This window comes from Helianthus annuus, chromosome 16 (genome assembly GCF_002127325.2).
Source record: "Helianthus annuus cultivar XRQ/B chromosome 16, HanXRQr2.0-SUNRISE, whole genome shotgun sequence".
In the NCBI taxonomy this organism is placed as follows: domain Eukaryota; kingdom Viridiplantae; phylum Streptophyta; class Magnoliopsida; order Asterales; family Asteraceae; genus Helianthus; species Helianthus annuus.
The window spans coordinates 117841539-117913627 of NC_035448.2; the positions used below are offsets into that span (position 1 = coordinate 117841539).

The 72089-nt window shown below is 40.1% G+C and overlaps 1 protein-coding gene and 2 long non-coding RNA genes across 4 annotated transcripts in view; all 3 read left to right on the forward strand.

The window, feature by feature from the left end:
• The window catches only part of LOC110917935, a 13109-nt gene extending 4719 nt beyond the window's left edge, over positions 1–8390 (forward strand). Inside the window, exons 1-3 of one of the 2 annotated variants that reach the window (XR_002580960.2) lie at positions 7110–7167; positions 7272–7360; positions 7840–8390. This is a non-coding gene — a long non-coding RNA (uncharacterized LOC110917935). Of the gene's footprint in view, positions 1–7109; positions 7168–7271; positions 7361–7839 lie in introns of those variants that run through there. The other variant, XR_004883691.1, reaches the window with a different exon arrangement.
• Positions 8391–25928: 17538 nt separating this feature from the next.
• On the forward strand, positions 25929–27470 carry LOC118488095. The gene is made up of 3 exons (XR_004883692.1): positions 25929–26021; positions 26127–26188; positions 26941–27470. It is a non-coding gene; the product is annotated as an uncharacterized LOC118488095 (long non-coding RNA).
• A 17103-nt stretch (positions 27471–44573) lies between these two features.
• On the forward strand, positions 44574–45170 carry LOC110919514. Its single transcript, XM_022163780.1, has 2 exons — positions 44574–44757; positions 44842–45170. The coding sequence occupies exons 1-2, from the start codon at positions 44574–44576 to the stop codon at positions 45168–45170; spliced, it is 513 nt and encodes a 170-aa protein (XP_022019472.1).
• Positions 45171–72089: the final 26919 nt, after the last annotated feature.

Consider the following 72089-nt stretch of genomic DNA (forward strand, 5'->3'; position numbering starts at 1 on the left):
CAGAGGCACCTTGAACAGGAGCAGCTGGAGCTGAAGATCCTTCGGCTGCATCATGATATTCATCATCTTCAGAAGAGTCATTATAATCAGCAGCATCTTCATAAACCTCATTTTGAACCATATTGTTGACTGACGAAGAAGCTTGAGAATCAACAACAATAGGTCTAACCAAAGGCGAGACAGCAGCGTTGTCACTTTCCAACAACATCCGAGCCGCTGCTGATTCTTCGTCAAAGGTTGGCAGATTGAAGGAGTCAAATAGCCCATCATAATCGAACATCCACGGATCACCCGGAGCCCTAACAGGACTCGTGTACCTTTGAACCCTAACTTCGCTCCATAGCTCAATCTTTTTGGTAGCTAGATTCCAAACACGAAAATTTGGAGTAGCATATCCAAGGAAGAAACCCTCGATAGCTTTTGCACCAAACTTTCCATCCGGCTCAATCATAGTACAAGGAGCACCAAACGGTTCAAGGTAAGAAAGATCCGGTTTCCTTCTCTGAAGGAGTTCGAAACAAGTCTTGCCATGTCTCTTTACTGTAAGAACTCTGTTCAACGTGTAGCAAGCAGCCGATACAGCCTGTCCCCAGAATTGAATAGGGAGTTCCGACTCTACTAACATTGTTCTTGCAGTTTCAATAATAGTTCGATTCTTCCTCTCAGCGACACCATTTTGTTGTGGAGTATAACGAGAACTGTACTCATGAAGAATGCCTTTAGAAGTACAAAACTCATCCATAACTTGATTCTTGAATTTTGTTCCATTGTCGCTTCGGATCCTTTTCACTTTCAACGTATAGAGATTCTCCAACATTGTAAGAAGATCCTTGAGGATGCCAGGAGTTTCACTTTTGTGTGCCATAAAAGATACCCAAGAAAATCTAGAGTAGTCATCAGTAACTACTAAACAATAAGCATCACCAAACGTTGTCTTGTGCTTCATAGGTCCAAAAAGGTCCATATGAAGACGTTCAAGAGGCATGCTGACAGTGTTGATTTTCTTCAAAGGGTGAGACTTCTTTGTTTGCTTCCCCTTTTGGCACGAGACACAGATATCTTGCAAATGAAAACTTCTTACAGGCACACCATTCACAAGATTATTTTTCACCAAATGGTTCATCTTTCTCAAATGAATGTGTCCCATTCTTCTGTGCCAAGATATAGACTCCTTTTCTGTGGCTTTTGAGACAAAGCAAGTGACTTGTGCAGATGTTGTAATCGCCTGGCTCATGTCGAGAATATAAAGATCATTAACTCTCGGAGCCGATAAGAGAATCCATTCTTGTGGAATTTTGAATCCAGGCTTCAGCACATAACAGCCAGCATCATCAAAAATCACTGAGAACTTTTTATCGCAGATTTGCGACACACTCAGAAGATTGTGATCAATTTGCTTCACATAATTGATCTTATCAAAGCACACGATACCATTGGAGATACTTCCTTCTCCAGTGATGTACCCTCCTTTATCACCCGCAAAAGCAACATACCCTCCTCTAATATTTCTCACGTCGTATAGGAGCCGTAAGTCGCCAGTCATGTGCCTGGATGCTCCACTATCAACAATCCAATGACTATTAATAGTTCCTCCTAGAACATCCTGCACATGTCAAATAAACACATCAGTTGAGAATGGGGACCCAAGCCTTAGTGGTCTTGGGTCGTCCCTTGGCATCACGATACGTAAGCTCTATCTCTTGATGGTTTTCAAGAACAACTGCTCCCCCTGAACTGTCACCCGACTTAGGCAACCAGGTTTGTCTGTGCCTACCAGTTTTTGAAGATTCTGGTTTTACAGGTTGTGACACTCTTGGTTCCTTCTGAACTGTTTTAACTTCAGATTTTAAAGCTTTTTCAACAGTTTTTATGTTCTTACGTCGTTGTTTAGTTTCTTGTTCTTTTACAGTTCGTTTATCTTGTTTAGGTGAAACTGACCGACGTTGAGGATGAACTGTTTCAGGTGGAGCCTTTTCAACCAATTTCTTCTTTGGAGCATTTGGGCAGTTTCTGATAATGTGCCCAATTTCTCCACATTTGAAACAAGTTCTCCTTTCAACAGACTTAGGAGAACTTGATCGACTACCAGATGTTGAGCCTGTAGAACCTGAGGTACTTGCTCTTTCATCACACCCGTTTGTGTGTTGGGTGTAATTGTTATCACTGTTACGTTTCAAAATTTTGACTTGTTGTACAAAATCAGTGTTTGATTTGTTTTCAAAAGTCTCAATTTTATCTGTACCTCTTGATGCTACAAATTTTACATCTTTTCCTTTCTTCGTGTAACGAGCTCCTTTTGATTCAACCTTAGCCTTTGGCTTTGGAGCTCGTTGTTGTTGTTTACCCTTAGAAGCAGTCGGTTGTTGAGTGGTTGGAGATTTTTGATTGCCAAACTGTTTCCTAATCTCAGTCTTAGGAATTGGATCACATTGTGTTACCACAATTCCCGGCAGTGTTTTTCCCAAAAATTTGTTTGTATTGTCTTCAAAGACTTTGTCAATCAAAGATTTATTTACATTTTTAATTGGAAAAACATGATCTGAGTAGATTTTATTATCTCCAACCAAAGTGTACAACACATTACTGCTTTTAACAGTAGACACACTTGTCTTATCAACCTTGACAGGATCAATCACTTGCTTCTCAACAGATGAAGCCTCAGGAGTATCAGGATCACAAAGGATGTGATTCTCTCGTGGAATATCTACTCCTTTCATCTTGCTAAGTGATTTATCCTGATCACTTACAGCCACTTCTGATTCATCATCCGATGTCTCATAGTCCTCGATAATTGGAGGACTTTGTTTCATGGATGGTGAAGTTTCTTGTTCCTTAGGGGCTGTGTTTGAAGAACTGTCCGGTTTGAACCCTAGACCAGTAGAAAATTCCTCAAAGTTCAAAGGCACACTGGTTTCATACCGAGGCATTTCTTCTTCATCAGGCATCTTGGTATAGTTGTCCATCAAAGGGGGTGGACATGCCTTATACCCTACACCTTTCACGTTACCTTTCAGTTGTTGAACGTCTATGATGTGATCAAGCACAAATCGGGAGTTAGAATAACTATCCAATTTCTGTTTGATCGCATCATGCTTGCATTGGGCAATGGCTAATTGCTTCTTAGTTTCTTCCACAAGGTTAATGTATTCATTTATACTTACTTGTTTGTGGTAAACTACTTTGTTAACCTCGGACACATTTTTCTTTAATGTTTCTATTACAGATTTAAATTCTTTTTCATTCCGGGTTAAAGCCATGTTTGCCTCTTGGCATTTTGACAGTTCAATAACCAAATTCTGATTATGACTATGAAGCTTTTCTGATTCAAGCTTCATATCTGCACATGATTTACAAATACTAGGAGCAGGAGGTTCAGAAGTTACCTGACTAGTAGAGGCTGAACCATTTGCCATAAAGGCAGTTTGAAAAGAAAAAGCTCCATCTTCAGAGAATAGCTTTTCCATTTCCATTGATGTAGCAGCAGCCTTCCTAATCAGAATTGATTTCTGACATTTAAGCTCATCAGCTTCATTCAGTAGCTCCTGTATATCATCATCTCCTTCTTCATTCACATCAGGCTCTGAGTGATTATCCCCAGAAACAGAGCCTTCTTCATCCGAACTGCCAGAATAACCAGAACTGTCATCGCTCCCAGAAGATTCTTCTTTATGAACCTGCTCGATGACCTTAGCATACAATGCAGTTCCACTTCCTTGATCACCTTCACCAAACTGAACTGACCAGTCACATCCTTCATCAGCTTGAACAGCCAAAGCTCGATTGTGATTGGTAGCTCCAGGCTGTCCCTGATTGTTATTCACTGCCACCATCCTCCGTTCACGGTTTTCTTGTTGGGCATTCACATTCGTCTGGTTTCTGAAAGGGTTGTGATTGCCGTGTTTTGTTGGTCGAGTGCACTCACGTTTAAAGTGCCCTTTCTCGCCACAGTTAAAGCACGTGACGGCATTAATATCAAACCCATACTTCGTGTTTTTCTTTCCTTCCAACGAAGTTCTTCCAGTTCGTGCCATGAAATCTTTTGCCCTTCTAACCGCACTAGCAAAAGCCCATTTAATATCCATCAACTCCATTTCTTCCTTGTCGATCTGATCATAATCTTCGTTGGTCATGTTGATGTTTCCAAGCTGACCAGCTACCAAACCACAGTAAGCACTGACCATGGTGTTGATAATTTCCATATGTTCCTTAGCAACTTCAATGCTAAGGTGTGAAAGATTTGAGTTGTCGACTCGGATCGTGTGATGACTTTGGGGTTGAGGTTGAGGATTGCTTGTATAGTGAGCTTGCTGTTGTTGTTGTTGAGGTTGTGGTTGTGGCTGTGTTGGAACAGGAATATAGGACCTCGGATCGAATTGAGGTTGTGGTGGAGCAGCTGTTGATTGAGGAAATGGAAAGGAACTCGTATTGGACAAAAAAGCAGTTTGAAGCTTCGGTTGCTGAACAGAACTAGAACTAGCTGAAGGACCAAAACCAGGCAAATACATTTCTGTATTCTGAGGAGCTGGAGCACGCCTTGCTTTCCTAATTTCTTCATCATTTTTATGTTCCAGCTTCTGAATGAACTCATAGATGTTAATCTCATCTAGAGCTTTAGTATGCTTCAACAACTCAATAAACGAACTCCATTTTGGGGGTAAGGCGTCAGCAAACCTATTCACCATGTCTTGTTGAGTAGCTGCCACCCCATAAGCACACATTTCACTAATCAAATGATAGAAACGTGTGGTCATATCATTCAGAGTCTCGTTTTCCAAAAACTGAAAAGATTCAAATTCTTTCTTCAACAAATCATGCCTAGACTTTCGAGCAGCTGCATTGCCTTCTCCTCTAGCAACTAAGGCATCCCACAATGCTTTCGTGGTCTTGCAATATGAAAACTGATGGTAGATGTCTTTGTTGAGTGCTTGAGTAAGTATGGCATAGGCCTTTTTCTCCAATTCATAAGCCTTCTTGTCATTTTCAAGCATGTTGGCGTAACCTTCTGAAGTGGATGCTCTACTTTCAAGACTTTCATTGAATGCATTGACAAAACACATCCAAAGATCGGTGCTTTGTCCTTGAACATATGTGTGAAAGCGGCCTTTCCATGACGGAAAATCGTTCATGTGGTTCAGCTTTGGTGGACGATTGTTACTGCCTGTTTCACTTTCACTAATCAGAAGATTCTGAAGACTTTGACTTTGATTGGATACCAAAGCCCATTGACATGAACTTATTGATTGTTGTTGTTTTGGAATGGCACTCGTCATATATTCAGCCATCGACATCTGTTTCAGATCTGGTTGTGGATCCGTACTCCAATCCCAAGGACTTGTGCAACTCATTTTGATCAAAGATTAACAAATAACCTACACACCACAAACTGTTAACAACAAACAGACAACAACTGAAAGATACAATCTGATCGAAAGATCAAGACTTGTTCGAAGGATCAACAGTGATCGAAAGATTACTGTTGAGTTTCGAGCAAAGTCTTCGAAAGATTCTCAATGAAAGATCCTTATCTTTCGACTGATTATCACGAAAGATTCACAGTTCGAAAGATCTATATCTTTCGAATACTGATCTCGAAAGATTCACAATGAAAGATCCTTATCTTTCGAGATGAATCCTTATCTTTCGGACAACCAACTTTCGAAAAGATTCCAACTACGAAGGATAACCCTTAGACTTCGAAAGACTACTCGAAGGATGCTAATCTTTCGAGCTGTCTCCAATCGAAAGATGATCTTTCGAAATCGAAAGATATCCTTCGAAAGCTTACTGACACACTGACACGAAAGGACAGGTTGGTATACCAACTTTCGGCAGAAAGGATGTTCTGCCACCAACTTTTTCACCAACTTTTTGACTTTCAAAAAGTTTACCCAAAATGGCAACCTTATCCTCAAGTTCAGTCACCGGAGACAAACCGGAAGTATGGCCGGAAAGTTCAAAGTTTCACAAAAACGATTTTTATGTTACCCAAACCGACCCCGAACACTCCCGATAGGTTTAGTATCCGTTTTTCAGTTTCAAAATGCAAGGAGACTACCAAAAACGAGTGCTAAACCAAGTGTCCAAACACACCAAAGAACTCGAACAAACCGGTTTTAAACAAGGTAAAGAGCGAGGCTCTGATACCACTTGTAGGTCCCTTTTCTCGGAGGATCGAGAACAAACCTAAACCTTGTTATACTAACCCACTAGCAAGTGCGGAATCCAAGCTAGTAGGCAAACCGGGATGAAGCAAGTAGAGAAACAAGCACACAAGATTTCACCGATTAACACCACTGTATTAATACGTATGAAGGTTTACGGTTACAAGCACAATGTTTACAAAACCAAAGATGTAAACTCTCAAGTGTGTGTGCGTGTTTGCAGCAGAATGCTCTCAAGCTCTCTATCTCTTGTCTGTGTGCTTCTCTACCTTTTACACTACACTGCATGGATATATATATACCCAGCTCATGATGCCTGGTCGAAGGATCCGAAAGATGGTCCGAAGGATCATCTTTCGGATAGAAAGCTTTCGAAGGATTAGCAAGGACCTCGAAAGATCACCTTTCGAGGTCTATTGTTCGAAGCCTATCTTTCGATCACCTCGAAGGATCAACAGAATCCTTCGAGTCTATCCTTCGACATCGACACACATATCAAACATATGTTATCTGTTGGCCAAGTCAAACTAGGAGGATAGTTGACTTGGTCAACTTACAGACTAACTTTGGACATCGTTTACATACAGACCGAATACAGACAAAGTACAGACACAAGTGCACCAACACGCACTACAACGCACTGGCGATGGGATCTCAGGCAAAGCTTTCTTTATTTCTTGTTTGATTGCTTCTATTTTCTTTATGTGAGGTGGCATCATCTTTCTATTAAAATCAGAATGCATATAATTAAGTTATCCGCACTTATATATATTAATGAACATCCACAAATTTAAGGGGTAAGTGATGAACAAGACTAAAACAAAATGTAAAATGGAGGGGGTAGAATAGTAAATGTCACACCTTACCCATACCCACGCACAACCATAAAAACCTAGTTTTCAACAATTCGACAGACGTATCTTTATCAGCCAGTGCCGCCGTACACAACCCTAATTTGTAACGATCATTAACAATGTTAGAGGAAAAGAGGCGACGTGATCTCAGGGTAAACCTTCAATCTTGTTTGCTATTATTATTGTGACGAGATTTCCAGTTTTGTATTTTCATAAGCTTTCGGTTTTCTTACTTGTATTCGGTTTAATCATACAGGGAACTGAAGAACGTAGATGTTACTCGATCATAACATGTTGAGAATTCATAGGTTATAACAAGTATCCCGTGCAATCTGACTGCACATGGTAATGTTAAACTCCACATTTCTGAAATTTCAGTTCAACTACCTTTTAGATCTGTTGCAAATAATTATAGATTTTGTTGAGATGTTGTTGATCTTCCTTCTGATTTTGCTGGTGCTTAATTTAATCCAAACAGAGCACATTAGAGAACGTTTTGTCTTCAGCAATATTATAGGTTTTACTTGTTTTTCTCTGCTGCTTTCAGAGTTTCGATTAATCACCTTTACCATCCATTTAAGATCTTCACCACCATTTCACATTAGAATATATGTTAGATTTGGTAGATGGTTGGTTTCTCTTGCTTGAATGCTGTGTTGGTTTTCTATGTTTGAATTCATAGATGGTTCAGTCGAAAGGGCTTGATTTTCGGGAGGGATTTTAATTGATTGTTAAATACATCAGTGATTGATTTTCTAAAGATATGAAGATAGTTAAATACAACAGTGATTGATTTTAAGTTAGTGATTTATGTGTTGGTGTAGGGTGTGATGCAGCTGATGGATTTTTAAGTGATTGGTGGGGGCAAGACCCAAATTCCCCGGAGAATCTATTGGATGAAGATTATGATCCGTCTCCATCTACATCCCAACTGACCCACAGGAAAGATCGCAGGAGATCAGTTTCAAGAACCAAAGATACGGTTGTGGTCCCCGAAAAGCGTTCTAAATTCAAGATTGGACAACATGTTATACTTACAGATGATAAGGGACAAGAGGTTGGAAAAGGAACCATACATCTAGTCAAAGGTGTATGGTCTGGAAAAAATTTGGTGGAATCAAGTTCGTACGTGGTAGATGTTGAAGAACTCATGAAATCGGCTGCTCAATCGGTTTGTTGTGAAATAAAAATGTTGTGGAATTCCAGCCAACTTGTCTTGATCCAGCAGCAGTTGCCTTGATGACAGATTAACCTTTTTATGCATGTATGTGTGCATATATTGTAGAGGTGGTAATCTTACATGTTTACCTATGAATGTGTGGATTCAGGTTTTTTTTCCTAATGGGTAAAACATATTGTAGAGGTGGTAATCTTACATGTTGATTGCTCATAGCGTTAATGGATTTTGAAAATAGCTAGTTAGATAATTTTATTTAGAAATTTTGTAATGTAAATTAATGGTTTTTATTTCATTTTGGTGTTCAATTTGATTAGTAACAACCTCCACCCAATTATGTTTTGTTCCGTCTTTGGCAAATTTTTCACAAAGGCTCCGGCATAGGCATTAGAGACAATCAATGTTGCCGATATTGAACATTCGCGGCATGTAATAGTGGTGACATCATTAGCGGCTACATATGTCGCCAACATTGCTCTAAATCCGAGTAGTGACATGCACAATCGTAAATACTTATTTCTCTTTTGGTTATTTAATCCGTTGTGTCTTTTCTAGACCTCTTGAATTCCCATGGTCGACAACCCTTATTGGTAAGCTTCATTGCAAGTGTTATATTATAGGAAACATACAACGCACTGGCGATGGGATCTCAGGCAAAGCTTTCTTTAATTCTTGTTTCTTTGTTCCTATTTTCTTTATCTTTTTTCAGAGTTATAGTTACTCGGTTTTGGCTTTAGCTTAAGCTTCCGAGATTTGGGTATGGAGTGTATTGTGCGCTCCTCAATATATTCTTTTTTTTTTTTTTTTGTGAGGTGGCATCATCTTTCTATTAAATTCAGAGAATGCATATAAGTTATCCGGACTTATCTATATCTATATTTCTATACTTACTATACTATACTATATTATAAAGCATTTCCCCAAGGACTTCTTAAAAATTAAGAGGTACAAGAAGAAATGCTTAGTATACAACACACAATGCATAGATTAATTAAGTGTGGGGGTAAAGTTGTCTTTTTTCCATAGGGACTTCTTAAAAATTATAAGGTACAAGTACAAATGTTTAGTATACAACATATTAATGCATATATTAATTTCATTTTGGGGGTGAATTTGTCTTTCTAACACCATCATGAATTTATTATAGAGGAAGCTAATCCATACCCAATTTATACAAAGGAAGTCAAGAGTTTTATGATCATTGAAGGAAATTAAAAAAAATAGTTTTTCTTTTATTATTAAAAGGGTATATGAACTAGAAAAAACATATAAATATGTAACTGCATACGAGAATGGAGGGTTTCAAATAAGCAATTAGTGTGTGTATAATGTAATCATTTAATTTAATTAAAACCCATAACTCACGTTATATTTTTGAAGGCAACCATGGGTTACACATCAATGCACATTTAATAATCATTTAACTAAAACCCATAACTCCCTTTATTTTTTTCTCTACGTTATATTTTTGAAGGCAACCATGGGTTGCACATCAATGCACATTTAATTTATATAATGATAATAATCAAAACACACATCAATTCTCGTGGGTTACATTTTCATCCTGGATGCTTTATAAACTGTCCTAGAAAGTGAACTCGCTTTAAGAAAGAGTGTGTGAGCCCCATGTTTTTATACATGGTGGGTGTGATGAATCATGATCCATCATTGAAGCAACAATCTGGAGAGCTTTTGAAGTTGTGTAGCTTACATTATTCAGATTCATTTTTTATTCCAACTGCAAGCTTACAAGAACTATCCAGTGATGAAGTGATGAATGGAGGTGATAGCTCTTTTATGATCTCATTCAAGAGTTGGGCACAAGCAAAGATGATTACTTTACAAAAGTTTTTTAATTCATTCAGTTACATATTTGTGTTTTTAATTTCGTATCATGTTTAAGTCTATAATTTTGCTTTGCTCATAATTAAGTTTTTGTCTAGATTGGTCAGAGTGATTGATTGTTGAGAAGACAGAAGTAGTGTCATTTGTTTGAAGAGACATGGTAAGACTTGTTTCGAACTTCTACAGAAAAAGAAACCGGATCTATCTTTTCTAGAACCTTTTGGCGGTCCATGCACTATGATTGAGCCGGATGGAAAGTTTGGCGCTAAAGCTATCGAGGGTTTCTTCCTTGGATATGCTACTCCTAATTTTCGCGGATGGAATCTGGCTACCAAAAAGATTGAGCTATGGAGTGAAGTAAGGGTTCAAAGGTATACTAGTTCTGTTAGAGCTCCGGGTGATCCTTGGATGTTCGACTACGATGGGCTATTCGACTCCTTTAATCTGCCAACCTTTGACGAAGATTCTGCAGCGGCTAGAATGTTATTTGATAGTGGCAACGCTGCTAGCTCGCCATTGGTTAGACCCATTATTGTTAACCCCCAAGGTTCTAATTCGGTTAACAACACGGTTCAAAATGAGGTATTTGAAGATACTACTGAGTACAATGAGTCATCGGAAGATGATGAATATCTTGATGCTACGAAGGCACTTCAGCTCCAGTTGCTCCTACTCAGGGCACCTCTGTTGAAACTCCTCATGTGCAGGATGTTGATACTGTTGAAGGGAATTCATCCACTTCTACACATATTCTAGGTGTGGAGTTGGTTGTTGATCTTAATATTAACAATTGGGTATTAATGCTCGTGTTCCTGAAAATCCTGAAATGAGGATTCATGATACCCATCCACAGCAGAATATCATAGGACATGTCCAACGCGGGGTGCAGACGTGTAATCAGCTGAGAAACAACCAGAATGCTTTGCTGGTTTGTATTCAGCCATTAGAGAATTAGAGAATCTGGTCTTCAAAATGATTGGTCCTTCGCGTGTTACATTTCACAAGAAGAACCGAAATCTTGGAAAGAAGCCTTAAAGGATAATTCTTGGGTTGAAGCAATGCAAGAGGAACTACAACAGTTCCAGAACTGGGTGTTTGGACACCTGTTGAAAAACCCGACAACTACAAGAAAATTGGCACCAGTTGGGTTTACAAGTGCATAAAGGATGATCGTGGAGTGGTCATTCGCAACAAGGCGAGATTGGTTATTCAGGGCTTTCGTCAAATCGAAGGCATTGATTATAGTGAGGTTTATGCACCAGTTGCTCGTCTGGAGGCTATTCGGATCTTTCTAGCTTATGCTTCTTTTAAAGGATTCAAAGTCTACTAGATGGACGTCAAAAGCGCATTCTTGCATGGTATTGTTGAAGAAGAGGTGTATGTCGAACAACCTCCAGGTTTCGAAGATCCTATCCATCCCGATCGGGTTTGGTTGCTCAACAAAGCTCTCTACGGGTTACATCAAGCACCGAGGGCTTGGTACGCAACTTTATCTACTTATCTGCTGGAGAACGGTTTTCGACGGGGTCTTATCGACTGTACTCTTTTCATCAAGGAACATGATGGTGATTTGTTGTTGGTACAGGTATACGTTGATGATATCATTTTTGGTTCTACTATCGATACTTTGTGCAGGCAATTTGAACGTGTTATGCAGGAGAAGTTTGAAATGAGCGCAATGGGAGAGATGAATTTCTTTTTGGGCCTACAAGTACAACAAACTGAGTCTGGGATATTCATCCATCAGACTAAATATGTTGGTGACATCTTGAGCCGATTCCAGATGTCTGAAGCAACGCCCATTGGTACCCCACTTCCGACTAATCACGGGATTACTCCGGACTTGAAGGGTGAAAGTGTGAACTCTTCTTATTATCGCGCTATGATCGGATCACTCATGTATCTCACAGCATCGAGGCCTGACATCATGTATCCAACGTGCCTGCTTGCAAGATATCAAGCTAACCCTAAAGCATCTCATCTTTGAGCTGTTAAGAAGATATTCCGCTATCTGAAGGGATGCTCGGACACCGGTCTCTGGTACCCTAAGGATGATAGTCTTGACTTGGTTGCTTTTTCGGCGGATGCAAAATAGATGGCAAATCCACAATGGCTAGATGTCAATTCTTGGGAAGTCGCTTAGTCACGTGGCAGTGCAAGGAGCAAACTTGTGTCGCTACATCAACTTGTGAAGCTGAATACATTGCTGCCTCAAGTTGTTGCTCTCAAGTTCTGTGGATTCAGCAATAAATGCGCGACTACGGTTTTGAATTCCTATCTACCTCTATTTTTGTTGATAATAATGCTGCTTTATCTATCATTAGAAATCCTGTCCAACACTCCAAAACCAAACACATCGAAATTAAGTATCACTTCATACGTGATTGTTTTGACAAAAGATTAATCGATGTTGTTAAAATCCATACTGATGAACAGCGTGCTGACCTGTTTACAAAAGCTTTTGACAAATCTCGTTTTGACTATCTTTTGTTGGTCATTGGTATTAAGGTGAAACAAGAGTAAACCTCTTTCGGCTGATCGTTTTTGTAACTATTTTCTTAAACGTCAAAAATCCAAAAAGATTTTCAGTTTACTTAACTTTTCGCATTTTAGGGGGAGAAATTTCAGAAAATACAAAAACATGTAAAAAAAATTGAAAAATCAAAAATCTTCATTTATTTTTTAGAGTAATCATTTTGACGCTAACTTTTGGCTTTAGTGTAAGCTTTCAAATTGGTAACATATATATTACACTCCCCTTAATACATTCTCTTTCTGTAGGTCCCTTTCCGGAGGATGACGAACCTAAACCTTGTTATACTAACCCACTAGCAAGTGCGGAATCCAAGCTAGGGAGCAAACCGGGATGAAACAAGCACAAACACAAACACACAAAGATTCACCGATTAACACCACTTGTATTAATGCGAATGAAAGGTTTCGGTTACAAGCACAATGTTTACAAATGTATTTTGCAAACTCTCTAGTGTGTGTGTGTGTTCTGGACAGAATGCTCTCAACTCACTATGTGCATCTATCTCACAAGTCTCTCAAGTCTTTCAAGTCTTACTTTGAACACACAATACATGGGTATATATATACCCAGCATTGGTTGTCTGTCCGAAGGATTCGATAGATGGTCGAAGGATCATCTATCGATGTCAAAGCCATCGAAGGATTCACAAGCACCTCGAAGGATGGTGTATCCTTCGAGGTCTATTAGTTTCCATCGAAGCATATCTTTCGTGGGCATCGAAGGATTTACACTATCCTTCGATGCCTTATCCTTCGACATAGACAACCATATTTCTAACAGATTGGCCAAGTCAAACCAGGAGGACGGTTGACTTGGTCAACTTACAGGACTGACAAGGACATCGTTTACATCATGACCGAATACAGACAAAGTACAGACACAAGTGCACCAACAAACTCCCCCTTGGCTGTAGCTTTGTCTCGATCTTTGATGGTTGCAGATTTGTCTCGATATTGATCATCGTTGATCTTCATGTCTTCAAGACTCTGATGTCCTTTCAAGTCTTCAATGTCGGAGGATCTTCAAAGTCTTCACGTCTTGAAAGCAGAAAGTGTATCAACAAACTACCCGTATCATGTAGGAAGTGTGTTGACAAACTCTCCCTTAACATAAGCTCCCCCTTGAGCTATGCTCGTGAATGACTTGATCTTTATGAAGTGAGATCCTTGTGGTGTTGATGATGGCCAGCGGCAACTCGATCATTTTCATCTTTTGAGCGCCTTCACGTTGTGTCTTCATTCCGAAGCTCGTCATCGACCATGTTCTCCTAGCCTTTAGAATCTGCACATGCCAGAAATCTAAACGCGTAATGAGAACAACTGCTTGGAATATAGTATAGACAAATGACACACGAATGACCATGTCACAATCAAACACCGTCCGACAGTTTGAAAGTTTAATAAATTTGTCAATTTTAGTTTAACTTTCAAAACTTGCCAATTTCGACTGTTTATGAAGATTTAGTCAGTTGGGTTTTCAGTCAGGTTTCAGGTAACGAAGACTCGAGCTCCAACATCGTACGATCGAAAATAAAAGAGAAATAAAATCTTTTTGGCTTTTATAAAGTTTATATTAAAACTCACCTAAAATCTTTTTGGTATTTTTGAATAGATTAAAAGGCAACAATTTTAATATCCTTTGAGTGTTATCAAACGACATCACCGCTAATGTCGTGCTGATATGCACCAAACGACGAAACTGTTTAAAAGAAAACAATAAAAGTTAAGCAGTAAATATATACAGACATTCTTTTTGCGAGTTTCGAGGGTAAGAGAATCATATCAGTGTACGGTCATGCCAAAACACTCTTGTTGTTCAGTTAGTTAACATTAAGATAAACATCCTATAACAACTATCGGTATTGTTGTCCACTTAAGCTCAACTTATCAGATGTAATCATGGCGAGGGGATACGTTAAGGTATGTTTTATACTTACCGACTGGTGTTCATCCACATCACGACACATTCCCGTATCAAGGTATGCACGAGAGTTCATCTTACCGGTGAGTATACCGATTATCATCTGTTTGACCGTATATGATGTGAGATTCTCACTTATTTTGATTTGAAAACAAGCCCTATGTGATATAATCACTTATTGATGAGGAACTTGATTTTCATATGCATGAGGGCACAGGTGCAAGTCCGTGAACAGGTCAGTACTTCCGTACAGCAGAGAGACGAACTTGACACCCGGATAAATGTGATATTTTATCACTTATTTGATATGGACATGTGATTGTTTATCACTTATTGAGGTCGAATGCAGTATGTTATATGTACACGTATGTATAGTATCATGGAAGATCTAGACTTGCGTCCCCGTTATTATTTGGTAAAAGATACAACCATGATACCCAGATGATAAGCAGCATAAAGACCGAATATCTCAGAACCTCGGCAATCTATCAAACGAAATTTCGGTACTAAGACCATATGCCAATGAATGGTTCCCACCTGGTCTTCAGTCGATTTAAGATTTATATCACCCTGCACACTTTAAAATGATTGTGAGCCTACCGATACATCTTATATAGAGCTGCTTATCGTTTTTCATTTAAGGTTTAAAGAGGTTTGGATAGACCACTGATGTACTATCATTTTCTCTTTTGCTCGCCAGGAAACTCATTTTTGTTTTTCTATTGTTTTTGTGTTTTTGAAATTTTTCGATGTTTTTGGATTTTCAGATTTTTTTGGATTTACTCCCCCTAAAATCAATAAACTAAGATAAATTTAAAAACACAAAGATTTGTACAAAAATGATTTTCCGATGTTGGTTTTACTCTTGCTTGACCTTAATGCCGTTTACCAATAATAAAAAGTCAAATCTTGATTTGTCAAATGCTTTGGTAAATAAGTCGGCACGTTGGTCATCGGTGTGGACCTTAACAACATCGATTAGCCTTTTCTCAAAGCAATCACGTATGAAGTGATATTTGATTTCGATGTGTTTGGTCTTTGAGTGCTGCACAGGATTTCTAGTGATATCTAAAGCAGCAGAATTATCAACGTAAATAGGAGTAGTTAGGAATTCAAAACCGTAGTCCCGCATTTGTTGTTGGATCCAAAGAACTTGGGAGCAACAACTTGAGGCAACAATGTATTCAGCTTCGCATGTTGATGTAGCGACACACGTCTGCTTCTTGCACTGCCATGTGACTAGGCGATTTCCTAAGAACTGACATCCAGCCGTTGTGGATTTACCGTCGATTTTGCATCCGCCAAAATCAGAATCACTGAAAACTACCAATTCAAAGTTATTATCCCTAGGGTACCACAGACCGGTGTCAGGGTACGCCTTCAAATAACGAAAAATCCTTTTGACAGCTGCAAGATGTGAGGCCTTCGGGTTAACTTGATATCTGGCAAGCAGGCACGTTGGGTACATTATGTCTGGCCTTGATGCTGTGAGGTACATAAGAGATCCGATCATTGCGCGATAGTTTGAGGAGCTAACAGCTTCTCCCTTCAAGTCAGGAGTAATTCCGTGATTTGTTGGCAATGGGGTACCAATGGGCGTTGCATCAGACATCTGGAACCGGCTCAAGATGTCACCAACATATTTAGTCTGATGGATGAATATCCCAGACTCTGTTTGTTGTACTTGTAGGCCCAAGAAGAAGGTCATTTCCCCCATAGCACTCATCTCGAATTTATCCTGCATTATCCGCTCGAAATTCCTACACAAGACATCATTAGTAGAACCAAAAATAATATCATCAACGTATACCTGTACCAGAAGAAGATCCCCATCTTGTTCTTTGATGAAAAGAGTACAGTCGATAAGACCTCTACGAAAACCGTTCTCCAGCAGATAGTGAGATAAGGTTGCATACCAAGCTCGCGGTGCTTGATGAAGACCATAGAGAGCTTTGTTGAGCAACCAAACCCGATCGGGATGGATAGGATCTTCAAAACCTGGAGGCTGTTCGACGTATACCTCTTCTTCAACCACACCATGTAAGAATGCACTTTTCACGTCCATCTGATAAACCTTGAATCCTTTGAAGGACGCATAGGCTAGAAAGATTCGAATTGCTTCGAGATGTGCAACAGGTGCATACACTTCGTTGTAGTCGATCCCTTCAATCTGACGAAAACCTTGAACGACTAAACGTGCTTTGTTTCGGATAACAACTCCGCGGTCATCCTTTTTGCATTTGAAAACCCAACGGGTACCAATCTTCTTGTATCCAGCAGGTTTCTCTACGAGTTTCCAGACACCCAGCTTCTGGAATTGTTGCAGTTCTTCCTGCATTGCTTCAACCCAAGCGTTATCTTTCAAGGCTTCTTTCCACGTTCTTGGCTCTTCCTGTGAGACATAACACGCGAAGGACCAATCGTTTTGTTGCCCGGATTCTCAAATAGTCGCATACAAGCCTGCATTGTTGTTGTTTCGCAACATGTTTCTTGTTTGAACACCACTTTGCACATTTCCAATGATGTTTTGTTGAGGATGGGTATTATGAATCCTTGTTTCTTGATTATCTGGAACTGGAATATTTATACCCAGGTTGTTAAGATTAAGATCAACAACCAAATCAAGGCCCGGAATTGACGAAGAGGATGATGCAGTAGCCTCAGCTGTTCTGTGGGCATCCACTGGAGGAGTACCCTCTGAAGTACCATGAACTGCTGTGGTTGGGGCTTCTTGATCTGCATCTAGAAATTCATCATCCTCTGAAGATTCGTTCAATTCGTTTGCATCATGAAAATCCTCATTGTTGAGAGTATTATTGTTCACGAAGAAGATGGTTCTTGATTAACAAGAATTGGACAAACCACCGGTGAAACTGTTGCATTGTCACTCTCGAAAAACATCCTAGCCGCAACATTTTCTTCAACGGCTTCAACATTGATCGAATTGAAGAAGTCATCGTACTCAAACATCCAAGGTTGACCCGGATTTTTGACTGGCAAGGTGTGCCTTTGTACTCTGACCTCAGACCATTCCTCGACCCTTTTAGTCTCTAGATTCCAGACTCGTAAGTTAGGGGTGGCATACCCAAGAAAGTATCCATCAATTGCTTTTGCCCCAAACTTTCCATTAGGATCGATGATTGTGCATGGAGCTCCAAACGGTTCTAGATAAGACAAATCTGGTTTCCGTTTTTGAAGAAGCTCAAAGCAGGTCTTGTTGTGCCTTTTGACTGTAAGGACTCGGTTCAATGTGTAACATGCAGAAGCCACAGCTTCAGTCTAGAATGGAATGGGTAGCTGCGACTCTACCAACATTGTCCTAGCAGTCTCGATCAATGTGCGGTTCTTACGTTCAGCGACGCCATTTTGTTGAGGAGTATAAGCTGCACTAAACTCATGAAGAATACCCTTTGAAGTGCAAAACTCCGTCATGGAATGATTTTTAAATTCAGTACCATTGTCACTACGTATCCGCCTAACCTTCAATTTATACAAATTCTCAATCTGAATGATCAAGTTTTTGATAATACTAAAGGTTTCACTCTTGTGTGCCATGAACGCCACCCAAGAAAATCTTGAATAGTCATCAGTTATCACGAGGCAGTATTGATCACCCCTAATACTCTTGTGCTTGACAGGACCGAACAAATCCATGTGCAAGCGCTCAAGAGGAACTGTCACTGTGTTGATCTTCTTTGTAGGGTGCTTCTTCTTCGTTTGTTTTCCCTTCTGGCACGAAACACAGACGTCTTGAAGATGGAAATTTTTGAGGGGAACACCATTCACCAATTCATTTGAAACCAAATGATTCATTTTGCGTAAGTGAATGTGACCCATTCGTCTGTGCCAAGAGATAGTGTCTTTTTCTGTGGCTTTGGAAACGAAACAAGTTGCTTGTGCAGACGTAGTAATAGCTTGGCTCATGTCCAGGACGTACAAATCATTTATCCTTGGAGCCGACAAGAGAATCCATTCTTTTGGAATTTTGAAGCCCGGCTTCAGCACATAACATCCATTAGCATCAAAGTGTACTGAAAATTGCTTGTCACAAATTTGAGAAACACTAAGAAGATTGTGATCAAGTTGTTGCACAAAGTTGATCTTGTCAAAGCTGACAATCCCGTTGGATATCATTCCTTCACCCGTTATATATCCACCTTTATCTCCAGCAAAAGCAACATAACCTCCTCTAATAGATTTAACGTCGTAGAGAAGCTTCATGTCGCCTGTCATGTGCCTGGATGCCCCACTATCAACAATCCAATGACTACTGACAGTTCCTCCTGGAACACCCTGCACATGAACTCAAATGAATTAGTTGGAGATGGGGACCCAAGCCATTGTGGTCTTGGGTCTTCCATTTTCATCAATGACAATAACTTCTTGTCTTTGATGGTTGGTGAATTGTGATGGTCCCCCTGATTCAGTAACCGATTTAGGTTTCCAGGTCTGTTTTGTTTTACCAGTGTCTTTCTTTAAAATTTTAACTTCTGGATTGTTTGAAGTTGTAGAATTGTCTAGTTTTACAGCAACAGATTGTTTTTGAACCACATCGGTTTTAATTGCTTTCTCAATCTTCTTGACCTGTTGGCGTTTCTGTTTCTTTTCCCTTTCTTTTGCAAGGCGGGAATCTTGTTTCACAGAAACAGATCGCTTACGGTCATTGTGGTCACGGGGAACATCAACTTTTTCTTTTTGCTTATGAAGATATGGACAATTTCTAATTATATGTCCAATTGTTCCACACTCAAAACATGATCTTCGTTCTACAAACCCCGAAGTATCATGTGATCGCTTAGCCGATGATGTTGAACTTTGTGAACCCGAGGTACTAGGCTGTGAACTGTTTTGTTCATTTCTTTTCAAAATAGTAGCTTTCTTGACAAAATCTAAGTTAGATTTATTTTCAAACGTTTCAATTTTGTCCGTTCCCGTCGATTTCACAAAGTTTACATTCTTGTTTTTCTTCTGATTCGGCTTCTTTTGAGTTTGAGCCGGTGATTTTGCTTTGGGCTTGGTGTGATTTTGCTGTTTTGGCACTGTTGGTAATTTCTTGTTGCCAGATTGTTTTCGAATTCCAGCCTTTGGAATAGGAGGACACTGTGTAACTGTAACACGTGGTCCTGTCTTCCCCAAAAACTTACTTGTCGAATTTTCAAAGACTTTACAGATTAAGGATTGATTAACATTCTTAATGGGAAAATCTTTGTCTGAGTAAATTTTATCATCACCAACAAGAGTGTACAGCAAGTTCACACTCTCCGACTCATTCTTAGACGAGGACTCGATTGCAACGGTCTTAGCGGGTTCTGCAGGGGGATCACATAGAATGTGATTCTCGAGAGGTATGTCCTCATTTTTGGCTACCGCATCAGACTTTGCTGGGACAGTATCATCAGATTCATCATCAGAGGAATCAGCATCCTCAATCACAACTGGAGGATCTTGATTCTGTTCAGCACTTACAAATGTATCTGCTGACACATCTGAATCTGGGGATACTTCCTTTTGGTATCCGAGTCCTGCAGCAAACTCTTTCACATCTAGAGGCACAGATGGTTCAAAGAACACCCTGTCCTCTTCATCAGGCATGGCATCATAATTGTGTCTAACCGGTGGTGGACATTTCTTGTAGCCAATGCATGTGACATCCTTCTTTTCCTTCTGAACATCAATGATGTGATCCAACACATAGCTAGAGCTCAAATAACTGTCTAGCTTAAGCTGGATCGCATCGCTTTCTGTTTTCACACGAGCCATCTCTTTTTGCATAATCTCCAGGCGAGATATATACAAATTAATATCATTTTGTTTTCTTGAAACCATTTTTGTCAGTTCAGTTTTATCTTTCTTTAAGGTCTCAATTACTGACTTAAATTCTTTTTCATGGTTTTCATAAAACATGTTGGCTTCTGTGCATTTTGAGAGATCTACAGTCAACTTCTGATTGTGGATGAATGTCACATCATATTTCTCTTGCAAAGCCTCATGCTTGCGTTGCAAGTCACACCACTCAGCACTCAAGGAACTATGTTTGTCTTGCAAGTCAAACAAACTAGCTTGTAAAGCATCATGTTTGGCTTGCAACTCAGACATGTTTCCTTCTAAGTCAGCACACCTAGCATGCAATCTATCACATTCATCACAGTTAATAGCAGTGGGTTCATCGACACATACCTGACTTGATGAACCGTCGACATTAGCCATAAAGGCTGAATGGAGAGAAGACGAAGTATAAGCAGCTTGATCCACCAGAATAGATCTTCTTTGAGCTTCTGCTGCAGCTTCCTCCAAAAGTTCATCAATATCTGCATCGATTGTTGCATTTGATGTCTCACCCACATGATCATCACCAGAATTGGATGATTCTTCATCAACACTCCTGCTGTACCCAGACGAGTCTTCATCTTCAGACGATTCACCACCACTGGCAGAAGATTCTCCACCACTGGTGTGAACTAACTCCTTCACAATCTGAGCAAAACATGCTGTTCCATCGGGAGCATCACCACCCAACTGGATTGACCAGTCACAACCTTCATCTACCTATCTACCTGAACCGCAAGTGCCCGGTTGGTTTGGTTGTTGACAGGCACCAATGTACGCTCATTGTTTCTGTTCTGCTGGTTGCCTTGGTTTCTGAAGGGGTTTTGATTCCCGTGCTGGGCTGGCTTTGTACATTCCCTCTTAAAGTGACCTCGTTCACCACAGTTAAAGCACTTCACTGCCTGTTTATCGAACCCATACTTGGTGTCTCTCTTACTTTCCAAGCTGGTTCTGCCAGTACTTTCCATCCAATCCTTTGCTCTTCTCACAGCACTCGCAAAGGCCCACTTGATATCCATCAAGTCCATCTCTTCTTTATCAATCTGACGGTAGTCTTCTTGTGTCAGATTAATATTGCCAATCTGACCTTCTATCAACCCACAGTACGCGCTCACTACAGTGTTAAGCAGCTCCATGTGTTCCTTAGCTACTTCTACACTGACTTTAGAAAAGCTTGAAGTGTCGAGCTGTACAGTACTTGGCTTTGATTGTTGACCAGCAGATGATGTTCCTCCATAACATGCACGTTGTGTTTGAGCAGGAGGAGGAGGAGGAGGAGGTGGCTGTATTGGATTTCCATACATGTCTGTGGTGGGAGGTGGCTTAACAGGAACTTGCACCGGATTGCCATACATATCTGTACTTGTGACAAAAGCCGTCTGTAGTGGAGCATGTGGACCGGTTCTTGCAGACGAAGTACTGGACGTTCCATAATACATTTCTGGATTTTGTGGCAATGGAACTCTCTTCGCCTTCAATGTTTCCTCCTGATCCTTGTTTTCCAAAAGCTGCACAAAGTCGTTGATATTTGTAGTTTTCAACTCTCCGTTATGCTTCAGGATTTCCAAGAAACTGCTCCATTGGGGAGGCAAAGCATCAGCAAACTTCTTCACCACTTCTGCTTGAGTTGTCGCTACTCCAAAATTGCCCAACTCTGTAAGCAAATGATAGAACCGACTTGTCATGTCTCCCAAGGACTCCTTATCCATGCATGTGAAACAATCGAATTCTTTCTTGAGCAGATCATGACGCAATTGACGTGTTGCTTCATTCCCTACTCCCCTGGTTTTCAAACCGTCCCACAGCTTCTTCGTAGTCTTGAAGCTGACAAACTGATGATAGATGTCTTTGCTTAACGCCTGAGTGAGAATGGCGTAGGCTTTCTTCTCCAGATCATATATTTTCTTTTGATCCTCTGGAAGGTCGGCAAAACTAGCAGTTGATGAAGCGGCGACTTCGATAGCTTGATCAAAATCTGTGGTGAAACGTATCCACAGCTCTGTATTTTGACCCAGAACATATGTACGGAATCTATCAGCCCAACCCGAATACTCGTTTAAATGCATCAGCTTTGGAGGTCGATTCAAACTTCCAGTTTCGCTTTCGCTCAGTAGAATACTTTGAATACTTGGAGTTTGATTCGAGACTAACGCCCACTGATTGGCTTGAGAAGATGTCGACACTGGAGACTCGGCCCATGAAGGGGATAGACTTGTACTTGTGTACTTTCCACTATCGGGAGCCGGTGTACCCCACCATGAGGGAGTGAAACCAGAACTGGTATATTTACCACTGTCTGGGGCCGGATTCCACCAATTTGGATTCATGATTGATAAGCAAAATAAATGCTAAGTTAATATTCCGAAAGATCACACACAGCCGAAGGATCCTGTTCGAAAGATCTAAAATCACATAAACTTGTTAACAATAAGCAGACCACAATCGAAAGATCAAATCTTGTTCAACAGTGCTCGAAAGATCACTGTTGAATCTCGAACAATGATTTCGAAAGATTCACAAACTCGAAGGATTCACTATTTGAAAGATCCCTATCTTTCGAGTATATATCCTTATCTTTCGTATAGCAGTCTTTCGAATAGATTCCCTGATCAAAAGATATGTTTCGGACTCCGAAGGATGGGTCGAAAGATGATGATCTATCGAGCCTTCCTTGATCGAAAGATGGTCTTTCGATGTCGAAAGATATCTTTCGAGCGACTCTGACACACTGACACTGATGTGACAGGTTGGTGAAAAGGTGATGGGTTGGTAAGTCAACTTTCGGCAGAAAGGATATGGTCAGATGTACTTTCCCACCAACTTTGAAAATTTTACCCAAAATGGACACCCCTTATCCAGAACCAGTCACCGGAATACTGACCGGAGATATGGCCGGAAATTACCAAGTCACTTAAAAACAAGTTTTCAAGTTACCCAACCCAACCTAGAACACTCCCGAAGGTTTAGAACTCGTTTTTCAGTTTTAAGATGTAAGAAAAACCACCAAAACGGGTGCTAAACCTAGTGTCCAAACACACCAAGAACTTGAACAAAACCCGGTTTTAAACAAGGTAAAGAGCCTTAGCTCTGATACCACTTGTAGGTCCCTTCTCAGAGGATGACGAACCTAAACCTTGTTATACTAACCCACTAGCGAGTGCAGAATCCAAGCTAGCAAGCAAACCGGGATGAGACAAGTATAAACACAAACACACAAGGTTCACCGATTAACACCACTTGTATTAATACGTATGAAAGGTTTCGGTTACAAGCTCAATGTTCACAAAAGTGCTTTGCAAACTCTCTAGTGTGTGTGTGTGTTTTCGGACAGAATGCTCTCAAGAACTCTTTCTATCTTTCTGTCTGTGTACATCTGCCTTCTAACATACACTGCATGGGTATATATATACCCAGCCCAACATGTCTGGTCGAAGGATCAGATAGATGATCGAAGGATCATCTATCGATGACAAAGTGTTCGAAGGATTCACATATACTTCGAAGGATGGCATATCCTTCGAAGTCCAACATCATCCTTCGTAACATATCTTTCGAGGTCATCGAAGGATAGAATCAATCCTTCGATGGACCAACCTTCGACACAGAACAATACAACTAATTTACTAACTGTTGGCCAAGTCAAACCAGGAGGACGGTTGACTTGGTCAACTTACAGGACTGACAAGGACACCGTTTACATCGAGACCGAATACAGACAAAGTACAGACACAAGTGCACCAACACTTTCTATCTGTGAAGTTTGGTGATCTTGCTACCAAAATTAGAATGTCATATAAGTTATCTATGCTTATATTTTTTCAACAATTAAGCAGACGTATCTTGTCCAAACAACCGTCCACAACCCTAATTGGTGATGGTCTTTAAAAATGTTAAAGGAAAAGAGGCGACGGATCTCAGGGTAAACCCTCAATCTCGTTTGCTGTTATTGTTGTTACGAGATTTCCATTTTGGTATTATCATAAGCTTTCCATTTTCTTACTTGTATTTGGTTCAATCATGCAGGGAACTGAAAAAGGTACATGTTAACTAATCATAACATGTTGATTTCTCAAAGCGTTAATGGTTTTTGAAAATAGCTAGTTAGATAATTTTTTGTAGAAATTTTGTAATGTAAATTAATGGTTATTGTTTCATTTTCGTGTTCAATTTGATTAGTAACAACCTCCACCCAATTATGTTTTGTTCCGTTTTTGGCAAATTTTTCACAAAGGCTCCGGCATAGGCATTAGCGGCGATCAATGTTGCCACTATTGAACATTCGCCGCATGTAATAGTGGTGACATCATTAACGGCCACATATGTCGCCAACATTGCTCTAAATCCGAGTAGTGACATGCACAATCGTAAATACTTATTTCTCTTTTGGTTATTTAATCAGTTGTGTCTTTTCTAGACCTCTTTAATTCCCATGGTCGACAACCCTTATCGGTAAGCTTCATTGCCAGTGTTATATTATAGGAAACATACAACGCACTGGCGATGGGATCTCAGGCAAAGCTTTCTTTAATTCTTGTTTCTTTGCTTCTATTTTCATTATCTTTTTTCAGTGTTATAGTAACTCGGTTTTGGCTTTAGCTTAAGCTTCCAAGATTTGGGTATGGAATGTATTGTGCTCTCCCAATATATTCTTTCTTATGTGAGGTGGCATCACCTTTCTATTAAAATCAGAATGCATATAAGTTATCCGGACTTATATATATTAATGAACATCCACAAATTTAAGGGGTAAGTGATGAACAAGACTAAAACAAAATGTAAAATGGAGGGGGTAGAGTAGTAAATTTCACACCTTACCCATACCCACGCACAACCATAAAAACCTAGTTGGGTTGAGATCCTGTACAAACAGTGCTAATTATAAGAACCGTAAGAACATATCTGAACCATTGATAATTAAAATCAAGGGTTGATATTGATTATAAATAAAACCCTTATAATTAAAAATTACTACTAACAAATTATGGGTAATTTTGTAAAATTGCTAGTCATTTGACCATTTTCCATTAAATACAAATTCCACCAAGGTTTTTTAAACTAAAATAACTTTTATATACTTCATTATTTAAAAAAAATATATATACCGTAAAATCAAGTATTTTTTTATCTTTAATATGAGTACCATATTGGTATACCTTTTTTGTATTTATAAAAGTGATTTTTAAAAAAGTTAACAAAAGGTGTTTTATAATTGTGCTGATAACGTGCTGATTATGTGTTAATTACAAAATAATACAAACAAACATCAAAAGTAGATATAATCAGCACATCAGGTGTGCTGATAATGGAGAACGATTGAGGATGTTGTGCTAATGTCGTTTATGTTGATAATGAGGAACGATTGAGGACGATGTGCTGATAATGAAGAACAATTAAGGATGTTATGCGAATTATATAGTGTTGTGCTGATTATATTTTTTGTAATTATTTTTAATTAGTTATAAATAAATATGGTCAAAAGGTCTAAATTACCCCTAAACTAATTTTTTATTAATGGACACTTGTCAATTATGTGTTAGTTCTTACGGTTCTTACAAACTTAAGTGTTTGTATTTGATCCCATTCCAAACCTAGTTTTCAACAATTCGACAGACGTATCTTTTTCAGCCAGTGCCGCCGTACACAACCCTAGCTGGTAATGATCATTAACAATGTTAGAGGAAAAGAGGCGACGTGATCTCAGGGTAAACCTTCAATCTTGTTTTCTATTATTATTGTGACGAGATTTCCAGTTCTGTTTTTTTCATAAGCTTTTGGTTTTCTTACTTGTATTCGGTTTAATCATGCAGGGAACTGAAGAACGTACATGTTACTCGATCATAACATGTTGAGAATTCATAGGTTATAACAGGTATCAGGTGCAATCTGACTGCACATGGTAACTTTAAACTCTACATTTCTGAAATTTCAGTTCAACTACCTTTTAGATCTGTTGCAAATGACTATAGATTTTGTTGAGATGTTGATCTTCCTTCTGCTTTTTTGTGGTGCTTAATTTAATCCAAACAGAGCACATTAGAGATCATTTTGTTTTCAGTAATATTATAGGTTTTACTTGTTTTTCTCTGCTGCTTTTAGAGTTTCGATTAATCACCTTTGCCGTCCATTTAAGATCTTCACCACCATTTCACAGTAGAATATATGTTAGCTTCTGTAGATGGTTGGTTTCTCTTGCGTGAATGCAGTGTTGGTTTTCTATGTTTGAATCCATATATAGTTAAGTCGAAAGGGCTTGATTTTCCGGCGGGATTTTAGTTGATTGTTGAATACAACAGTGATTGATTTTCTAAAGATATGAAGATAGTTTGATAATTTTTGTATTGATTTTCTAAAGAAATGAGGATAGTTAGATAATCTTTATAAGTAAATCAGCAGTGTCAAAATATTTCATATCATGTCATAAGCAAATCAGTTGTCCTTAAAATAGTACATAAACATGATTAACCACTCTCTAGTTCATAGGTTTAACTCTAATACTGGTCTCTTATTTCATGTTTCCAATGCATTACCTGTATTTTAATTGAATGTAGATCTAACCAGTATTATGTCCAGCTATGCGTGTACGAAAAATTTGGTGCTTTATATATCTTTCTGTGTGTACAGGGGATATTCAACCTTTGCAATCATAAACCTTTGTTCAAGGTATCATGAGGCTGTGAAATGCTTGAAAGTCTTCCTGGGAAAGATTCTTGGAAAGCAAGCATGGGATACTTGATCCGCAAGACACAGTCTCCAGATTGCCTGAAAATGTACTTCAACATATCATGTCTTTTCTTCCGCCGTTAGACAAAGATAATGTTCGTTTTCTATCGAGAGAATGGCGCCGACGAAATGCGCAAAACCAAACAGTGCTCTGGCTGACTAAGCAGCGGTTAAACGAGTTGGAATTTCCAAAGGTTTTGAATGATGAGTTCCACTCAGTAGATGATTAAATGCCTGGGGATGAGAAACCTGAAGCTTGTGAATTTTAAGCTATTAATTGTTCACTTGAACCGCTGTGGAAGCTTGAAGAATTTGTACCTCAACACACCAAATCTTAAAACTTTATACTTCCATGGACCGCGTGGCAAACCATGCACGATTGAGCTTATTAATTGCAAAAAGTTAATGAATTTGCATTTAGTTGGGGTTGCTATGAACACTACGATGTTCGTAAACTGCAACGAAAGTTTTCCGCTTCTTCAGATGTTGACACTTGCTGGCTGTGCTATGAGTGGATGTATTAACATCTCAAGTAATTCTCTCCACGAGTTATGGTTTATTGGATTCAATAAGCCCATGGGTCTCACCATTGATGCCCCAAACGTATCATCTTTTAAGTACAATGGCATAGCTCCTTATCAAAACGTCAACTTACCCCGTGTTGCTATAGCTTATGTTGAGCTATATCCTAATCTGAACCAAAAGCGTGAATGTGATTTTAGAATGTGGCCCAATCAGTTATAATTCAAGATTCTAAAAGAAAAGATTGGGCATTTGATTTTAGAATGTGGCCCAATAAGTAGTACAATTTCCCGATATGAACATAGGGTTTTTTTAAGTTAGCGATTTATGTGTTGGTGTAGGGTGTGATGCAGCTGATGGGTTTTTAAGTGATTGGTGGAGGGTATTCTGGGACCATTATACTTCAAAGACACATGCTGATTCTAATGCTGGTCAGGATATATCCCGGAATCCTCTGCGCAGGTGATCATTAATGGTAATCGAGTTGATCTCTGCGCTTGTGTGCTTGTAGATTAATGTATATTGTATGTAATTGTGCATATGTTATGTAGGCTCAAGCAGATTTTCAGGGCCTGTCTCAAGCCCAGGCCCAGACTGAGATTCTGGCTCATGTGTGGACTTTAGACAACAATGGGATGTTAGGTTTGGATCCTTATGATGGTACATTGGGACCAATATGGTACAAGAATACTATGCTAACAATGTGAACATGCTGAGTGAGCCTATGCTGACTTCTACATGGAATGATGATCAGTTTGCTGGAAAAGGAGGTCCCTGAAGGTCTAATCACAGGTGGCAGTAGAAAACAAAGTCAATGGTGGCTTTTACTGACACTAGTTTGCTGGAAAAAGGAGCTCCCTGAAGGTCTAATCACTCTTGAAGATAATCCTTTCTTCTATCTCAATATGGTGTAATTGGTTCTTGTCATTCAAAACTAGAAACAAGTGTAGACGGTGTTTGTTTTTACCGCGAATACAATTGGCAAACTTAAATTTTCACCTCCTTAAAGCACTACTAGAAAACAGCCAGATTTACGACAAGCATATTTGTAGCAAATCTGTGGAAAATTGGCCTTAGCTACATATTTGCGACAAAACAATTTCATGTGAAAAATACTTGTCGGAAAGTATGATTGCAACAAAACTACCACAAAATTTGCTACAACTTTCCGACAAATTACAACCATCGCAAGATTTTTCACAAAATTCTGACAATTTTTTTTAAAGCCTTTTCCACCATTTTCGACAAATTTGTCACAAATCCCACTTTTAACATACTTTATAATAATTTAAGAAAACAATTAATTAAAAAAACATTTTCAACAAACTTCCTACATATTCTAAAAACTGTTTAGACAAATTTCCTACCAATTTTAGATTTTTTTGCGACACGGTACCTACAAATTTCCTACAGAAATAAAGTTACCAGATTCCGACAAATTTGCGACATTTTTTTTAATATAATCAGATTTTTTTTTTTTTTTTTTTGCAAAAAATTGCAGAAAAATTTTAGAAAATAGAAAAAACCTGTACACAATATTTAAATATGAATACCAAAAATCCTAATGAAAAGTGCGTTTAATATTACAAAATTAATACAATCTTAACGTTTCAAAATGTAATACAAAACAAAAGTTAATATGAAAACGCGCTTTTGTAATAATAACCAAAAATTTCTAATGAAAAGCGTGTTTTCATATTACAAAACTAATATGATCTTAAAATTTCAAAATGTAACACAAACCGAAAGTTAATATGTGTTGGTGCACTTGTGTCTGTACTTTGTCTGTATTCGGTCTCGATGTAAAACGATGTCTAAGTTAGCCTTGTAAGTTTGACCAAGTCAACTATCCTCCTAGTTTGACTTGGCCAAACAGTTAGTTTATGAATGTAACATGTCTAGTTCGAAGGATGTCTCATCGAAGGATAGTTTAGATCCTTCGATGAGCTCGGAAGTTGAACCTTCGATGGATAGACCTCGATAGATCACCCTTCGAGGTCACTGTGAACCCTTCGATGGAAGTATGATCGAAAGATGATCGTTCGATCAGTATTCCTGATCCTTCGACAGGTTCAACATCGATAGATGTCAGACATCTATCGGATCCTTCGGACAGACTTGCTGTGTTCGGATATATATACCCATGCAGTGTGTTCTTTTCAGTACAGACAAAGACATATGCACACAGACAGAAAGATAGACTCGAGAGATAGAGAGAGTTTTCTGTCAAGAACACACACACACATTAGAGAGTTTGCAATACTGATTTGTAAACATTGTGCATGTAACCGGAACCTTCATTCGCATTAATACAAGTGGTGTTAATCGGAGAACCTTGTGTGTTTTGTGTTTATACTTGTCTCAACTCGGTTGCACTCTAGCTTGGATTCCGCACTCGCTAGTGTGTTATTATAACAAGGTTAAGGTTTAACCTCATCCTCCACGAGGGACCTACAAGTGGTATCAGAGCCGTGGCTCTTTACCTTGTTAAAAAACCGGGTTTTTGTTCAAGTTTTGGTGTGTTTGGACACTTGGTTTAGCTCCCGTTTTTAGTGGTTTTCTTGTATTTCTTGGCATAAAAACGTGTTCTAAACCAACCGGGAGTGTTTAAAAGCGGGTTGGGTAACTTACAACTTGGTTTTACGAAATTTGGTGATTTCCGGCCAAATTCCGGTGTGTTCCGGTGACTGGACTTTCTGGATAAGGTTTGCCATTTTGGGCATATTCTATTTGAAAATCAAAGTTGGTGAAAAGTTGAGGTCAGAACATCCTTTCTGCCGAAAGTTGGTTCACCAACCAATCATCTTTCTCACCAACCTGTCACCTTTTCGTCAGTTGTGTCAGAAGCGATCGAAGGATATCTTTCGATATCGAACGATCATCATTCGATCAAGGAAGGCTCGATAGATAATCATCTTTCGACCCATCCTTCGGAGTTGGTAACTTAACCTTTGATACAGGGAATCTAGTTCGAAGGATAGTTATACGAAAGATAAGGATCATTTCATTGTGAATCTTTCGAGATTAGTGTTCGAAAGATAAGGATCTTTCATTGTGAATCTTTCGTGATCAGTGTTCGAAAGATAAGGATCTTTCATTGTGAATCTTTCATGATCTTTATTCGAAAGATAAGGATCTTTCAAATTGTGAATCTTTCGAAGTCTTTGTTCGAAACTCAACAGTGATCTTTCGAACACTGTTGATCCTTCGAACAAGTCTTGATCTTTCGAACAAGTCAGTATCTTTCAATTCGTGTCTGTTTGAACTTTAACAGTTTGTGTTTGTGTAGGTCTTCTATTTATATTTCATCAAAATGGGTTGTACAAGTCCTTGGGACTGGAGCATTGACTCACAATCTAGTCAAGAGCTAACCTCTGCTGCAGCTTGGGCGAAAAGTATGTTTCCACCGCCATCAATCAGTCCAAGTCAATGGGCATTGGTATCCAATCAGAGTCAAAGCATTCAAAACCTTTTGATTAGTGAAAGCGAAACGGGCAGCAACAATCGTCCACCAAAGTTGAATCATATGAACGACTTTCCATCATGGAAAAACCGCTTTCACACGTATGTTCAAGGGCAAAGCACCGATCTTTGGACGTGTTTCATCAATGCATTCAATGCTAATCTTGATGTTGCGGCGTCCACTTCAGAAGGTTATGCTAACATGCTCGAAAATGACAAGAAGGCTTATGAATTGGAGAAAAAGGCCTTTGCTACACTTACACAAGCACTCAACAAAGATATCTATCATCAGTTCTCCTACTGCAAGACCACGAAAACATTATGGGATGCCTTAGTTGCTAGAGGAGAAGGCAATGCAGCTACTCGAAAGTCTCGTCATGATTTGTTGAAGAAAGAGTTTGAATCGTTTCAGTTTTTGGAGAACGAAACTCTAAATGATACGACAACACGGTTCTATCATTTGATTAGTGAAATGTGTGCTTATGGGGTTGTATCTACTCAACAAGACATGGTAAATAGGTTTGCTGACGCCTTACCTCCAAAGTGGAGTTCTTTTATTGAGTTGTTGAAGCATACTGGAACTCTAGACACGGTTAACATCTATGAGTTCATTCAGAAGCTGGAACATAAAAATGATGAAGAAATCAGGAAAGCAAAGCGTGCTCCCGCTCCTCAGAATACAGAAATGTACCTTCCAGGCTTCGATGCTTTGGCAAGATCTGCTGCAGCTCAGCAACCTAAACTGCAAACTGCATTTGTGTCCAACACAAGTTCTCTTCCGTTTCCTCAATCAACTGCTGCTCCGGCTTTTGATCCGAGGTCATACATTCCTGTCCCAACACAGCCACAAGTCCAACCACCACAACAACAACAGCAGGCTCATTATACAAACAATCCTCAACCTCAAAACCCTAACACAATCCGAGTCGATAATTCAAACCTTTCACACCTCAGCATTGAAGTTGCTAAGGAGCATATGGAAATTATCAATATAATGGTCAGTGCTTACTGTGGTTTGGTAGCAGGTCAGCTTGGAAACATCAACATGACCAATGAAGATTATCAACAGATCGACAAGGAAGAAATGGAGTTGATGGATATCAAATGGGCTTTTGCTAGTGCAGTTAGAAGGGCAAAAGATTTCATGGCTCGAACTGGAAGAACTTCGTTGGAAGGAAAGAACGATACGAAGTATGGGTTTGATATCAACGCCGTTACATGCTTCAACTGTGGTAATAAAGGGCACTTCAAACGTGAGTGCACTCTACCAACAAAACATGGCAATCACAACCCTTTCAGAAACCAGACGAGTACTACAAATGTGAATGCCCAGCAAGAAAACCGTGAGAGGAGGATTGTGGCAGTTAATAACAATCAGGGCCAGTCTGGAACTTCAAATCCCAATCGGGCTTTGGCTGTTCAAGCTGATGAGGGATGTGACTGGTCTGTGCAGTTTGGTGAAGGTGATCAAGGAGGTGGAACAGCTTGTTATGCAAAGATCATCAAGCATGTTCATAAAGAAGAGCCCTCTGAAAGTGATGACAGTTCTGGTTATTCGGGTAGTTCTGATGAAGAAGGCTCTGTTTCTGGGGATAATCAATCAGAGTCTGATGTGAAGGAGGAAGCAGGTTCTGGTGTTGAGGATTTATTGAATGAAGCTGATGATCTTATATGTCAGAAATCAATTCTGATCAAGAAGGCTGCTACTGCATCCAGGGAAATGGAAAAGTTCTTTTCTGAAGACGGATCTTTTTCTTTTCAAACTGCTTTTATGACAAATGTGTCATCCTCTTCGAGTCAGGTAAATTCTGAACCTCCTGCTCCTAATGTTTGTGAATCATGTGCTGAAATGAAGCTTGAACTAGAAAAGCTTCATAGTCATAATCAAAATTTGGTTATTGAACTTTCCAAATGCAAAGAGGCAAATATGGCTTTAACTCGGAACGAAAAAGATTTTAAATCAGTAATTGAAACATTAAAGAAAAATGTGTCCGAAGTGAACAAAGTAGTTTACCACAAGCAAGTAAGTATAAATGAATACATTAACATTGTGGAAGAAACTAAGAAGCAATTAGCCATTACCCAATGCGAGCATGATGCGATTAAACAAAAATTGGAAAGTTATTCTAACTCCCAATTTGTGCTTGATCACATCATCGATGTTCAACAACCGAAGGGAAATCAGAAAGGCATAGGGTATAAGAAATGTCCGCCCCCGTTGATGAACAATTATACCAAGATGCCTGATGAGGAGGAAATGCCTCGGTATGAACCCAGTGTGCCTCTTGATGTTGAGGAATTTGCTGCTGGCCTAGGGTTCAAACCGGACAATTCTTCAGACACATCCTCTAAGGAACAAGAAACTTCTTCATCCATGAAGCAAAGTCCTCCAATTATCGAGGACTATGAGACATCGGATGATGAATCAGAAGTGGATGTAAATGATCAGAATAAATCACTTAACAAGATGAAAGGAGTAGTTATTCCACGAGAGAATCACATTCTTTGTGATCCTGATACTCCTGATGTCTCATCTGTTAAGAACCAAGTGATTGATTCTGTCAAAGTTGATAAGACATGTGTGTCTACTGTTAAAAACAGTAATGTGTTGTATACATTGGTTGGAGATAATAAAATCTACTCAGATCACGTTTTCCCAATTAAAAATGTAAATCAATCTTTGATTGACAAAGTCTTTGAAGACAACACAAACAAATTTTTGGGAAAAACACTTCCGGGAATTGTTGTAACACAATGTGATCCAATTCCTAAGGCTGAGATTAGAAAACAGTTTGGTGATCAAAAATCTTCAACCACTCAACAACCTAGTGCTTCTAATGGTAAACAACCAGTCAAACGAGCTCAAAAGCATAAAGTCTCTCAGATGAAGTCTGAAACAAAAGGAGCTCGATTTCAAAAGAAAGCAAAAGATGTCAAGTTCGTGTCATCCAAGGGTACTGATAAGATTGAAACTTTTGAGAACAAATCTAACGCTGATTTTGTAAAACAAGTCACAATCTTAAAACGTAACAGTGATAACAATTACACTCAACGCACAAATGGGTGTGATGAAAATGCTAGTACCTCGGGTTCCACGAGTTCGACATCTTGTGGTCAATCAAGTTCTCCTAAATTTGTTGAAAGGAGAACATGTTTTAAATGTGGAGAAATTGGGCACATCATCAAAAACTGCCCAAATGCTCCAAAGAATAAATTTGTTGAGAAAGCTCCACCTGAAACAGTTCATCCTCAACGTCGGTCAGTTTCACCTAAACATGATAAACGAACTGTAAAAGAACAAGAAACTAAACAACGACGTAAGAACATGAAAACTGTTGAAAAAGCTTTAAAATCTGAGGTTAAAACAGTTCAAAGGGAACCAAGTGTGTCACAACCTGTAAAACCAGAATCTTCAAAAACTGGTAGGCAAAAACGAACTTGGTTACCTAAGGCGGGTGACAATTCAAGGGGAGCAGTTGTTCTTGAAAACCATCAAGAGATTGATATCACGTTTCGTGATGCTCAGGGACGACCCAAGACCACTAAGGCTTGGGTCCCCATTCTCAACTGATGTTTTTAAATGACATGTGCAGGATGTTCTAGGAGGAACTATTAACAGTCACTGGATTGTTGATAGTGGAGCATCCAGGCACATGACTGGCGACTTACGGCTCCTATACGACGTGAGAAACATTAGAGGAGGGTATGTTGCATTTGCGGGAGACAAAGGCGGATTCATCACTGGAGAGGGAAGTATCTCCAATGGCATCGTGTGCTTTGATAAGATCAATTATGTTAAGCAAATTGATCATAATCTTCTCAGTGTGTCGCAAATCTGCGATAAAAAATTCACCGTGCATTTTGATGATGCCGGCTGCTATGTGCTGAAACCTGCATTCAAAATTCCACAAGAATGGATTCTCTTATCGGCTCCGAGAGTTAATGATCTTTATATTCTCGACATGAGCCAAGCGATTACAACATCTGCACAAGTCACTTGCTTTGTCTCAAAAGCAACGGAAAAGGAGTCTATATCTTGGCACAGAAGAATGGGACACATTCACTTGAGAAAGATGAACCATTTGGTGAAAAATAATCTTGTGAATGGTGTGCCTGTGAGAAGTTTTCATTTACAAGATATCTGTGTCTCGTGCCAAAAAGGGAAGCAAACAAAGAAGTCTCACCCTTTGAAGAAAATCAACACTGTCAGCATGCCTCTCGAACGTCTTCATATGGATCTTTTTGGACCTATGAAGCACAAGACAACATTCGGAGATGCTTATTGTCTAGTTGTTACCGATGATTATTCTAGATTTTCTTGGGTATCCTTCATGGCACACAAGAGTCAAACTCCTGGCATCCTCAAGGATCTTCTTACAATGTTGGAGAATCTCTATTCGTTGAAAGTGAAGAGGATCCGAAGCGACAATGGAACCGAATTCAAGAATCAAGTTATGGATGAGTTTTGTACTTCTAAAGGCATTCTTCATGAGTACAGTTCTCGTTATACTCCACAACAAAATGGTGTCGCGGAGAGGAAGAATCGGACGATTATAGAAACTGCAAGAACAATGTTAGTAGAGTCGGAACTCCCTATTCAATTCTGGGGGGAGACTGTATCGGCTGCATGCTACACGTTAAATAGAGTTCTTACAGTAAAGAGACATGGCAAAACTTGTTTCGAACTCCTTCAGAAAAGGAAACCGGATCTTTCTTACCTAGAACCGTTTGGTGCTCCATGTACTATGATTGAGCCGGATGGAAAGTTTGGAGCAAGAGCTATCGAGGGTTTCTTCCTTGGATATGCTACTCCAAATATTCGTGTTTGGAATCTGGCTACCAAAAAGATTGAGCTATGGAGTGAAGTGAGGGTTCAAAGGTACACGAGTCCTGTTAGGGCTCCGGGTGATCCGTGGATGTTCGATTATGATGGGCTATTTGACTCCTTCAATCTGCCAACCTTTGACGAAGAGTCAGCAGCGGCTAGGATGTTGTTGGAAAGTGACAACGCTGCTATCTCGCCTTTGGTTAGACCTATTGTTGTTGACCCACAAGCTTCTTCGTCTGTCAACAATATGGTTCAAAATGAGGTTTATGAAGATGCTGCTGATTATAATGAATCTTCTGAAGATGATGAATATCATGATGCAGCTGAAGGATCTTCGGCTCCAGTTGCTCCTGTTCAAGGTGCCTCTGTTGATACACCTCATATGCAGAATGTAGACACTGCTGAAGGGAATGCATCCACTTCTACACACATTCCTGGTGTGGAGTTGGTTGTTGATCTTTTATCTTAACAATTTGGGTATCAATGCACGTGTGCCAGAAAATCCTGAAATGAGGATTCATGATACCCACCCCCAGCAGAATATTATAGGAGATGTCCATCGCGGTGTGCAGACGCGTAATCAGCTGAGAAACAACCGGAATGCTGGTTTGTATTCAGCTATAAGAGAATCTTGTCAACAAAATGACTGGTCCTTCGCGTGTTACGTGTCACAAGAAGAACCAAAATCGTGGAAAGAAGCGTTGAAAGACAGTGCTTGGGTTGAAGCCATGCAGGAAGAATTGCAGCAATTTCAAAAGCTTGGTGTTTGGAAGCTTGTTGAAAGACCTGAGAACTACAAGAAAATTGGCACTCGATGGGTTTTCAAATGCAAGAAAGACGACCGTGGAGTGGTTACTCGGAACAAAGCACGTTTAGTCGTTCAAGGTTTTCGTCAGATAGAAGGGATCGACTACAACGAAGTCTATGCACCTGTTGCACGTCTGGAAGCAATTCGGATCTTTCTGGCTTATGCCTCATTCAAAGGATTCAAGGTTTACCAGATGGACGTCAAAAGTGCATTTTTACATGGTGTGGTTGAAGAAGAGGTATATGTCGAACAGCCTCTAGGTTTTGAAGATCCTATCCATCCGGATCGGGTTTGGTTGCTCAACAAAGCTCTCTATGGTCTTCATCAAGCACCACGAGCTTGGTATGCAACCTTATCTACCTATCTGCTGGAGAACAGTTTTCGAAGAGGTCTTATCGATTGTACTCTCTTCATCAAAGAACAAGATGGAGATCTTCTTCTGGTACAGGTATATGTTGATGATATTATGTTTGGTTCTACTAATGATGTCTTGTGTAGGAATTTCGAGCGCATTATGCAGGATAAATTCGAGATGAGTGCTATGGGGCAAATGACCTTCTTCTTGGGCCTACAAGTACAACAAACTGAGTCTGGGATATTCATCCATCAGACTAAATATGTTGGTGACATCTTGAGCTGGTTCCAGATGTCTGATGCAACGCCCATTGGTACCCCACTGCCACAAAATCACGGAATTACTCCAGACTTGAAGGGTGAAGCTGTTAGCCCCTCATACTATCGCGCAATGATCGGATCTCTCATGTACCTCACAGCATCAAGGCCAGACATAATGTATCCAACGTGCTTGCTTGCCAGATATCAAGTCAACCCGAAGGCCTCACATCTTGCAGCTGTAAAAAGGATTTTTCGTTATTTGAAGGGTTACCCTGACACCGGTCTATGGTACCCTAGGGATAATAACTTTGACTTAGTCGCATTCAGTGATTCTGATCATGGCGGATGTAAAATCGACGGCAAATCCACAACGGCTGGATGGCAGTTTTTAGGAAATCGCCTAGTCACATGGCAGTGCAAGAAGCAGACGTGCGTCGCTACATTAACATGCGAAGCTGAATACATTGCTGCCTCAAGTTGTTGCTCCCAAGTTCTTTGGATCCAACAACAATTACGCGACTACGGTTTTGAATTCCTAACTACTCCTATTTACGTTGATAATTCTGCTGCTTTACAGATCACTAGAAATCCTGTGCAGCACTCAAAGACCAAACACATCGAAATCAAATATCACTTCATACGTGATTGCTTTGAGAAAAGGCTAATCGATGTTGTTAAGGTCCACACCGATGACAAACGTGCCGACCTTTTTACCAAAGCATTTGACAAATCAAGATTTGACTTTTTATTATTGGTAAACGGCATTAAGGTCAAGCAAGAGTAAACCAACATCGGAAAATCATTTTTGTAAATACCTTTGTGTTTTAAATTTGTCTTAGTTTGTTGATTTTAGGGGGAGTAAATCCAAAAATCGGAAAATCCAAAAACATCGAAAAATTTCAAAAACACAAAAACAATAGAAAAACAAAAATGAGTTTCCTGGCGAGCAAAAGAGAAAATGATAGTACATCAGTGGTCTATCCAAACCTCTTTAAACCTTAAAATGAAAAATGATAAGCAGCTCTATATAAGATGTATCGGTAGGCTCACAATCATTTTAAAGTGTGCAGGGTGATATAAACTTAAATCGACTGAAGATCAGGTGGGAACCATTCATTGGCATATGGTCTTAGTACCGAAATTTCGTTTGATAGATTGCCGAGGTTCTGAGATATTCGGTCTTTATGCTGCTTATCATCTGGGTATCATGGTTGTATCTTTTATCGAAAAATAACGGGGACGCAAGTCTAGATCTTCCATGATACTATACATACGTGTACATATTACATACTGCATTCGACCTCAATAAGTGATAAACAATCACATGTCCATATCAAATAAGTGATAAAATATCACATTTATCCGGGAGTCAAGTTCGTCTCTCTGCTGTACGAAAGTACTGACCTGTTCACGGACTTGCTCCTGTGCCCTCATGTATATGAAAATCAAGTTCCTCATCAATAAGTGATTATATCACATAGGGCTTGTTTTCAAATCAAAATAAGTGAGAATCTCACATCATATACGGTCAAACAGATGATAATCAGTATACTCACCGGTAAGATGAATTCTCGTGCATACCTTGATACGGGAATGTGTCGTGATGTGGATGAACACCGGTCGGTAAGTATAAATCATACCTTAACGTATCCCCTCGCCATGATTACATCTGATAAGCTGAGCTAAAGTGGACAACAATACCGATAATTGTTATAGGATGCTTATCTTAATGTTAACTAACTAAACAACAAGAGTGTTTTGACATGACCGTACACTGATATGATTCTCTTACCCTCGAAACTCGCAAAAAGAATGTCTGTAAATATCTATTTACTGCTTAACTTTTATTATTTTATTTTTAAACAGTTTCGTCGTTTGGTGCATATCAGCACGACATTAGCGGTGATGTCGTTTGATAACACTCAAAGGATATTAAAATTGTTGTCTTTCGAAATATTAAAACACACCTAAAATCTGTTTTAATATAAACTTTATAAAAGCCAAAAAGATTTTATTTCTACTTTATTTTCGATCGTACGATGTTGGAGCTCGAGTCTTCGTTACCTGAAACCTGAACGAAAACCGAATTGACTAAATCTTCATAAACGGTCGAAATTTGCATGTTTTGAAAGTTAAGAACTAAAATGGACAAATTTATTAAACTTTCAAACTGTCGGACGGTGTTTGATTGTAATATGGTCATACGTGTATCATTTGTTTATACTAACTATTCCAAGCAGTTGTTCTCATTACGCGTTTAGATTTCTTGCATGTGCATATTCTAAAGGCTAGGAGAACATGGTCGATGACAAGCTTTGGAATGGAGACACGACGTGAAGGCGCTCAAAAGATGAAGATGATCGAGTTGCCGCTGGCCATCATCAACACCACAAGGATCTCACTTCATAAAGATCAAGTGTCTCACGAGCATAACTCAAGGGGGAGCTTATGTTAAGGGGGAGTTTGTCAACACACTTCCTACACGATACGGGTAGTTTGTTGATACACTCTCTGCTTTCAAGACGTGAAGACTTTGAAGATCCTCCGACATCGAAGACTTAAAAGGACATCAGAGTCTTGAAGACACGAAGATCAAAGATGATCAAGATCGAGACAAGATTGAGACAAAGCTACAGCCAAGGGGGAGTTTGTTGGTGCACTTGTGTCTGTACTTTGTCTGTATTCGGTCTCGATGTAAAACGATGTCTAAGTTAGCCTTGTAAGTTTGACCAAGTCAACTATCCTCCTAGTTTGACTTGGCCAAACAGTTAGTTTATGAATGTAACATGTCTAGTTCGAAGGATGTCTCATCGAAGGATAGTTTAGATCCTTTGATGAGCTCGGAAGTTGAACCTTCGATGGATAGACCTCGATAGATCACCCTTCGAGGTCACTGTGAACCCTTCGATGGAAGTATGATCGAAAGATGATCGTTCGATCAGTATTCCTGATCCTTCGACAGGTTCAACATTGATAGATGGTCCTTCGAGACATCTATCGGATCCTTCGGACAGACTTGCTGTGTTCGGGTATATATACCCATGCAGTGTGTTCTTTTCAGTACAGACAAAGACATATGCACACAGACAGAAAGATAGACTCGAGAGATAGAGAGAGTTTTCTGTCAAGAACACACACACACATTAGAGAGTTTGCAATACTGATTTGTAAACATTGTGCTTGTAACCGGAACCTTCATTCGCATTAATACAAGTGGTGTTAATCGGAGAACCTTGTGTGTTTTGTGTTTATACTTGTCTCAACTCGGTTGCACTCTAGCTTGGATTCCGCACTCGCTAGTGTGTTATTATAACAAGGTTAAGGTTTAACCTCATCCTCCACGAGGGACCTACAATATGAAAACAAGTTAATATGAAAACGCGCTTTTGTAATATGAAAAGTTTGTTTTCATATTACAAAATGAACACGATCTTTACTTTTTTCTTGAACTATTCATCATTTCTTCCATCTTTTTTTTGCCATACTGCATTTGCGGCCCGCTCCCGTTCACGCTCGGCCTGCTCTTGCTCCTGCTCTTGTTCCCTTTGTGCAAAAGGCGCTTCCATATTTTTTTGGGCCTCTCTTTCTTTTTCCAACTCCGCTTGAACTTTCTTAAACTAGAATTCATCAAAGTAGACATTATTAATACATATTAACAAAAAAACAAATTGTAACATTAAACACATATTTAGGGGCGTTATCATGTGCAAGGGCATTATCGTAAATAACCATAAAACAGGCAAAATGTTCAGTAAAAACAACATCGGCAAAAAATCGGTGAACGACGTGTACGTTGTCAGTTAACGACATGTACGTTGCTTATAAGGTTTTTTGAGCGAAAAATCGGCAAAAAAATGTAGGTTTAATTCAGCGAAAAAACGCCAAAAACAGCAGGTTTTTAACAGCAAAAAAAGTAAAAAAAAAAAAAAAAAGTTCAGGTTATTTCCGCAAAAAAAGCCTAAAAACTGCAGGTTTTTTTCAGCAAAGAATCCGCCAAAAATGCAGGTTTTTATCATCAAAAAATTGAAGGATTGTTCAGCCAAAAAAGGCCAAAAATCTGCAGGTTTTTTCAGCAAAAAAAAACCCAAAAAAATGCAGGTTTTTATCATCAAAAAATGTCAAAAAAGTGCAGGTTCTTTCAGCTAAAAACGGCCTAACAACTGCAGGTTCTTTCAGCAAAAAAAAAAAAAAAATCCAAAAATGTAGATTTTTCAGCAAAAAGAAACGCCAAAAAATGTATATTTTTCAGCAAAAACCGTCAAAAAAAAGTGCAGCGTTCTAGAGCGTTCTACAGGTTTTTTTGGCACTGCAGCGATCCGGTTTTTTCTGCAATTTTTATTGACCGGTTTTTTGGATCACCTTAATTATACTAGGCAACATTCAGAAATACAATCATTAACTAACAATGCAAAAATTCCTAAATATACCGGCTTTAACCCATGCCATAACCCAATGTCCGTGTAAGCCTAAAAAGGTTTAACAAGTTTCTAACACTTTGTACTCTTTTAGCATTGTACTACCATATGAGAGCAACAAGCCAACAAATATTATAAACCTAAAACTTTAAATAATTGCAGTTCTATATGTGAAGACTAACGGGTCAATCTAAAAAAACAACAATAATGATAATACCTCTTGTAACTGCCTGGCATCATCATATGACGCATAAGTTGTGGAAGATGGTGTGCCGATCAGCACAAATGAGTATCAGAAGATCCCACCCCGAACAAGTTACCACCCTTACGCTTGGGATTCAAACTCTCCAAATAGCCAAATCATCGCATTATGTTTCTTCCGGGTACATTTTTTCAAGTTGTTGCGTGTATGCCACGACCTAAAATTTACGAAATGAAAACTTTGAACACTGAGACTTGAATCAATAACTATAAACAAATAATGAATGATAACTAACATATGAATTCTTTGCACGCTTATAAGTAACAAACTCTAAATTATCAAAGTCATTTGCATCAATCTCTCCATCTTGTACCCTCTTTTTGCACTCCTTTATAGCGTGGGTCTGGAAGAATACTTTCTTGTATCCAACTTTTTTACCCTCTTTTTTTTCCTACATCAAACGGAGTAATGTAAATGATATGTACTAAATGTAGAAATAGTTACTAAAATTTATAATTATGATTAGCTTACCATGTTGGCGCGGTGCTCATCAAATCCGATTGACCCTCTCGTATGAATGCATAAGTCATTTTTGCGGTTGCTTTTCCCGGCTTCAGACCCATTCTTAAGTGTTCGAGAACTGTAAGGGAAAATATATATCTAGAATATATAAAGAGAAATAGAAATTAAAAACAATATACAGTAATTTATTAAATTCCTTACACTACACATTCGTTCCCACTTCTCAAGAGGTATCCCATCTAGTGGATATCTACGTTGGACATTAAATTGTATTTACCAGTAGGTATTTTATGCCCCTTATCAGTAGCTTTTCTTAGATTTTTGTCTCAGATTTCTCATTATGTCTCTAAATCTTCTTTTGAGCACGTTGATAAATGTATCATATATATTAGCATATATATTAGCTGGTTAGCTCCACGATTCCATCTATATTTGGTCTGTAAAATTAAAAACAAAAGTCAAAATGCCACGATTAAAACAAATAATCAAATTCATATATAAATAATTAATTGATAAGATACCCGAAAGCGGTTGAACAAGTGCATCCTAACATTATGTGGGACCTTTTTGAATCTGACCCAATCCCCATCATAACATTGCTCATATATATACTTTGCACATCTATTTACCTTATTCTGTTGATACACTTTTTGTGTCTGTCACTAGTCTTGTTATGTGATTTTGTATTTTGTACGGTCTTTATTAATTATCGAGTCTGTATTCGCAGTCGACCAAGTCGGATATCCTCCTATCCGCTTGTGTCTGACTTGTTTGTCTCTCTTTGTATGTATTTGTCGTAAAACAATGCATGTGGCATTCTAAGGGTAACTCTGTCATGTTTTTAGTTAATCTGTGCCATATCTTTCTGCATAACAGTTTGCAGAAACAGTTTACAATTTGCAGGCTTTGGCGAAACACATCAGTTTCGTCAAATGGGTGTTGACGAAACAGAGTGTTTGTCTTTGCTTGTGTTTCGTCAAAGGAAGTCAACGAATCAAATGTGTTTCGTTGACTGTTGGGCTTGTTTCTGGGCTTAATTGTGTTTCGGCAGCCCATGTCCTGTTTCGTCAAGCATTTCAGCCCACCTGCTATATAAGGCACAGAATGTTCACAGTTTCAGTAGAGATGAGAGTTTACCCTTTGTGCTTGTAAGAACTGTGTTTGTATCAGTTGCTTTATCTCATCCGGTTAATCAAAAGATTGTGCTTCTTTGGTTAGCCTTTGTGTTCTTTATGTTCTGTGTTTGATAGGCTAAGTTAAGTGGTTTCCGCACACTTAGCTTTGTTTGCTATAAACAAGGATTTTGTAGTGAGAATCGATCCTCGATTTAGGGACCTACAAGTGGTATCAGAGCATTGGCTCTTATCCTTGTTTAAAATCAAACATAGTTCGGTTTGGTTGTTTTGTATTTGTGTTGTCTTGCTCAAAAAGTGTTCTTGAGAACTTCATATTTTCTGGAAAAAGAAGCCATAAAAATGTAGTTGTTGCTTGTTTGTTAAGAGTTTTGACAAAAACCATACTAGTTTAAGTACACACATATGAACGGTTGGTTTTGGTAGAAAGTCTTCAACAAAAATTAATTTTCAGAAAGTATAAAATTTACAGGTTGTTCAAGTGTTCTTCATATTTTTATCCTATATTCAAAGTGTTCTTGTGAAAAAACATCGGTTTAATCTGAAAGATAAGGATATGTTTATTTGAAAAAGTGTTTGACCAACTCTTTTATCCACCATACTTCTAAGTAGGTGAAAAAGCAGGTTGAAAATCGTGTGAGTTAGACAGCTTGGGTATAAACTTTTCACCAACTTTTACCAACCTCTGACAACCTCTTTTTGACGAATCAGGATCTCAACGAATCACATATCTGTTTCCTCAAACTTCTGTTTCGCCAAAGGTCCCTTTGACGAATCACATATCTGTTTCCTCAAACTTCTTTGAAGAAACAGGATCTGTTTCGTCGTGTGTTGTTTCGTCAAAGGCTTTTTCAGTTTCGTCAAGAAAGTTCAAAGTTTTCAACAGAAGGTTTACAAGTTAACCATAACAGTGTGTTTTCAAGTGATTGTTCGGGTTTTCAGGTAGTAGTCATCGAAAATGAGGTGTACAAGTCCTTGGGACTGGAGTACTGACCCACGACCAGGTCAAAGTTCAAATCAGACATCTATGGCGTCTTACTTAGCAAATTCCATACCCCAACAACAACCGTCCATAAGTGCGAGTCAATGGGCTTTGGTTTCAAATCAAAACCAAAGTATTCAAAATCTACTGTTGAGCGAGAGTGAGACGGGTAGCAACAATCGCCCGCCAAAGCTAAATCACATGAATGATTATCCATCATGGAAGGGACGTTTCCATACCTATGTTCAAGGGCAAAGCACCGAACTTTGGACGTGTTTCATCAATGCATTCAACTCTAATCTTGAAGTTGCAGCATCCACTTCAGCGGGTTATGCTAACATGCTTGAGGATGATAAGAAAGCTTATGACTTGGAGAAAAAGGCGTTTGCCATACTTACGCAAGCACTTCACAAAGAAATCTACCATCAGTTTGGGTATTGTAAGACCACAAAAAGCCTATGGGATGCGTTGGTGGCGAGAGGAGAAGGGAATGCAGCGTCTAGGAAGACTCGCCATGATTTGTTAAAGAAAGAGTTTGAATCATTTCAGTTCTTGGAAAATGAAACCTTAAATGATATGACTTCACGTGTCTATCATTTGATTAGTGAAATGAGTTCTTACAATGTTAATGCTACCCATTAAGAAATGATTGCACGGTTTGCTGATGCTCTACCTCCTAAGTGGAGTCCATTCATTGAGCTTCTGAAACATACGGGTGCACTGGATGCAGCTAATGCTAGTCTCTATGAATTCATTCAGAAGTTAGAGCACAAGAATGAAGAAGAAATTAGGAAGGCTAAAAGAATTGCAGCTGCACCTCCTCAAAATACAGAAATGTATTTGCCTGGTTTTGGTCCTTCAGCTAGTTCTAGTTCCGTTCAACAACCGAAGCTTCAAACGGCGTTTGTATCCAATACAAACTCTTCTCCGTTTCAACAGTTCAATCAAACACAACCACAATGTGATCAAAGTGCCTATCTCTCACAAACCATTCCTACACCTCAAGTTACAACGGCTCAACCACAGTTTGATCAAAGCACCTATCTGTCACAGTCAATACCCACACCTCAGTCACAACCACAACAACAAGCTCATTATGCCAACTATCCTCCACCACACAACCTGAACACGATCAGAGTCGATACTTCAAACCTCTCACAATTTAGCATTGAAGTAGCAAAGGAGCATATGGAAATCATTAATACAATGGTCAGTGCTTATTGTGGATTGGTGGCAGGTCAAATTGGAAACATCAATATGACCAATGAAGATTATCAACAGATCGACAAGGATGAAATGGAGTTGATGGATATCAAGTGGGCTTTTGCTAGTGCGGTTAGAAGAGCGAAAGACTTCATGGCTCGAACTGGAAGAACTTCGTTGGAAGGCAAAAGGGATACGAAGTACGGGTTTGATATAAACGTTGTAACATGCTTCAATTGTGGTGAGAAAGGGCACTTCAAACGTGAGTGCACTCGACCAACAAAACAAGGCAATCATAACCCTTTCAGAAACCAGACAAGTACTTCGAATGTGAATGCCCAGCAAGAAAACCGTGACAGGAGGATTGTGGCAGTCAACAATAATCAGAGCCAGTCTGGACCATCAAATCCCAATCGGGCTTTGACTGTTCAAGCTGATGAAGGATGTGACTGGTCTGTGCAATTTGGAGAAGGTGATCAAGGAGGTGGAACAGCTTGCTATGCAAAGATCATCAATCACATCAAGCATGTTCATAAAGAAGAGTTTTCTGGGAGTGATGACAGTTCTGGTTATTCTGGAAGTTCTGATGAAGAAGGCTCTATTTCTGGGGATAATCAATCTGAGCCTGATATGAAAGAAGAAGGAGGTGCTGATGTTGAAGATCTACTGAATGAGGCTGATGAGCTCATATGCCAGAAATCAATTCTGATTAAGAAGGCTGCTACTGCATCTAAGGAAATGGAGAAGTTCTTTTCTGAAGATGGAGCTTTTTCTTTTCAAACTGCCTTTATGGCAAATGTCTCAGCCTCTTCAAGTCAGGTTAATTCTGAACCTCCAGCTCCTAGTGTTTGCAAATCATGTGCAGATATGAAGCTTGAATTAGAAAAGCTTCATAGTCATAATCAAAATTTGGTTGTTGAACTTTCAAAATGCAAAGAGGCAAATATGGCTTTAACTCGGAACGAAAAAGAATTTAAATCTGTAATCGAAACATTAAAGAAAAGCGTGTCCGGAGTGAACAAAGTGGTTTACCATAAACAAGTAAGTATAAATGAGTACATTAACATTGTGGAGGAAACCAAGAAGCAACTAGCCATTGCCCAATGCGAGCATGATGCGATCAAACAAAAATTGGAAAGTTATTCTAACTCCCGATTTGTGCTTGATCACATCATCGATGTTCAACAACTGAAGGGAAATCAGAAAGGCATAGGATATACGAAATGTCCGCCCCCTTTGAGGCATAACTATACCAAGATGCCTGATGAGGAAGATATACCACGGTATGAACCTAGTGTGCCTCTGAATTTTGAGGAATTTTCTACTGGCCTAGGGTTCAAACCGGACAATTCTTCAAACACATCCTCTAAGCAACAAGAAACTTCAGCATCCATGAAGCAAAGTCCTCCAATAATCGAGGACTATGAGACATCGGATGATGAATCAGAATTGGATGTAAGTGATCAGGATAAATCACTTAACAAGATGAAAGGAGTAGTTATTCCACGAGAGAATCACATTCTTTGTGATCCTGATACTCCTGATGTCCCATCTGTTAAGAAACAAGTGATTAATTCTGTCAAAGTTGATAATACATCTGTGTCTACTGTTAAAAGCAGTAATATGTTGTATACGTTGGTTGGAGGTGATAAAATCTACTCAGATCACGATTTCCCAATTAAAAATGTAAATCAATCTTTGATTGATAAAGTCTTTGAAGACAACACAAACAAATTTTTGGGAAAAACACTTCCGGGAATTGTTGTAACACAATGTGATCCAATTCCTAAGGCTGAGATTAGAAAACAGTTTGGTAATCAAAAATCTCCAACCACTCAACAACCTAGTGCTTCTAATGGTAAACAACCAGTCAAGAGAGCTCAAAAGCCTAATGTCTCTAAAATGAAATCTGAAACAAGAGGAGCTCCATTCCAAAAGAAAGCAAAAGATGTCAAATTCGTGTCATCTAAGGGTACTGATAAGATTGAGACTTTTGAGAACAAATCAAACACCGATTTTGTGCAACAAGTCACGATCTTGAAACGTAACAATGATAACAATTACACTCAACATACAAATGGGTGTGATGAAAAGGCAAGTACCTCAGGTTCCACGAGTTCGACATCTCATGGTCAATCAAATTCTCCTAAATTCGTTGAAAGGAGAACATGCTTTAAATGTGGAGAATTTGGGCATATCATAAAAATTGTTCAAACGCTCCAAAAGAAAAGTTTGTTGAGAAGTCACCACCTGAAAAGGTTCACCCTCAACGTCAGTCAGTTTCACCAAAACATGATAAACGAACAATTAAAGAACAAGAAAAGAAACTGCGACGTAAGAATATAAAAACTGTTGAGAAAGCTTTAAAATCGGAAGTTAATACAGTTAAAAAGGAACCAAGTATGTCACAACCTTTACAACCAGAAGCTTCAAAAACCGTTTACAACACTCAATCTGGTAGGCAAAAACAAACTTGGAAACCTAAAGCGGGTGATAATTCAGGGGGAGCAGTTGTACTTGAGAATCATCAAGAAATTGAGCTCACGTTTCGTGATGCTCAGGGACGACCCAAGACCACTAAGGCTTGGGTCCCCATCCTCAACTGATTTTTAAACTATATGTGCAGGGTGTTCCAGGAGGAACTATTAATAGTCATTGGATTGTTGATAGTGGAGCATCCAGGCACATGACTAGGCACATGACTGGCGACCTACGGCTTCTATATGACGTGAGAAATATTAGAGGAGGCTATGTCGCATTTGTGGGAGACAAAGGTGGATACATCACTGGTATCTCCAATGGTATTGTGTGCTTCGATAAGATCAATTATGTTCGTCAAATTGATCATAATCTTCTCAGTGTGTCGCAAATCTGGGATAAAAAGTTCACCGTGCATTTTGATGATGCCGGTTGTTATGTGCTTAAACCTGGGTTCAAAATTCCTCAAGAATGGATTCTCTTATCGGCTCCGAGAGTTAATGATCTTTATATTCTCGATATGAGCCAAGCGATTACAACGTCTGCACAAGTCACTTGCTTTGTCTCGAAAGCCACATAAAAGGAGTCTATATCTTGGCACAGAAGAATGGGGCACATTCACTTGAGGAAAATGAACCATTTGGTGAAAAACAATCTGGTGAATGGTGTGCCTGTGAGAAGTTTTCATTTACAAGATATCTGTGTCTCGTGCCAGAAGGGGAAGCAAACAAAGAAGTCCCACCCTTTGAAGAAAATCAACACTGTCAGCATGCCTCTCGAACGTCTTCATATGGACCTTTTTGGACCTATGAAGCACAAGACTACATTCGGAGATGCTTATTGTTTAGTGGTTACTGATGACTACTCTAGATTTTCTTGGTTATCATTCATGGCACACAAGAGTGAAACTCCTGGCATCCTCAAGGATCTTCTTACAATGTTGGAGAATCTCTATTCGTTGAAAGTAAAGAGGATCCGAAGCGACAATGGAACCGAATTCAAGAATCAAGTTATGGATGAGATCTGTACTTCTAAAGGCATTCTTCATGAATACAGTTCTCGTTACACTCCACAACAAAATGATATCGCGGAGAGGAAGAATCGGACGATAATCGAAACTGCAAGAACAATGTTAGTAGAGTCGGAACTTCCTGTTCAATTCTGGGGGGAGGCTGTATCGACTGCGTGCTATACATAAAACCGAGTTCTTACAGTAAAGAGACATGGCAAAACTTGCTTCGAACTCCTTCAGAAAAGGAAACCGGATCTTTCTTACCTAGAACCGTTTGGTGCTCCATGTACTATGATTGAGCCGGATGGAAAGTTTGGAGCGAAAGCTATCGAGGGTTTCTTCCTTGGATATGCTACTCTGAATTTTCGTGTTTGGAATCTGGCTACCAAAAAGATTGAGCTATGGAGTGAGGTGAGGGTTCAAAGGTACACGAGTCCTGTTAGGGCTCCGGGTGATCCGTGGATGTTCGATTATGATGGACTATTTGATTCCTTCAATCTGCCAACCTTTGACGAAGAATCAGCAGCTGCTAGAATGTTGTTTGAAAGTGACAATGCTACTGTCTCGCCATTGGTTAGACCTGTTCTTGTTGACCCACAAGGCTCTTCATCGGTTAACAATACAGTTCAAAATGAGGTATTTAAAGATGCTGCTGATTACAATGACTCTTCGGAAGATGATGAATATCATGATGCAGCAGAAGGATCTTCAGCTCCAGTTGCTCCTGTTCAAGGTGCCTCTGCTGATACACCTCATGTGCAGAATGTAGACACTGCTGAAGGGAATGCATCCACCTCCACGCACATTCCAGGTGTGGAGTTGGTTGTTGATCTTAATCTTAACAATTTGGGTATCAATGCACGTGTGTCAGAAAATCCTGAAATGAGGATTCATGATACCCATCCCCAGCAGAATATTATAGGAGATGTCCATCGCGGTGTGCAGACACGTAATCAGCTGAGAAACAACCAGAATGCTGGTTTGTATTCAGCTATAAGGGAATCTGGTCTTCAGAATGACTGGTCCTTCGCGTGTTACGTGTCACAAGAAGAACCAAAATCGTGGAAAGAAGCTTTGAAAGATAATGCTTGGGTTGAAGCCATGCAGGAGGAACTGCAGCAATTTCAAAAGCTTGGTGTTTGGAAGCTTGTTGAAAGACCAGAAAACTACAAGAAAATTGGCACTCGATGGGTTTTCAAATGCAAGAAGGACGACCGTGGAGTAGTTATTCGTAACAAGGCAAGATTGGTCGTTCAGGGATTTCGTCAAATTGAGAGGATTGACTACAATGAAGTCTATGCACCAGTTGCTCGTCTGGAAGCTATTCGGATCTTTCTTGCTTATGCATCATTTAAAGGATTCAAAGTCTACCAGATGGATGTGAAAAGTGCTTTTCTTCATGGGATAGTTCAAGAAGAGGTGTATGTCGAACAGCCTCCAGGTTTCGAAGATCCTGTCCATCCCGATCGGGTTTGGTTGCTCAACAAAGCTCTTTATGGTTTACATCAAGCACCTAGATCTTGGTACGCAACCCTATCCAACTATCTTCTGGAGAATGGATTTAGACGAGGCCTTATTGACTGCACCCTCTTCGTCAAGGAACAAAATGGAGATCTTCTGCTGGTGCAGGTATACGTTGATGATATCATTTTTGGTTCTACTAATGAATCTTTGTGCAGGGAATTCGAGCATATTATGCAGGAAAAGTTCGAGATGAGCGCTATGGGGGAGATGAATTTCTTTTTGGGCCTACAAGTTCAGCAAACCGAGTCTGGGATATTCATCCATCAGACAAAATATGTTGGTGACATCTTGAGCCGGTTCCAGATGTCAGATGCAACGCCCATTGGTACCCCACTTCCGCAGAATCACGGGATTACTCCGGATTTGAAGGGTGAAAGCGTTAACTCCTCCTATTATCGTGCTATGATCGGATCTCTCATGTATCTTACTGCTTCGAGGCCTGACATAATGTATCCAACGTGCCTTCTCGCAAGATATCAAGCTAATCCGAAGGCCTCCCATTTGTCAGTTGCAAAAAGGATTTTTCGCTATTTGAAGGGATTTCCAGACACTGGTCTTTGGTACCCTAGGGATGATAGCCTTGATTTGACCGCATACAGTGATTCTGATTTCGGCGGTTGCAAAATTGACGGCAAATCAACAACAGCAGGATGTCAGTTCTTAGGAAGTCGCCTGATGACGTGGCAGTGCAAAAAGCAGACATGTGTTGCTACATCAACCTGTGAAGCAGAATACATTGCTGCCTCCAGTTGTTGCTCCCAAGTCTTGTGGATACAACAACAAATGCGCGACTACGGTTTTGAATTCCTAACTACTCCTATTTTTGTTGATAACAATGCTGCCTTACAGATCACTAGAAATCCTGTGCAGCATTCCAAGACCAAACACATCGAAATCAAATATCACTTCATACGTGATTGTTTTGATAAAAGATTAATCGATGTTATTCATATCCCCACCGAACACCAATGTGCCGACCTGTTTACAAAAGCGTTTGATAAATCACGGTTCGATTATCTACTTTTGGTCAACGGCATTAAGGTGATACCCTAGTAAACCGCTTTGGCAAATCAATTTTGTAAATATTTTCTTTCAAAATTCGAAAAATACAAAAAGATTTTCACTTTCTTAATCTTTTAGCATTTTAGTGGGAGAAAATTTCAAGAAAATACAAAAACATTAGAAAATCTCTAAAATCCAAAAAGATGTCTTTATGTTTCTGTCTTCCAATTTACAAAAAATTTAAAAAAAAAATAGAAAACCCAAAAATGAGTTTCTTGGATAAAGGAAGGTGATGATATTCACTGGTGTGGTCGGTCAACATGTTTAAAAATCATTAAACAAATGATAAGTATCTCTTCTAACGATGTATCGGTAGGCTCACAATCAAACTAAAATGTGTAGGATGATACAAACCTAACAGACTTCAAGTCAGGTGGGAACCATTCATTGGCATATGGTCTTGGTACCGAAATTTCGTTTGATAGATTGCCGAGGTCCTGAGATATTCGGTCTTTATGCTGCTTATCATCTGGGTATCATGGTTGTATCTTTTACCGAAAAATAACGGGGACGCAAGTCTAGATCTTCCATGATACCATACATACGTGTACATATTGCATCCGACCTCAATAATTGATCAACAATCACATGTCCAACAAAATAAGTGATAATATATCACATTTATCCGGGAGTCAAGTTCGTCTCTCTGCTGTACGAAAGTACTGACCTGTTCACGGACTTGCTCCTGTGCCCTCATGCATATGAAAATCAAGTTCCTCATCAATAAGTGATTCTATCACATAGGGCTTGTTTTCAAATCAAAATAAGTGAGTATCTCACATCTTATACGGTCAAACAGATGATAATCGGTATACTCACCGGTAAGATGAATTCTCGTGCATACCTTGATACGGGAATGTGTCGTGAGGTGGATTCACATCGACTTGTAAGTATAATTCTTACCGTAAAGCGTATCTCCTAAGTGTGATTATGTTTGATAAGCATGAGTTTATGTGGACAACAATATCGATAATCGAGGTAGTATACTTATGAGGAACTTTAATCAGAAATCGAATCATGTTGACTAAGACCGTAAGCTGGTATGATTCCTTATCCTTGAAACTCACAAAAGTTGCATCTGTACAGTTGATTATCTCGTCATCACAATTGCATTTAGTTTAGTTTTCGGCATTTTAGGAATTATATGTAATGTAGTGTTTAAGCTTGTTTTTGTTTATGCCAAAGATGTTGCTTGGTGTTTATGACCGGAAGCCTGAAACCTACTTCATAAATCGTTCTTGTTTTTGAAAACTAAAACAAATGTCAAAATGGTAAATTGCTAAAACCCTGTGTGCAGTATGCAAAATGTTTCATGCCTTGGTGTTGTTGGAACAAAAGTCGACGAATCAAAAAAATAGGTTGACGAATCACACTGCTGTTGACGAAACAGAACTGGTCAAAGTCAGCCTTAGGTCAATCTGTTTCATGTTGACGAAACAGACTGTCTCGTCAAGATGTTGACAAAACAGAAGCCCAAATCTGTTTCGACAATGGGCTTACTTCAGAGGCCCAAGCTCAGGCCCACTGTCTGTTTCGTCAAAGCCCACACCAGATTCGTCAAACCTCAGTTTCGCCAAAAAGTGGAGGCGGTGTATAAAAGTCTCTGATGTCAGAAAAGTTGGTTATCTTTTTCAAACCTCTCAAGTGCTCACTGTTCATTTTCTCTCCAAACACAAAAACCCCTTCTACAGTTGAATCACAAAACCCCACATTCCTTCAGATTTTCATCGAAAACTTACAAAAATTAAGGTGCATTGTTGTTTACTTTCATGCTTTTTAAGTTTTGGCTCCGTCGGATTTCATTGGAAATCGTCAGAACCCTCATCGGTGACCGGATTTTCCTTGATATTGAATGTCTTTGATATTGAACTTGTTTTGTTTGTCTATTATCTGTAAAATCTAAGTGTATGAATATCTGTTTTGCCTGTGTTTCGGTTTGAACTTTGAAATGAAAAACAGGGTATTGTGAAGCCATTCGAATATTGAAGCCTTAAATGGGTTTTAACCAAAACAGGGTTTTTGTAACGATTAGGATAAAAATTTGTAACTCGTTTTGGATATCCACTGTATTGTTGATGTGTTTGTATCATCTGCACTTGCTTTGATGGATGTTTGGCGAAACACCCAATTTCAAACCCTAACTCCGGCGAATCTGAAAAGTCGGCGAATCAGACTTGGGGAAACAGACAGTCGGCGAATCACATTGTTGACGAATCAGATGGTCAACGAATCAGATTCGTTGACGAATCACAATATCTTCTGTTTCGTCAAAGGCTTGTTTTGGCGAATCAAAATGGTCAACGAATCAGAACTGATCAACAACCAAGTTCTGTTTCGTCAAGAGCATTTCTGTTTTGTCAAAGGATCTTTTGACGAATCAGAATGGGTCAACAAAACAGATCTGGTCAACAGTCAGACTCTGTTTCGTCAAACCACTCTCTGTTTCGTCAAACGATGTCTGTTTCGCCAACCATGCCTTAGTGAATTTTACAGTTTGCAGTGTTGTTCACAGTGGACATGGTTTGACAGACTGTATGTCAAATGGATACATGAACTTGTATCAATACATGTCCATAAGTATGCGTAAGTGATTATTACTTATTGTGGACATTTTAAACTTGCAGATGGCACCTAAAGAAGGTAAACGAAAGCCGGCGACAAAGAAAGAAAATAAGACGGAGGAGGAAATCATGTCTGAAAAACGCCACAACCAGGTTGCATATTTGGATCCAGAGGAGAAACTTACTGAGCTGAAAGAAATTACTAGATGGATCCGAGAATCACGTATTAACTACGCTATTACACACTCAACGCCTGTATACAAGTCCCTCATCAAAGCACTCTGGGATTCGGCGAATGTTGGTCAAGTGAATGGCAAGGAAGTTATCAGTGGACGGGTAGAGAATGTGGATGTGATTGTGTCACCGGATATTCTCAATGAAGTTCTTCAGCTGCAGGATAGTCCGGACGCTCCAGTTTAGTTTCTGTTCCTATTCTGTGTATCCGAGGCTGTTTGTTGCGGATGAAATGCACCGGAGAAATCCTTAGTATGCAAATTAACAAGGGTGATCTGCCGCTAAGATACAAGTTTCTTCTACACGTTTTGATCCAATGTTTGAGCAACAAACGGGCCGGTTACGACATGGCTAGCAACGAACTCATGGGTCTTATGGTGGCCTTAGTGCTAAACAGACCGTTCAGTATTTCAAGGTTCATCTTTGAGAACATGAAGGAGAATCTGACACGAACTGGAAAGAACAAGACCATTGGAAGCAAGTATTGGATGTATCCACGGTATCTACAGATGATAATGAATGTTCAACATCCAAGTCTTCCAAAAGCAGACAACGATGTGCTGAAGATGGAAGCTATGAACTTCCACTCATTACGACTTATCAGGAATGTCACACCCCCAAAATCCCACACGCGGAGTACCACCGCTTGGAGGCGTGACTGACCAGGACCAAGCCACCAATTATATCAAACACAGCATTTAATAATAATCAAAGACATAATTGGTGTTCAAAACCAAACACTGTTTAAGTAGCGGAAGCATTAAATGTAAAACCCAAAACATAAGTATCAATGTGTGAATGTAAAAGTGTTTAATAAGCATTCACGTGTTCTTGTCCACAACGACCCGCTTCTCCTCTGGTGCAAGCTCCAAGTATACCTAAGGTCCTGCAAGGCATGCAGCAAATAATCAACAAACTAGTTGAGCGAGTTCACAGAAAGTAAGTTCATAATCATAGAGCGTGAGTTAACTAGTGGGGGCTTCCCATGTTTATCCTGGCTAATGAGGGCTTCTCATTAACGGTACTTACTAGACTAACATCCGACCATGTGTTCTTCTTTACCGAGAACAGGAAAACGTACAGGGTCACGTAGGCTTTACGTGACGTGCCCTTCCCCGAGGACAGTGGTACGCGTGGGGGCTACGTAGGCTTTACGCAGCGTGGCCTTCCGACCTGGAAGCCAGTGAATGGTATTGGGTTACGTAGGCTTTACGTAACGTGTCCTTCCCGACCCGGGAGACATATGGCAAATATACTGGGTTACGTAGGCTTTACGTAACGTGTCCTGACTAACCTGAGGACGATGGTCTATAGTCTGGTATATGCGTAAGTACGAGTAATCATTCCATATCCATCATATCCAACCCAATTCCCAACCCGGGAATCCCATGCCTTGGCTGTGTGAACTCACCTTGGTTTGCTCGGCAGATACACAATAAGTACAGATAAGCTAGAAAATGGTCAACCACGGCCTATCATGGTGATAATACAAGTCAGGTTTTGACTAAGGTAATACACGTAGGAATCACATAAGTTAACACGTTACAGCACATATAGATCATGGCACGTTTGACAGATAACAATGCATACAACCTGTACAGTTTAACAAGTAGGCCCAAACTATCCGGCCCAAAGTGCATAAGGGACTTGTGCGAGTCCGTTGGGGTTGTGCGATTTGAGATTGGGCTTGAGGCCCAATCGGTTAAGCAATTAACATATCATATGAAATTAACTCTTTAGCCCAAAGTAATCGGTCCAACATATAAACCAGCAGTTCAACATAAACGGCCCAAATAGAAAGTCAAGTATAAAGGTCTCGGCCCAACATAACGTCGTGTAAACCCTTGTGCGACCCGAATGATCTTGTACGATCAGGTTGGGTTGTACGAGATGTCTTGGGCTTGTGCGTCTGTCCGACCCATCATTTAAATAAAACAAAAGACATTCTTGTGCGATCCAATACGTAAACAGTCCAATTATAACACTTAGTGAACTTGTGCGGTCCAACAGTGTGAGCGGCCCACACAGTAACTTGTGCGGTCCAGATCCAGTTGTGCGTCTAAGCGGACTGGGCTGCCCGGCCCACAACTTGTGCGATCCAGTCACCTTGTGCGGCCGGGTGACTTGTGTGATCGGGTCAGCTTGTGCGATGGACCTCTTGATCGTACAAGAGACCTTGTGTGACCCATTAACTAATTACCAAGAATCATGCATAACAGTTACAATCTAGATCAAGTCCTTTTTGATTAATTCAATAGTTTCCACATTTAAGAAATCAATTAACACCAAATCATTATCACATCATCTAATTACTCGATCAAACAAGCAACCATATCTCTTAATTCGTATAAACTCTAACATGAACAAGCATCATACCCGAATCACAAGATGTGGTAACATGCAATTCATACATACCCTAAACATGATTCCAAACATAAACAGCAACCAATCAACCCAACAATTCAATCCGATTACATTCATTCCAAATCTGAAATCGTTACACAAGCAATCCGAAAACCGAATCTAATATCATCAATCGGTTTAAGCCTATCATCATGCAAAACGAACTACAAGAGCATTACATACGGTTCCTAGCTTATCATCACATACACAACCTTAACCGGTTTAATCTAAGCAGGGAAATCATGACATCAATTAACAAGGAAATCACAAACCAAAACACTAACCGAAAGATAGCAAGTGATTCAATTCTAGGAGTGATCTTCGAGAGAGGAGTGCTTGCCGTCGGGTTCGAAGAAGAGAGAAAGATAGCTAGGGTTTCAAGAACTTGTGTGTGTGATAAGTTTGTAACCACAATGAGAAAACAAAAACCCCCTTACCCTTTGTTTGTTCACGTGAAAGGGAAGTGGGCCGAATCCCTTATGGACCGCCCTATGGGTCCGTGTACAAGAATGAGGCCCAAACGGCCTTGTGCGAGTGGTGTGTATGATGTGCGGTTCGAGTTATTAACATTTATATTTATACAAAGCACACAATAACAAAACGTTTATTAAATCCAAACATATAATCCAGTTCACATATGCACGAAGCGTTACACAAAACGAGTCTAAAGTTCAAGTTGTCACATTATCCCCAACTAATTGGAAATTTCGTCCCGAAATTTGGTATGCACTCACTGAGGAAGCTAGGTAAACTGTACTGTTCACTGGTTTTCCTGGGGCGTCACATCCTCCCCCCGTTGATCTGGAATTTCGTCCCGAAATTCCGAAGTAGTAGCTTCAGCCTCAGTAGTGGTTGCCTGGTTCCCGAATAAATGGGGGTACTTTTCTGTCATCCTGTCTTCGCGCTCCCAGGTGTACTCTGGGCCGCGTTTGGAGTTCCAACGAACTCGTACAAGAGGGATTCTCTTGTGTTTGAGGACCTTCACATCTCGGTCCGTGATTTCAACTGGTTCCTCGACGAACTGCAACCGCTCGTCGATAGTGAGTTCCTTAAAAGGAATGATAAGATTTTCATCTGATAGGCACTTCTTTAGGTTCGATACATGAAAGACATTGTGAACTGCCCCGAGTTCAGCTGGTAGGTTCAACTTGTAGGCTACCTTGCCAATCTTTTCTATAATTTCGAATGGTCCGACGTACCGCGGATTCAGTTTGCCCCGTTTGCCAAAACGTACCACACCCTTCCAGGGTGAAACTTTCAATAAAACCCGGTCCCCGACCTCAAATTCCAATGGCTTTCTACGCTTGTCCGCGTAGGCTTTCTGACGGTCGCGTGCTGCCGCCATGCGTTGTCGTATCTGTGCAATCTTTTCTGTGGCGTCCACTACAATCTCTGGACCCGTAATCTGACTATCCCCCACCTCTGCCCAACAGAGAGGTGACCGGCATTTACGCCCGTACAATGCCTCGAATGGAGCGGCTTGAATGCTGGTGTGATAACTGTTATTGTAAGAAAACTCCACTAAAGGAAGGTGCTTTTCCCAGCCGTTGCCGAAATCGATGACGCATGCCCGAAGCATGTCTTCAAGTGTTTGGATCGTACGCTCAGACTGCCCATCCGTCTGAGGATGATATGCTGTGCTCATGTCTAATCGTGAGCCGAAAGATTTATGCATTGCTTGCCAAAGCTCTGACGTGAATCGTGCATCGCGATCCGAAATGATAGATGTGGGCACCCCGTGCCTCGAGACAACTTCTTTGAGATAGACGTCTGCGAGTGTGGAGAACTTGTCCGTTTCCTTAATCGGCAGGAAGTGTGCAGACTTGGTGAGTCGATCAACTATGACCCATATTGTATCGTTCCCACGCTGGGATCTAGGTAGGCCTGTAACAAAATCCATGGAAATTTCTTCCCATTTCCACTGAGGTATCTTAGGCTGTTGAAGTAGGCCAGCTGGTTTCTGATATTCGACCTTGACTCTCGCACAGGTCAAGCACTTTCCAACGTACGTAGCGATGTGGGCCTTCATGCTAGGCCACCAATAAGTAGTGCTGATATCGTGGTACATTTTATCCGACCCTGGATGTACCGAATAGCGAGACTTGTGAGCTTCGTCCATCACAAGTTCGCGTAGACCGCCGTAAAGTGGGACCCAAATCCGGCCCGTTACATAATAGGCACCGTCTGCCTTCTGTTCCATTTGCTGTCGTGAGCCGCGTAAGGCTTCAGCCTTGATGTTTTCGGGCTTCAGTGCTTCTGTCTGAGCAGCTCGTATCTGAGTAGGAAGGCTAGACTGAATCGTAAGCTGTAGCGCTCGCACGCGCCGAGGTAAAGTGTCCTTTCGACTGAGGGCATCAGCCACAACATTGGCTTTGCCTGGATGGTACTTGATAGCGCATTCGTAGTCGTTCAGTAATTCGACCCATCGTCGTTGACGCATGTTCAAATCCTTCTGCTTAAGAATATGCTCGAGACTCCTGTGATCGGTGTAAATCGTGCACCTGGTACCGTACAGGTAGTGTCGCCATATCTTAAGCGCGAAAACAACAGCTCCCAGCTCTAAATCGTGCGTCGTGTAGTTGCGTTCATGAACTTTGAGTTGACGAGAGGCGTAAGCGATAACCTTGTCGCGCTGCATTAACACACATCCAAGTCCCCGAATGGATGCATCACAATATACCACGAAGTCATCTGTGCCCTCTGGCAATGAGAGAATAGGTGCGCTGCAAAGCCTATCCTTTAAGTGCTGAAAAGCAGTCTCCTGGGGCTCTCCCCAGCGATAGGTAACACCCTTCTGTGTCAGTAACGTAAGCGGCTGAGCAATCTTCGAGAAATCCTTGATAAACCGTCTGTAATATCCTGCCAAACCCAAGAATTGGCGTATTTCCGTTGGCGTTCGTGGCACAGGCCAGTTTCTGATCGAATCTACCTTGGATGGATCGACATGAATCCCATCCTTGTTTACCACGTGGCCTAAGAAGTGGACTTCACGAAGCCAGAAGTCGCATTTAGAAAGCTTGGCGTACAACTGCTCCTTCCGAAGGAGTTCCAAAATAAGACGAAGATGCTGCTCGTGTTCCTCCTGACTCTTGGAGTAAATCAGAATGTCGTCGATGAAAACAATGACGAACTTGTCAAGATAGGGTTTGCACACCCTGTTCATAAGATCCATAAATACAGCAGGCGCGTTTGTTAACCCGAATGGCATGACGAGAAACTCGTAGTGACCGTAACGAGTTCTGAAGGCTGTCTTGGAGACGTCCTCATCCCGGACTCTCAGCTGATGGTACCCTGACCTTAAATCTATCTTCGAATAGTAACACGACCCTTGCAACTGGTCGAATAAGTCGTCGATGCGCGGAAGAGGATAACGGTTCTTCACCGTCACCTTGTTCAGTTCCCTGTAGTCTATACACATTCTGAACGTACCGTCTTTCTTCTTCACGAAAAGCACTGGAGCTCCCCAAGGTTATATATATATTGTTGATGAAGATTGATGAATAGTAACTGTATTTTTATAATAATATATAGTTTTTTATTATTTTATTATTTAATAGATTATAATAGTTTATTATTATATTTACTTTTAATAACATATTTTTAATCTTCTCCTTTTTTTTAATATATATTTCCTTTACCATTTCTAATTTTCTATTTTTAAAACATATATTAATTTATCGATTAATTTGATACTTCTTTAATAATTTACGTTATAACTTTTTTTTCTAATAACTTAAGTACGTAGTTGGGCTTAATTTTTTCCCTGACATTCTGTTATAAGTTTTGTTATAAATAAAGTTGTACTCAAAATAAAGTATTTATTTGGTATTATAAAATGGTGCGATGATAAACTAAATCGTTTTAATGGTTTAGTTTTCTAAACGACATCCTTTATTTTCAAATCACGTTTGTTTCACATTATCATTTACTCGGTTTCGCCGAGAAGAGCTTGGTCGTATGAAACCCTTTTCCAAGAGTTCTTGCAGCTGTTTTGACAATTCCTCCAATTCTGATGGAGCTAGACGATATGGTGCGCGAGCTATGGGTGCTGCTCCTGGAGCGAGCTCGATCTGGAATTCGACCTGACGATGAGGCGGTAAGCCAGGTAAGTCTTCAGGAAACACCTGAGGGTAATCACGTACAACTGGTATATCCTCCAGTTTCTTTTCTTTCGCCGATGCATCTGAAACGAGAGCCAAGATGGCTGTGTGACCCTTACGTAAGCATTTCTGAGCCTTCAAGAAAGAGATGATGCCTACCACTGCACCACTTTTGTCGCCTTGAACTTGTAGAGGTTCCTGACCCGAACGAGGAATGCGAATTACTCTCTCGCTGCATAAGATTTCTGCCTGGTGTTGGGATAACCAATCCATCCCAATCACGACATCGAAACTACCCAAAACTATGGGAATGAGATCAATAGAGAAGGCTTGACCAGCTAAGATAAGATTACAACCCTGAACTACGTGCGTGGCTTCTAGACTTTTACCGTTAGCTAACTCGACTACATGTTTGGTGGGTAAAAGTGTTGGTGCACGTTTTAGTAGTTGACACATTTTCACAGACATATAGCTTGTATCCGCACCCGAATCAAATAAAACAGTAACGTAAATATTGTCGAGGAGAAACTTACCCATAACCACGTTGGGATCGTTCACTGCGTCACCTCGACCTAGCACGAATGCACGACCACGAGCTTCGTTGCCGTTGTTGTTGTTTCCACCGTTGTTGTTCCCGTTGCCCTGGTTATTGTTGTTGCGATTCTGGTTCAACTGAGGGCAATCGCGTTTGAAGTGACCTTCAGCCCCACACTGGAAACACCCCCGGTTTCCACGCTGTGGCTGCTGTTGCTGCTGCTGGTTCTGTGGAGCTGGTTGCTGGGGCTGCTGGTTCTGATTCGCAGGACGAGGGCTCCTACAGTCTTTGGCCTCGTGACCCATTTTGAGACACCTTTGACAACGACCCTTGTTACATGGGCCGTGGTGATGCCTGTTGCAGTTGTGGCACCTAGGTTGACTACCCTGATATCTCCTCTGTCTGTGACCACTAGAGGATTGCTGACTGGGACTCTGATAGTGATCGATCTTCTGCTGCTGAGCTTGTGGCTGAACAGATGCTGAACCTTTGCTGGAATCCCCATCCCATTTTCTTTTACTGTCACCAGATGTAGCAGGAGTAACTGAGGTGGTGACGTTAGCAGTAGCATTAACACGCTTGGGCAGTCTATTCTGTTCCACTGCCTGATCGGTGATACGGTGGGCAAGACGCTGGCTTTCTTGGATGTTTTCGAGATTAGCCGACGTCACGTGGCTCTGAATTTCTGGCGCCAATCCCTTGAGATACAACTCAATGCGCTTGTACGGAGGGTCCACCATAGTAGGACACAGAACGGCCAGCTCATTGGACCGTTTGGTATACGCCTCGATTTCCGATCCAACCATTTTCAAGTTATAAAGCTCGTCTTCCAGCTTGTGTATGTCTTCCCGCGTGCAATACTCACGCTTGATGAGTTCCTTAAAGTCGTTCCATGGGGTGGCGTTAGCTGCTGCCAACCCTAAGATCTGGACTTGGGCGTTCCACCAAGTCAGTGCTATCCCTTCCAAAGTACCAGTAGCAAACTTTACCTTGCGAGCCTCAGGGCACTCGCACATTTCAAATACTGATTCTAGCTTCTCGAACCAGTGGAGGAGTCCAACTGCCCCCTCTGTGCCGCTGAAAGAGTTTGGACGACAGTCCATGAAGTTCTTGAACGTGCAGACAGGCTGCTGCGCGTGTTGACCTATTGTGTACGAGTAGGGCAAAGTTTAAATACAAAAGCTAGTTTAGGAGTGCAGGATCTAAAGATCCTAGCGTAAGTTATAACTACAGGTTATCCCACCTGCTTGAGCAGCCGCAAATGCTGCTGTGACTTGGGCTTGAACGAGAGCCTCTAGCTGGGCTTGTGTCATATTGATTCTTCCAGACATGATCTTCATAGTAACAAGTAGCATACATAAGAATGGTTCGCGAGTAGGGCGATGACAGAAAAGTGTAGGCATATAGGTGTTCTCATGAAATCAAAGCATGTGTATCTAAGCGTAATGCGAGCAAAGTTCTAAGCAGTTCTAGCAAACAGGCAATAAACATAACCTTATTACCTAGGATGTCGAGTCTTGCACGTGGAGCGAAGCGTCGTTGTGGATGGTTGAGAGCACTGTTCTGGTTATAGTCCGGTTTTAATAAAAACGTTTTCCCATATTAAAACCAAGTTCTCTATAACCAATGGCTCTGATACCAATCTGTCACACCCCCAAAATCCCACACGCGGAGTACCACCGCTTGGAGGCGTGACTGACCAGGACCAAGCCACCAATTATATCAAACACAGCATTTAATAATAATCAAAGACATAATTGGTGTTCAAAACCAAACACTGTTTAAGTAGCGGAAACATTAAATGTAAAACCCAAAACATAAGTATCAATGTGTGAATGTAAAAGTGTTTAATAAGCATTCACGTGTTCTTGTCCACAACGACCCGCTTCTCCTCTGGTGCAAGCTCCAAGTATACCTAAGGTCCTGCAAGGCATGCAGCAAATAATCAACAAACTAGTTGAGCGAGTTCACAGAAAGTAAGTTCATAATCATAGAGCGTGAGTTAACTAGTGGGGGCTTCCCATGTTTATCCTGGCTAATGAGGGCTTCTCATTAACGGTACTTACTAGACTAACATCCGACCATGTGTTCTTCTTTACCGAGAACAGGAAAACGTACAGGGTCACGTAGGCTTTACGTGACGTGCCCTTCCCCGAGGACAGTGGTACGCGTGGGGGCTACGTAGGCTTTACGCAGCGTGGCCTTCCGACCTGGAAGCCAGTGAATGGTATTGGGTTACGTAGGCTTTACGTAACGTGTCCTTCCCGACCCGGGAGACATATGGCAAATATACTGGGTTACGTAGGCTTTACGTAACGTGTCCTGACTAACCTGAGGACGATGGTCTATAGTCTGGTATATGCGTAAGTACGAGTAATCATTCCATATCCATCATATCCAACCCAATTCCCAACCCGGGAATCCCATGCCTTGGCTGTGTGAACTCACCTTGGTTTGCTCGGCAGATACACAATAAGTACAGATAAGCTAGAAAATGGTCAACCACGGCCTATCATGGTGATAATACAAGTCAGGTTTTGACTAAGGTAATACACGTAGGAATCACATAAGTTAACACGTTACAGCACATATAGATCATGGCACGTTTGACAGATAACAATGCATACAACCTGTACAGTTTAACAAGTAGGCCCAAACTATCCGGCCCAAAGTGCATAAGGGACTTGTGCGAGTCCGTTGGGGTTGTGCGATTTGAGATTGGGCTTGAGGCCCAATCGGTTAAGCAATTAACATATCATATGAAATTAACTCTTTAGCCCAAAGTAATCGGTCCAACATATAAACCAGCAGTTCAACATAAACGGCCCAAATAGAAAGTCAAGTATAAAGGTCTCGGCCCAACATAACGTCGTGTAAACCCTTGTGCGACCCGAATGATCTTGTACGATCAGGTTGGGTTGTACGAGATGTCTTGGGCTTGTGCGTCTGTCCGACCCATCATTTAAATAAAACAAAAGACATTCTTGTGCGATCCAATACGTAAACAGTCCAATTATAACACTTAGTGAACTTGTGCGGTCCAACAGTGTGAGCGGCCCACACAGTAACTTGTGCGGTCCAGATCCAGTTGTGCGTCTAAGCGGACTGGGCTGCCCGGCCCACAACTTGTGCGATCCAGTCACCTTGTGCGGCCGGGTGACTTGTGTGATCGGGTCAGCTTGTGCGATGGACCTCTTGATCGTACAAGAGACCTTGTGTGACCCATTAACTAATTACCAAGAATCATGCATAACAGTTACAATCTAGATCAAGTCCTTTTTGATTAATTCAATAGTTTCCACATTTAAGAAATCAATTAACACCAAATCATTATCACATCATCTAATTACTCGATCAAACAAGCAACCATATCTCTTAATTCGTATAAACTCTAACATGAACAAGCATCATACCCGAATCACAAGATGTGGTAACATGCAATTCATACATACCCTAAACATGATTCCAAACATAAACAGCAACCAATCAACCCAACAATTCAATCCGATTACATTCATTCCAAATCTGAAATCGTTACACAAGCAATCCGAAAACCGAATCTAATATCATCAATCGGTTTAAGCCTATCATCATGCAAAACGAACTACAAGAGCATTACATACGGTTCCTAGCTTATCATCACATACACAACCTTAACCGGTTTAATCTAAGCAGGGAAATCATGACATCAATTAACAAGGAAATCACAAACCAAAACACTAACCGAAAGATAGCAAGTGATTCAATTCTAGGAGTGATCTTCGAGAGAGGAGTGCTTGCCGTCGGGTTCGAAGAAGAGAGAAAGATAGCTAGGGTTTCAAGAACTTGTGTGTGTGATAAGTTTGTAACCACAATGAGAAAACAAAAACCCCCTTACCCTTTGTTTGTTCACGTGAAAGGGAAGTGGGCCGAATCCCTTATGGACCGCCCTATGGGTCCGTGTACAAGAATGAGGCCCAAACGGCCTTGTGCGAGTGGTGTGTATGATGTGCGGTTCGAGTTATTAACATTTATATTTATACAAAGCACACAATAACAAAACGTTTATTAAATCCAAACATATAATCCAGTTCACATATGCACGAAGCGTTACACAAAACGAGTCTAAAGTTCAAGTTGTCACAAGGAACTTAGCTCATAAAAGATACAAGGAGAGCGATCCTCCAAGGAAATTAATTGGTGCTCTTCACAACACAGCATATGTTGCTCCTGCAGACAACAAGTGGCGTCATGAAGACAGTCAATCTGATGATGAAGAACCTGAATTGAGGAGAATGATGAGTGAGAAATTCGGTCCTGAACCAGTTGTGTCTGATGAATCGGACAGTGATGATGATGGTGATGAAGGTAGTGATGGTGGTGATGCTGGTGTCGTTGGTGCATCAAGCGTAGGAACTACTGGTGGCACATTAACTGGTGGTACTTCAGCTGGTGGTACCTCAACAGGGGGGTGTCAGCTGGTGACACATCAGCCGGTCGTGATGATGAGGCTGAATCAGACCTCTGATGATGATCTCTTGCATGAACCTGGATACGAGATGTATCTGGATGAACGCGGGGTACGAAGATACAGAAAGATCAGACAGGAAAATGATCCGGAATATGTTCCTTCTGATCCTGAAACGGAACGTGCAAGAAAAAGGAAAGCCGGAAAATCAGCAGAGCATCAGAAGAGAAAGAAAGCTCGGAAATACTTGAGTACCTCTTCCCGAGGTTCTGTGCCACAAACTCCTATTCCAGAACCACCTGTAGTCTCTTCTCCTCCTGCAGTTCAAACTGTATCTCCGCAGCCTATTCCACAACGATCCATGGCTGCTGCAATCAGAGCAACCACTTCTCAACAACCGAGTAGTGAACGTCGAAGGATCTACTCTGAGATGTCTCAAGAAGAAAAGAATGATTTCTGTTCCTTCAATATGAGGCTGCAGCTGACCGCATTCAAAGACAGACTGATTTTGTTCGTATCACAAAGAATGATCAAATCCATCATCAGGTAGAGATTGATAGGTTGAAAGCTACCGTTGGTGAACAGCAAGCTACTATCCAACAACAACAAGCAGAGATCGATCTTCTTAAAGCTGAAAATGAACGGATGAAAGCTTCCGAAGCTGAAAGGGATAGAAGGAGTTCGATTCTTCAAAAATTGGCTGAAGACCTGAGAAATAGATGCGACGTGATGAAAGAGTGGTATGACTCGCGTAATACCACAATACTTGAAGGGGCCAAGAAGATGAGTGCTAACTTTGATTTTCTCCGCAAACGAGTCGCTACTTTGTGGGAGGATAGGTGCAAGCAGCAAGAAATTCTGCAGAAAAGGGATGAAGATCCTGAGGATCAAGGGAATCCTGATTCAGCTGCTACACCACAACAGCCCCCAGCAGCTGGTACTTCATCTGCTGTAGTCGTTTATCAGCCGTCAGTGATAGGGTCATCTGAAGGAGCGTCCAGTGGTACAGTCGGTGAAGAACAATTTCTTGAAGCTTTAGCTGGTACACCTCCTGTCCCTAGTTCAGCTGATTTAGCATTGCAGGTTGTGCATCCGATTACTGGAGAATCTCTTGAAGAGGGTGAGATAGTTGATGATCTCACGCCTCAACAATTGATCACTTTGAAAGCAATGCGAGACGTTGATGATGAGGAAATTGAGAAAATGCCGAGTGAACCGGAATCTGCGAATGTTGAAAATGTTGATGAGATTGTCTTTGAAGGTGCTGTGAAGAAATCATCATATGTGAGACAAGATGGTACCGAATTTGCTCCATTTGATGAGGACTGGTTGAAAGACAACGTTGAAGACATTGATAAACACCTGAAAAACCGTGATACTTCAGAGAATGCCACAGACGCGTTCGCTACGTGGCGTCAACGGTTTTTGTCAAAGGTTTCAAAGCTAGTTCCAGAAGCTACACAAGTTGATTTCTTACAGCTAGAAAACGCTAAGCCAAGTGGGCGGATTCTGTGTTGGATGTTTGTTAAGGAAATTCACTGTGTTGCGATCAAGAGGGAGTTCGGGATCCAGTATTTTAGGTCGCTGCTGAGCATCTTATCTTTGCCAATTTATGATGTGGCTGCCTTGACAAAGATAGATCTCATTAATCGCTCAGGATTTGATGGTGCGACGCTATTTGAACGTTTGATTCGAATGAACAAGAAATCGGGGTGGAAAGACAAGTCTTACAAACCTCAGTTCCCCAGACATCAGCAGATAAAGTTCACTCTTGATCCGGAAACCAACACCGGTAGATACAGGCTTGTGTACGAGCCGGTGAGAGTGGTTGAGAAGATTCCGTTAATGCCGATGCAGCAGGATTTTCTTGGTGACATGCGTTTGTGGTGCTACGATTCAGATACGCATGAGGCTGTGATTGTGTTCAACGATGATAAGAACTTCAGGATACTAGATCCAATGTGGCTGGTGAATATGTCTGCATCCGACATCGCAAAACTGTACCGACACGACATCTTTTACGAAGACAAGGATGCTCACCAAGCACTGAAGTTTCAACGTGTTGCTTGCTACTGCTATTACCGGGGGATACATTCGGGCAGTTCGTGGTCCGAACGTCACTGAAGAAGAACAAAATGAAGACCGAAGACGAGTAACAGACAAGGGGGAGTTTGTTGATACACTTTTTGTGTCTGTCACTAGTCTTGTTATGTGATTTTGTATTTTGTACGGTCTTTATTAATTATGGAGTCTGTATTCGCAGTCGACCAAGTCGGATATCCTCCTATCCGCTTGTGTCTGACTTGTTTGTCTCTCTTTGTATGTATTTGTCGTAAAACAATGCTTGTGGCATTCTAAGGGTAACTCTGTCATGTTTTTAGTTAATCTATGCCATATGTTTCTGCATAACAGTTTGCAGAAACAGTTTACAATTTGCAGGCTTTGGCGAAACACATCAGTTTCGTCAAATGGGTGTTGACGAAACAGAGTGTTTGTCTTTGCTTGTGTTTCGTCAAAGGAAGTCAACGAATCAAATGTGATTCGTTGACTGTTGGGCTTGTTTCTGGGCTTAATTGTGTTTTGGCAGCCCATGTCCTGTTTCGTCAAGCATTTCAGCCCACCTGCTATATAAGGAACAGAATGTTCACAGTTTCAGTAGAGATGAGAGTTTACCCTTTGTGCTTGTAAGAACTGTGTTTTTATCAGTTGCTTTATCTCATCCAGTTAATCAAAAGATTGTGCTTCTTTGGTTAGCCTTTGTGTTCTTTATGTTCTGTGTTTGATAGGCTAAGTTAAGTGGTTTCCGCACACTTAGCTTTGTTTGCTATAAACAAGGATTTTGTAGTGAGAATCGATCCTCCGATTTAGGGACCTACATATTCTTTGTAAACCTACAATTTTGAAATAACCATATAACTATATTTTTAACATGAAATACATTTTTATAAAAATATAAATTAAAATTTTAAAATTGGAGACATACTTCTCCGTTGCTTTTTATAAATTCCTTCTCACTACCGTCACCATCACCACCGTCGCCACCGTCGTCACCACCACCGTCGTAGCCGCTAACAATGGTGTTGTTATGGTCCATGAGAACTATGGAAACCGCCTTGATTCTTTCAAATCCCAATATTTGGAGCCGAAAAGGAAATGGCGTGGCTCTAACTATCAACCTCTTGCTGATTTTCGACATGTGAACCATGATGCAATGTCCTTCAACCCGGCTCCACCGCTCATGAACCAAACTGGACCGCTAACTTCCGTTTATTATGTCACGTTTTTCTACATGAGACTCTAAGACGGCAGCTCACACTTCAGCATTAGAACCGACTTTTGTTTTAAAATTTCAGGTTATCTATACGAGACCAAAGACTGCATGTCTGCAACCAACACTAGTATGTTCTTCGAATCTTACTTCCTTTTCAGTATACTAACTCTTTTCCTTTTTAAATTTCAGGTTTGTCTATATGAGATTCTGAGTATTGCAGCTCACAGTTGATTACTAGTTAGTTGTTGAGTATTTTTTACTCAATCTTTGAACGGTCAACATTGTTATTTTTGTTTCCAGTGTATACTTATGTTATTATTAATGAAGCTCTCATAAACTAAACTGGTCTTTACATTGAAATTAAAACAGATTTGGTACTTGTAGTAAACGAGTGCCATTAGAAACCACCACTCTGAGCCTCACGATGGCTGGAAACCACCAACTCCAAGCAATTTAGACCGGTGAAGTCACATCTTAGAGAGGGTTAAGAGTAATAGCACGATTTAAAGACAGAATCACCTACCAATATGGAGCTTCCCCTGAAACCACCGGTAGCGGCCCTCCGTGTTTTGTTGGGACGATTAGGGCTAGAACTTTGGTGGGGGGATTGGGAATTAGGGCTAGAACTTTGGTGGGAGAATTGGGAGGGAAATAGCAGCGCCAAAGTTAAGCCAGACAAAATAAATATTTAACCTTTTCATTTTGGAGTTCCCTCTTTCATTTATACAACATATTTAGGAAAGCAAACACAATGAACCTTTAAGTGTGTAATAAAACAAATAAATTTATAGGCATTTCTTCATAAATGGACCTTTAACTCTTTAAGTGTGCGATAAAAACAATATATTTATAGACATTTCTTCATTAAAAAGCAACATATAAAATTATACTAATCTAATATTAATTATTTTTATGTGTCCTATATGCACATGCACATACACATACGGGCATATGCATATATATATATATATATATATATATATATATATATATATATATATATATATATATATATATATATATATATGTAGGGTGTAAAGGCCTGAACGGCTTAAAAAAGGCATCTAACAAGTTGAGCTTAAACGAGCTTTAGCATGAGTATAAACGTGTAATAAATGAGCCCAAGTTTCACTTATTGAGTTTGAGCTAGCTCATGAGCCTAAACAAGCCAGTTATTATATAGTTTTTATTTAATATATTTACTATATTTTTATATGATAATAATTATTTATATATAAATTAACTATTTTATTTTTAAATTTAATTAAGTGATTAATTTTATTTTTAATTAAGTATATATAGATATATTATGTTATAAATAGATTTATAAAAAATACACTTATAGTTAAGTTAATGTAAATTATAAAAAAAATAGATGAGCCAAGCCCAATTCGAGCTTGAGCTTGAAAAACAAATAATTATGTTATATGCATGTACGCACATACATACGCATATATCAAAACACACACACGTACATACATACATACATACATACATACATACATACATACATACATACATACATACATACATACATACATACATACATACATACATACATACATACATACATACATACATACATACATACATACATACATACATACATACATACATACATACATACATACATACATACATACATACATACATACATACATACATACATACATACATACATACATACATACATACATACATACATACATACATACATACATACATACATACATACATACATACATACATACATACATACATACATACATACATACATACATACATACATACATACATACATACATACATACATACATACATACATACATACATACATACATACATACATACATACATACATACATACATACATACATACATAACATACATACATACATACATACATACATACAATACATACATACATAACATACATACATACATACATAATACATACATACATAATACATATAGAAACAGGTGCATTTGACAAGGTGTTAGCGGGGTCTGATGGAGAAATGGGTTTGCAAGGAGTTAAGGTCAGGTTCGAGTGGGGTTAGGTTCGGGTGGCGTAGGCATAGAGCTGGGCTCAGGATTGGTTTGGGTAGAAGGCCATCAGTAGGCCATGGAATGCCCCGGGTGGACGACCCAGCAGTAAGCTCTGGGTGTTGTTGTGTTCAAGGCCCAATTAGTAGCCTCGGGGTTGGTTTGAGTCGCGTGATACATATCATCGAGGTATCGGTATCACAAGCCCATATGGTGGTAGGTATGGTATGGTATGGTAATGGTATGGTATGGTATGGTATGGTATGGTATGGTATGGTATGTATGGTATGGTATGGTATGGTATGGTAATGGTATGGATGGTATGGTATGGTATGGTATGGTATGGTATGGTATGGTATGGTATGGTATGGTATGTATGGTATGGTATGGTATGGTATGGTATGGTATGGTATGGTATGGTATGGTATGGTATGGTATGGTATGGTATGGTATGGTATGGTATGGTATGGTATGGTATGGGTATGGTTATGGTATGGTATGGTATGGTATGGTATGTATGGTATGGTATGGTATGGTATGGTATGGTATGGTATGGTATTGGTATGGTATGGTATGTATGGTATGGTATGGTATGGTATGTATGGTATGGTATGGTATGGTATGGTATGGTATGGCCGTATGGTATCGTATCGTATCGTATCGTATCGTATCGTATCGTATCGTA

What these genes read in the sequence shown, in the direction of transcription:
- LOC110919514 (XM_022163780.1), top strand. Translation starts at nt 44,574, where the DNA reads ATGGCGTCTTACTTAGCAAATTCCATACCCCAACAACAACCGTCCATA. An exon ending in TTATCCATCATGGAAGGGAC is followed by an intron (nt 44,758 to 44,841) that starts GTTTCCATACCT and finishes TTGAAGTTGCAG; the next exon opens with CATCCACTTCAGCGGGTTAT.